Source organism: Phoca vitulina, unplaced genomic scaffold (genome assembly GCF_004348235.1).
Source record: "Phoca vitulina isolate PV1807 unplaced genomic scaffold, GSC_HSeal_1.0 scaffold2, whole genome shotgun sequence".
NCBI classification, from domain to species: domain Eukaryota; kingdom Metazoa; phylum Chordata; class Mammalia; order Carnivora; family Phocidae; genus Phoca; species Phoca vitulina.
The window spans coordinates 24,247,482-24,310,036 of record NW_022589705.1 but is presented as its reverse complement, the minus strand read 5'-3'; the positions used below and the strand labels follow the sequence as shown (position 1 = coordinate 24,310,036).

Here is a 62,555-nt window from a genome sequence, read left to right as displayed (position 1 = left end):
TTTCTTTCTTTCTTTCTTTCTTTCTTTCTTTCTTTCTTTCTTTCTTTCTTTCTTTCTTTCTTTTCTTCTTTCTTTTCTTTCTTCTTTCTTTCCTGCTTTCTTTCTCTTAAGATTCTATGTATTTGAGAGAGAGAGAGCACGAGTGCAGGAGTGGGGAGAAGGGCAGAGGGACAGGAAGAAGCAGACTCCCCACTGATCAGGGAGCCAAAGAGGGGCTCCACTCCAGGGCCCCGAGATCATGAACCTGAGCCGAAGGCAGGTGCTCAACCAACTGAGCCACCCAGGCGCCCCAACCCTCTGTGATACTTTCAATCATCACTCCATACTTAAATCTGTTTTGACTTGGAAGGCCCTCCACTGTGCCCATGCAGCCTATTATGCCACAGTCATGCACTTACCATTCTGCACTGTAGTCCCTGGTTTACTTGCCTGTCTCTCCCATTAGATGGCAAGCTCCTTCATAGAAGGGGCAAGTTCTCATTTGACTTTATTTCTTTGGTTCCTTGTTACAGTGCCTGACACATAGGAGACCCAGTAAGTAAATGGATAAATGAGTAAAAATTTCTGTTTCATCATGAGAACATGTTCAGGCTCACCTACTTGAAGAATGTGAGAAACGATGGAAAAGAGCCAAGGCCTTTCTAGACCTAAGGACAGACCGCTGGTCCCCAAACATGAGCATTCAGCCAAAACCTACCTACCAAACCCACAGCTGACTCAGAAAATGAGTGAGCCCAGCTAATTCTAGAAGAGCTACCCAACTAACAACGCATTGACTCCTAAGAAATAATAAATGGTTGTTAGGCCGCATTTTTGTAGCAATAAATAACTGGTACAATATTTGTGAGTTAAATTTCACCTGGGGATTACCAACTTGAGAGCTTTGCTAGCTAAACAAGAGATTTAAAATCCAAGGACTGCTTTTACGAGTCCCACTGTGAATGTGAAGATTAGATAAATTTATAAATCAGTAGAAATGAAATTTCTCACTACTTGCTATAAAACATTTTAAAAACTAATTTAGCATTTTTAAAATACTTTAAAGGAAAATCAAAAGTAAAATTACCAATAACCTCTCTATTCCAACACACCTATGTTAATTTTTCATGTTTCTTTTCAGCCTTTACCCACATGCATATGTATTTTCAATGAGTTCTAATAACAACAATGTTGGATTTTGTTTTAATATTAGAAGGAAGTACCATATTCATACTTAATTATTATTATTTTTAAAGATTTTATTTATTTATTTGACAGAGAGAGACACAGTGAGAGCAGGATCACAAGCAGGGGGAGAGGGAGAGGGAGAAACAGGCTTCCCGCAGAGCAGGGAGCCCGATGCGGGGCTCGATCCCAGGACCCTGGGATCATGACCCGAGCCGAAGGCAGACGCTTAATGACTGAGCCACCCAGGCGCCCTCATACTTAATTATTTTAATGATTATGTAATAGCTCTTCAAACAGTTATACTATAATTAATCGTTTCTCTATTATTAGGTTATTTTGTTGTTGCTGCTGTTATCAACATCGGGACAAATACAGCTTTTTTTTTCTTTGGTATTTTTATTTTCAGTATGAAGGCTAGGATGGTGTCTTTCTTGTTTATTGCCCAGGTTCCTAGTACTTAGCAAAGTATACGGTGGACACCTAATAAACATTTGTTGGATAAAAGCAATGTATGAATGAACAAGTGGGATTTACAGAAATAGGCTTCCTAGTTTCACTTGCTTCAAATGTTTTTTAAATTGAATCATCACGATTAAATTAGATTCAAAATTCACATCATTTTGAAAGAAAAAGTTATTTGCATCATGTTTTAAATGTATCACTTATAAACAAAGGGATTTGTTATTCACCCTAAAAAGTTTGAGTTAGTTGCAAAGTTGACCCATGGAAATTTATCAGCTTTAACTGAATAGACAAAGAAGGACTTCCAAGGTTTCTGTTCATGAACTGCTTGTACAAATATCACTAGATGAACACCATCTATTCCCAGTCTTCATTCCTTACTCTGCAACACAAGACACTTTTGGCTACTTCTTACTTTTGTCAAATTCGGTCAGTTGTATACTGGTTTATGTGACCGTGAATTTATACAACTTTCTTGCGATGTTTCTGACCACTCCTTTGCCCTTGCCTGTGATCATTCTCTAAAGATTTCCTTAGTCTTCTGCTCATCTCCTTTTGCAATCGCTGTCTATAATCACTCGCCTATAATCTTGTCTTCAACTTCTCTTCTCTGTGAAACGTGCCAGAGATGTATATCTAATCTTGACCTCTCCACTGGAGCTTTTTGAAGCTCATCCACCTCCATTTCCTAACACCTTATTTTGCTTGTATTTTCCATCTACCCCTCTCCACTGGCTCTTTTCCCTTGAACCTCATGTGTCTTCTAGCCTTTGCGATTCTTTCTTGACCTTGCTTCTCCCTCAAGCTGTCATCCCATTGCCCTCTTTCTCTTTACCAACAAATTTAGAAGGTGTGCTCTATGCTCCTTGGCTCCAGTTCTTCCCCTCATTCCTCTCTTTAACTGTTTACATGTTGACTTCTGCTCTCTCCTATTGGCCTTTTATTTCAATGATGCTACGTTTGATCCCCTTCCAACAATGCCTCTCTGGCATTTCACACTCTTGGAACTCTTCCCTCGTGGTTTCTTTAAAAATTTTTTTAAAAAAATTTATTAACTGATTTATTTTTTAGAGAAAGAGAGAGAGAGAGAGAGAGAGAGGAGGGCGGAGGGAGAGGAAGAGACAGTGAATCTTTTTTTTTTTTTTTTAAGATTTTATTTATTTGACAGAGAGAGACACAGCGAGAGAGGGAACACAAGCAGGGAGAGTGGGAGAGGGAAAAGCAGGCTTCACGCTGAGCAGGGAGCCCAATGCAGGGCTCAATCCTAGGACCCTATGATCATGACCTGAGCCAAAGGCAGACACTCAACGACTGAGCCACCCAGGAGCCCCGAAATGCAAATCTTAAGCAGGCTCCACACCCAGCACAGAGCCCAATGCTGGGCTCTATCTCACAACCCTGAGATCATGACTTGAGCTGAAATCAAGAGTCAGAGACTTAACTGACTGAGCCATCCAGGCATCCCCTTCATGGTTTCTTTTGCAGTATGCTTTTTTTATTTCTATCAAGAATTCCCTGAGATAATTGTCTTTTTTCGGCTTTTTGGTTTTGGACACCTTTTTTACTCTACCACCCTTAAAAGACTTTGTCTACTTCTAGAGTTAACAAATACTTATTTAGTGCCTAACATGTGCTGGGAACTATGCTGGCCCTGGGGATGCAGAAATGAACAAACCAGACACTCGCTGACTGTACTATTTACTTCTCCTACCTCACTGCAGATGCAGTCCTATAAATTCTGTTTCCAAATGCCTCTGATTTGTTTCCTCTATCTTATTATCACTGAATCTCTTTGTTCAGGTCTACATCATTATTAGCTTGTTTTTGAAATAGCCTAGTGACTAGTGTCCTGTCTCTCTCCATTCCAGTCCATCCCACATGATATCCCAAATTAATATTTTTAAACATTTATGTCATGCCTCTTCTCAAAAATGCTCACTGGCTCTTTCCACTGTCTACAGAAGAAACTCCAGACTCCTTAAAAGGATGTTGGAAAGACCTTAGGTTTTGGAGTCAGAAAGCTTGGGTTGCATTCCCAATCTGCCATTTACTCACTCTGTGACCGTAAATAATCTTGTTAAGTTTTGATTTTCCCATCTATAAGATGGGATTAATGACTGGTGATGAAAACCAAATACATAAGAAAGTGCTTTATATTTTTTAAGTGCCTGAGTGAATATGCTTTTTTTTTTCCTTTTTAATTTGGAGATAGTTACCATATTGAAAATGGCCTAAGCTTCAGAGTTAAATAACAACCTATTTTCAAATTCCAGCTCCATTACTGTGAGACTTTGAACAAATTAGTAAATCTCTCTAAAACTGTTTTCCTATCTGTCAAAACATCTTTTTGTATGAATACCTGAAAATTAAATGAAACAGGGAATATGAAAACTTCTAGCAGATAATCTAATCTCAGTTTCTGAGGTTAAAAATCTTGTAACTGTATTTGACTAATCTGTTTCCTTGACTATCTAGGAATCAAACTATCAGGTTCTCCCAGCTCTTTCTGTGAAATAGTTCTTGGAATCACTTTTCTTTTCAATCCCATTATGATATTCCTTCAGTGTAATGATGATTATTTTTTAACAACTGCTCCCGTTTATGAACGTTGCAGTTCTGGGCTAAAGACTTTGTATTCATTCTGTCATTTGATCTTTAAAACACCTTGTGAAGCAGCTATTTTTATCCTTATTTTATAGATCAGAAAAATCAAGACACAGCTTAAATACACTGCCTATATTACAGTCTGTTGAGTGGCAGAGTGGGGACCAAACCCAGATCTGAAGCCAAAGGCTTTGAATGAGTTGGGCTTCTTCAAGTTGAGTATAACAGAAAATAAGGACTTTTAGAAGAGTATTATGAAGATATACAGAAAATAAAGAAGCACAGGAGACTGTTTCATGGAGTCCTACTGTCTATTTTGAAAGCAGAATACACTAATACTCTAGCAATCCAGTTATTTTGTTGGGCTCTCTGATGTGAGTGTTTGAGGTCCTAAAGCTTTTCTCCTTGCTTCTCTTGCTGTTAATACTTCCTAACTTCTGCTGCCTTATGTGTTTGGCTGTCTCACTTCTCTCTCACTAATGTATAACACAAATGCTTTACTCCAATTAAGGCGATCCCCTCACTGTCCCCAGAACAATTTCTGTCTCTACAACTTTGTTGTTGCTTTGAACACACATACTTCCTTCCTTTCTCTCCACCTGTCAAAAGCCTATCTTTCAAGACTCCTTCATTACTTCTTCCCAACAGCTCCACTGGATTCTTGAATGATTACTACGTGTTAAATCCTTTTCCTGACCCATGATGAACCCGTAACATGAGCAAGAAATAAACCTTTTGAGATTTGGGAGTTATTTATTCTTGCAACATAATCTAGCCTATCCTGACTCTTACATGGACCTCAGGAAAGTTATTTAGCTTCTCCAAGCTTCACTTTCCTCATCTGAAAAATGGAGATTAAAACTGTATCTAGCAAATAAAGTTGCTCTGAGGATTAAATGAGATAATACAGATAAAAGTACTTAGGTTAAATACAGGTAAAAGCACTTAGCACAGTGCTAAGGAAGAAGTATATAGTAGATGTTAGTTATTTTTTTAATTTGCATTATCACCAAGTAGCAATTGGTCTGTTAGCAATGACAAATGAACATAATGGAGAGTGTTGGTTTTTTTTTTTTAATTTTATTTATTTATTTGACAGAGAGATAGCGAGAGAGGGAACATAAGCTGGGGGAGTGGGAGAGGGAGGTGCAGGCCTCCCGTGGAGCAGGGAGCCCAATGCGGGGCTCGATCCCAGGACCCTGGGATCATGACCTGAGCCGAAGGCAGAAGCCCAACGGACTGAGCCACCCAGGTACCCCGTTATTTGCTTTTCTAAACGTTAAGCTTCAAATTACAAATGTTATAGATTATTGTCAGTAATTTTAGCTAAAAACCTGGGCAGCTATGAACACGTTTTAAGATAACTACTATAGAGTTAGCCTACTTCATTATAAGAAATAGCTCTGTTGTGCTTTTTTCATATCATAAATCTTAGAATACCATGAAAAAAAAATGTTTCATATATATGCACTCTTAAAACTCTTAAGCTTATTATGGAGACATTATCCTTGTTTTCAAAAGCCTATTTACACTAGGGATATATTGTACTATAAATAACAATTTAAATATGGGATCCAGGTTAGCATATTTCATGACATCTCACACTATTTTTAAAAAGATTTTATTCATTTATTTATTTGAGAGGGAGAGAGAGTGAGAGGGGTGGGGGGAGGAGCAGAGGGAGAGGGATAAGCAGACTCCATGTTGAGCGTGGAGCCTGAGGACGAGCTCGATCCCACAACCCTGAGATCATGACCTGAGCTGAAATCAAGGGTCAGACGCTCAACCGACTGAGCCACCCAGGCACCCCAACATCTCACGCTATTAAATTTAATTAAATTTTCTCTCCAGCCGTATTATGTATGGTTTATCATTGGTTGAAGGCTGCCCAGACCTGATAAAGATGATAATAATGAACACTAACATCTATATTAATTCATCATAATGTTAAAAGTGCTTTTACATACAGTCTCATTTGACTTTGAATCCTGTGAATTATATAATATCTCCATTTCTAGTTGAAGAAAATGAGGCTCAGTGACCTGTCTAAAGTAACAAAAAACTGGGACTGTAACCTAGGTCTCTTTACTACATATTTCATGCTTATGCCACCACAGAACCTGTAGTAATAAACTATTACTGGAATAACAACTTCACATGTGCTCTATAGATCTATGTATCATTAGCCTATAAGTCTACATAGCATAAATGTTACATAAAAAAGCAAGATTATCATTATGACATTTTTTTCAGAAATGAGATTTGGGTCAGCAACAATGTGATAACTCTGGGAACATTTTTTTGCTAGCTAGCTTTTTCAGACTAATACATTTGGTAGGCAAAGATAAACTTAGACAATATAACTCTTTAAACGGACAGTAAACTTACAAAAACACTTCATAAAGTGCCAACTGAACCAAGAATTTCAAATTCCTATTTTGAAAAAAATAAAAAATATGGTTTTATCAAAGAAATTTTGTTTTGACTAAACTTAGTAGCACCGAAAAACAAGCATCTATACTTTACAAATTAAAGAAACCCGTACTGGAGAAATTGCTAAACGAAAAAAGTGTAGTTAACTAAGATTTCCTCCAGGTGCCTCATCTAGGTCTTAGACGGAAATAAAACGTTTTAAGGAAACATTTCAAACAAACCAGTTGCTGTCCAATGTATCAAGAACAATGTATCTAAAGGGCCCAAAGTGACTTAAATGGGATCCTTTACTTTTTAGAAATTGCAACACCCCACTCTTCACAACATAGCCTCCGCTTCCAAATGACAGTATGGCAAATTTTGTGAAGACCTTGACATATACTACAAGTCACCCTGGAGAGAAGCAAAGATGAGAGTTGCTTGATACTTTTACTTTTTTCCCCACCCTTTCCAGAAGCCAACGTGCATTACAACATGAAAAATGGCTAAACTGGAACCTCTTAACGTGGCTCATTGTACGCTACTCATTTCCACTACGTTGCATCTTACTTCTAGTTTCTGGCTTAGTTATTAGCAAGTCACTTCTCTGAATGTTTCATTTCCCATTAAACAAGGAAATGGGTAAAGGACCATAAAGAGCTTTGTTCCGCACAACGTCTATTAGATAACATCAAAAGCCTTTCTTCCGGACGATGGAGACAGGCACACAAACGTTCTGCTTTCCCCCTCTCATTCCTGAACCCGGGCCTCTTTCTTTCAATCCGTTTGCGCTCTTTAAGGATAGCAAAGAGTGTTCCTTAGACGAAATCCAGCGCTCCTGTGTCCTCAAACAAGGCCGGGAGAGGGTTTCGAGGCCTCAGCTGGTTGAGATGGTAGAGGGGACCCACCCTCGCCCCATCCCCAGTCTGGCGCCGCAGCCCCAGAGCAAGCGCGTGCGGAGGGGATCTCCGGTACCACGAGGCGCACGCTCGCCGGGCTGCGGTCCCAGTGAAGGGGTTGGGATTCCGAGGCGCGTGCCGAGACGACGGCAAGCGGAAGCTGCTGGCTGCGAGGACTGGCTGTTCTCGCCGGGGCGGGTGGGGGAAGGGCTGCAGCCACACCCGGAAGTCGGTCTGCGAAGGGTGGGGGGACGAGGAGGGGGTGAGGCTTCCGGTAGCGCAAAGGGTGTCGGGAGAGGCTACCAGCAAACCTTCTTCCTTGGCCTCTGGAGGGACCACCGTTGCCGCGGATTCGGCTTCCACGATCTGCGTTCGGGCTAAACGGCCACGGCGGCCGCTACTGTCGCTCCCCTTGTGCCCGGCTCTGTCTGTATTCGTTCCCAGGCGGCCGCCCCGGTTCCAGCAGCGGCCGCGGCCGACATGTTGTGAGGCGGCGGCGCGGGTGTCTGAAGGATGGTTTGGCAGAGGCGGCGGCAGCGGCTGCTGGCGGCGGCGGCAGCGGGGGCTCCGGCTCTTTAGAGCCAAGCCCGCTGGGTGTCCGCCCAGTACCGCGGTGAGGCCAGTACCCCTGGACCTTGCCTCTGCTCCGGCGCGGTTGGGGACCGCGGTTAGGCGACAGCGCCCGCTCCTCTGAGGGGACACGAAGGTGGTTCCCCAGTGCTCAAATTTCCGGACCACCTTTGCTTTCTCCTCTCCGACCTGGGCAGTGCTGTCCCCGTAATCCTCAGCGCCCCGACCTCCTTCCCAGTCTCGCCCTAAATCTCTCACACGGGTGTTCCCCCACCCTCACGAACCGGCTCCTCCCCACCTCCCTTCATTTTCTGCACCCTCTTCTCTTGGCGCTCCTGGGATCACACTTTTGAGGGCAGCCTTTTGAAAAATTCGCGGAATAGTGCACCAGAGCTGGGGAGTTTTTAAAAGTCGGGGCGCGCGAGAGAGGGAGATACGATGGCTTCCTCATCTGGCAACGATGATGATCTCACTATACCTAGAGCTGCTATCAATAAGATGATCAAAGAGACTCTCCCCAACGTCCGGGTGGCCAACGATGCCCGGGAGCTGGTGGTGAACTGCTGCACTGAATTCATTCACCTCATATCTTCTGAAGCCAATGAGATTTGCAACAAATCGGAAAAGAAGACCATCTCACCCGAGCACGTCATACAAGGTAAGTGGTAGGTGTGGGGTTTTGTTTAAATGAGGGTCGGGGACAGCCTGCTAGTCGCGTGACCCGTTCATGTCAAAGCATTCATTCCTCTCCCCTGATAAGTACTGGCAGACGGGGGGGAAAAGCCACGCGGGCGTGGAAGCAGCCGGTGCCTTAAGAAACTCCTGTGTAGTACTGTGGTGGTGCTTTTCATCCAGCGAGTACAAGTACGGATTGCAAGCGTTTAGGTCAGCTCACGTCCTCCAAAGAGAAAGTTAGTTGCCGTCTCACTTTACGGCCAGGTAAGCCGAAGCAACAAGAATTTTGCCTGCCTAAAGTTGAACCCAGACATCACAACTGAGTTGTCTGCCTAAAGTGGAACCTCGATCGTGACAACTGAGAAAGGAACGCAGAGTTCTCCCTTGGAAAGTGAAAATTCAGACAGGAACTTCAAGCGTGAGAGGCAGCACCCTTTCCCCACCCGACCTTTTTACCAGTGTAGGGGAAAAGATAAATTTTCTGAACACGAGTAGAAGAATTCTTAACATAAGTGTGTTCAACATTGTAAAGTTTGGTGATGTTGAATAAAGACAGTATATTTTCTGCTTTAAAAATGGTTCAGTGGGGGGCACCTGGGTGGCTCAGTCGTTAAGCGTCTGCCTTCGGCTCAGGTCATGATCCCAGGGTCCTGGGATTGAGCCCCGCATCGGGCTCCCTGCTCAGCGGGGAGTCTGCTTCTCCCTCTCCCACTCCCCTTGCTTGTGTTCCCTCTCTCGCTGTGTCTCTCTCTGTCAAATAAATAAATAAAATCTTTAAAAAAAATGGTTCAGTGGTCCTCCCATTCATCAAGTTAATAAAACTCTCCAGTTCTATACTGTAAGAAAAGGGCAGATGATCTTTATCTTCTTTCTTCTTCCCTTTTTCCTTCTTTTTTCTCTCTTTCTTAGTTTTTCTTTTGTGTAGCTTGCTTTGCTCTATGGAGATAAATTTTTAAAGCTTGGGTTGAAAGGTTGTAAGAGATTTTTTTCATGGAACATTTCCCTGTCCTTTCCTGCTGCCATGCCCATTTAGATGTATACACCTAAGCTTTTATTGAACAGCATTTCTGAAAGTTTCAGTCGTTTCTTATCTTGGAAAGGATTTAGTCCAGTAGTAGGGATTTGGGGGACCACATTTTGATGGTTTGTTTCAGGCATAGGGAGACATATTTACTAGTCCTAATTTTTTGAGAGCACTTATATATACTCTTGTGAAAAAGTTGTATTCAATTTGAGGTGACTATTTGCCTTTTATAAAATTCTAACAATTTGTTACTGCATTTGAAGTCAAAAAATCATGATTAATTTTAATCATTTTAGTAGGCAGACAGTTGTCTACCATTTTATTTTTTATAATTTAACTTTTTAAAGGTGACTTTCCTATTATTCTGAAGTAGAGAACACATCTGCTTGTATTCACCATATCCAATATTTTACTGTCAATATTGACAAAAGAATTAAATGATTCATTTTTGGTCCTTAATGATGTGTGGAAGGTAGATTTAAGTACACTCTGCTATTTCCACTTCAGTACATGAGGAGGAAAAAAAATCTCTAGGAAAAATGATATTTGATTTTAAAGCTAGTATTTTTTTCTACTTGTTTGGTGTGCTGAGTACTCTGGCAAGTACAATGAAAGTCAAGTTCTCTATGTTTTGTCTTGTGTTTTATTTTTACATTGTATGTACAATTGTCATAAGTCTTTCATAAGATTATCCAACACAGATAGCTACAATTTCCTTTTACAACTCATAAAAAAGAAAAAGAATCTTTTATCAACATTGCCTTTCTAATGAAAATTGCACGAGATTTCTAAAGGTGTGTTCAACATTGTAAACATTTGTTTACAACACAGAAGTAGGGTCATTCCAAAAATCTAATAACACATTACAATCTGTCTTCTTGGGTAGTTTATTCTTTTCTAGGATATATTTAGATTTCTGATTGACATGATGGAGTAAAAGTGCAGCTGTAGCGTGCACTATGCTAAATAGCTCAACTTTGGAATATGTTAAATTCAGTTTAAGGTGTGAGTCAGAAAGTTCCAGTGAAAGCATTTTCCTTTGTGTACTGAGGATGATTGATTAATTTTTTTAAAAAATCGTTCATTGGGGGAAAAATAAATCATCCATTGACCTGTTATACTCTTACAAATTTACCCGTTTTTTGGGTAACATTGCTGTTGTTAAGTAGATAAGGCCCTACCATTTTTGCCCCCAGTTCTCTCCAGTTAGGGGAATAAAATATATACATTTATCATCTTGTATTAATCTCACATTCTTTAATCATTTTAAATAATTTTTGTCTTGAGTGGTTACATTTTTAAAAAGAAATCCTTAGGGTGTGTATTTTTTTAGGCGTTTAACAGATTAATTCTGGAAAGCTTGCTAAATCATGGTAGATACAACATTTTTTTTTGGCTTTCCTGTAAGTACTGATTATTTTGGTATGTAGGATATATCCAAGTGGAATAATAATGTATATTAAAAGTTGTATGAATCTCACATGTTGAAGTTTAGATTTTCTAGTGATAAGTTTAATGAATGAGATTTTGCTTTAGGACATGTCATTTTTCACTTGCTATTTTGCTTTACCTTGTCAGAGCAAATTAAGCATTTGAGGCAGTTCTGTAGAATGCAAGTTACTAAAGTTGAAATAATTTTATTGCCAGGAAATCTTTGAAATAGTTAAATTCAAAAAAAATTTCTAAATGTTATGTTTATTTTAAGAAAGTGGACTTCGTATTGAAGATCACAGATACACAAAGGGGTTCTAAGCTATAAAAGGTGTTCCTTTTATGTCATTGCTGGTTTCTGTGAACACATATTCTTTTTTTTTTTTTTTTAAGATGTATTTATTTTAGAGAGAGTGGGGGGGAGGGGGCAGGGGGAGAGGGAGAGAGAGAATTTCAAGCCCCATCCTGGGGCTTGATCTCAGGATGCTGAGATCCTGACCTGAGCTGAAATGGAGAGTCAGACACTTAACGGACTGAGCCACCCAGGCACCCCTGTGAACACATATTCTTAAATGAATTTTAACATAGTCTGTTGTATTACGGAAAGAACTGACATTGAGTTAAGAGTGGCAAGTTCTACAATGGAAAGTCTTTGGCCTTATGCAAATCTGTTAAAGGTTTCCCCATTTATGTATAAATAATACCTAATTGTTTCAGGTATTACTTGCATTTATTGAGAATCAGTTGAGGTTGAGACCCTTACATGATATGCTCTAATAAATAATAATTTTTAAAATTATAATGGTACTGGTTGAAACATAAACCTGGAAGTCTGTTATGTTTAATCTTACAGCATGATGCCATTTGTTAAAGCCAAAGTGTAAGTAAGGATATTTTAAGTGACTTTTTTTTTCTTCATTTTTAATCTCCTGCTAAATTCCCCACCCCCACATTTATAACAATAGTAAGTCTCTGAAGATTTGCTTCTTCAGAAATTGAGTTTCTCCAAGTTATCTATGTTAAAGGATTTTTAAAAATTCAGTCCCTCTCACACTGGTACTTTTGTAAAACACAGTAAAAATGGATCACTAGAAAAACAAAATTTAAAAAAGACAAAAGTTCAATTTTTGTTGTTAGATTTAGTAGACATAAAATTACTGTCAAGTTGCTATGAAGATTCTTTTTTTTTCCAGCTTTATTGAGATATAATTGACATAACATTGTGTAAGATTAAGGTGTACAACATAATGATTTGATATATGTATATATTTGTGAAATGATACCACAGTAAGGTTATCTAACACATCCATCACCCCCACGTAGTTACAGTTTTGCTGTGAAGGTTCCAAAATGCTTACTTTGATTTTCATACTTAACCCATTGCAGACCATTATGAGCAATTCTGGTACAAGTTCACGGACCATAGTTTGAATAGATTTGCTATAAAGCCTAAACCACAGTCTATTTTAGAAAGTGGATGTGAAGCAGTTTTTAAAAATCAGAGAATCTGAGTGATTGCAGAGAAGTTGTAATAATAAGGAGAATGATACTGTATTACCTAAATAATCATGGATGCTCATTTTTTTTTCCAAAGGGACACATTGTATATGGCATTGTTCTTTTCAAGTTGGCATTTTATTATTTTCCTTAAAACTGATATATCTTTCGTTTTTATTTTCCTTCTGCCACCCAACAATTTCTTTTGAATACTACTAGGTACTTGGCACTGTATTAGATACTGCTAAGGATAGAAAGATGGATGATGGGGCGCCTGGGTGGCTCAGTCGTTAAGCGCCTGCCTTCGGCTCAGGTCATGATCCCAGGGTCCTGGGATCGAGTTCCCGCATCAGGCTCCCTGCTCGGCGGGAAGCCTGCTTCTCCCTCTCCCATTCCCCCTGCTTGTGTTCCCTCTCTCACTGTGTCTCTCTCTGTCAAATAAATAAATAAAATCTTAAAAAAAAAAAAAAAAGAAAGAAAGATGGGTGATATTTAGTTCCTGCTCTGCTATCAGTCTCTCATTATTGTCCCAGATTCCCAGGAATAGTGATCCATAGAGGACATGGTTAAGGGTCTTCAGAAACCTTTGCCAGGCTCATGAGCCAAGAAGTCACATTGGCCTATATTATCCTCTAAATATATTTAAGTGAACTACATCACCCCCCTGCCCTTAACATACAAACAAAAGAAAATAGAGAAATTTGAGAACGCTATTTTATGTATTTTAATTTTTTAATGAAAAACCTGCATTATACAGGTCACACAAAATCTTGTTATAACAAAACTTTATAAGATTATATCACTTTTGTAAAATAAGATAAGACTATTAGAATTATTGTTGCTGGGTGGGAGTTTTACCTTTTTTTTTTTTTAAGTGTTTGTCTTGTTAACATCTGTCTTTCAAATTGAAAAATGTGCCAAGTGTTTTTTTCCCCTAATATACCATGCACTTTTCTGGGTATAGTTTTAAAATACATGGCAGAGGGTAGCAGACAGATCTCTGAGGAGCAAGTGATGTATGTGTTTTACCCACAATTTTTTTTTTTTTCTTTTCTAGCTTTTACTCTGAGATCCCTAGAGCCAGGGCCGTAACAGTCCATTAAGTCTCTTTACACAAACTAGAAAAAGGCACTTTTTCCTTACAAACCTTTACTACTATCTGCCAGAAAAGTGCCATAATAAACATACAAATCTATGTTTACAGTAGGAATGGCCCTCCTTAGATATGGTACTGTTGTGCACTAAATAACCTGCACCACTGCAAATGATGGCCCTGCTTATGAGTCATTTCCCTTATCCTTTAAGATTCTCCTTTGTGTAAAATGGGAATGAGTATTACTACATGGTAACAAATGATGTAAAACATCTCCTTGTTTAGAAGATACTATAACCACTTATGGCTATCTGTTAGCCAAAATGTATTTAAAATTTGGATTAAAGTCAATGTAGTTTTTGAAATTAAATTTATGGCTCTTCCCGTTGAGCCATTTTATTGAGAGTACAGATTTGTATATGGAAGCTCTTTGAATAATATTAAATATTAACCTTGGATTTACTTGCAAATTTTTTGAAAGCAGTGCTCTTAACCTTAGATGTTTTTAAAGGTGAATTCTTTGTCTTCTTTTTAATTTTTAATTCAAGCCATCCATGGTTAAAGGTAGTTTGGATTGGATTTTTTTTTTTTTTTTGATGTCTAGTCTAGTAATTCATGATATTTTGAAGAGTTGTCTCCATTGTGTTGATTTGTTAATTTTATAAATTTTAGTATTTTATATTACAAATATATTCGTTCAACTTGAATTTAGTGTGATACTGCATATCTCTACGTTTATTTAGGTCCTGTACACTTATCAGGGCACTCTTTTATTTTTTTTTTACTTAATTTTTTTTTTGGTAGGGCACTCTTTTAAATGTAAGAAAAAAAATAAAGATGAGTAATACATAGTCCAAGTGGTTAAGCTAATCTTATGTGCTAGACACTGTTAAATGCCTTAGATTACTTGTTTATTGAGATTATTCTCACATCCAAAAATAATAAAAATATAATAGTGAGTACTTTATTTGCTCATTCTATGGGCCATCCTCTGTTCTAAGCTCTTTGTTTATATTAATTCATTTATTCTTCACAGTAACCTGATCTGATGAGATAAAGGTACTGTTATTCTTGTTTTAGAGGCACAGAGGTGAAGGAATTTATCTAGGGTCACACAGCTGATATGAGGCAGAGCTGGGATCAGTCTGGCAGCCTTAGGGCCTACATGCATAACCACTATACTGCATATGTTTTAGGAAGATATGAAATAGATGCTATTCTCAGAGAAGGAAAACTGAAGCTTGGAGATATGTATCGAAGGTTATATGAATATATTGACAACCAAATTTCAAATTCTAAGATATCTGTCTGATTTTACATGGGGGAGATTACTTCTGTATAGAAGGATCAGGCAAGCTTAATTTGAAGATGGAGTTTGATTTGAGCCATGAATGCATTACCATCAGGATGAATGTGGGAAACTGATGTCTGCTGGGAAACACTGAGCTGTCAGATTTAGCATAAGTATGCAGGGATTTAATGGCAGAAATAAAGCTGGAAGGTGGGGCTATATCCTGGAGAAACTTGGTGTACACTAAGGAAATAAGACTTTCTTCAGAATGTGGGAGGAAACCATAAGCCATTCTTGGTTTTGGTATCATCTCCAGCCAATATTACTGAAAATATACTGTTATGTTCATGCCTTTAAAAAGGAGAATAAAAGAAAAACTTCTATCATTGACGCTTAATAATCCGTCTGTCAATTCAAATAAAAAATGCAGGTTGCCTAATCTTCACTTAATTTTCCACTATACCCCAAGCTCCTTGAGGCCAAGAATTAAGTGTATTTTGATATACAGAACTCAGAGTAATGCTTTATTGAAGTTTTTTGGAGGGTGAAGAGGGGCAATAAGTTAATATAATTAAAGTTCAAGTAATAGTACTATGCTTTTTGGCATCAGATTATTTCTAAAGAAGGTTGATGCAAACAGCTTAATATTTGAAGTAATTAAAGTTATTAATCATTTCCAAATGTCTTAAAAACCACAGCTTACACAGGGGGGAATGTGTATTCATAAAGGTGTATTTGGTATTCTCCCTGAAGAGCAAATCCCTGATGTTAGAATTCAGGGCATCTTTACTGAGGGCACTCTGGTTCATCATAATTGTTGAAAAACTACAAGAACTGATGAACTAAGTTAAGTTCATTTACTATGTTTTTCACCACCTATATTTCATCATTGGGTCAGAAAACAAAAATGCCAAAAAAACACACAAAAAAACCAAAAATGCCTTTGGAGATATCAACAGATAGTAAACTATAAAATATAATTTTAATTACTGTGAGCCAAAAGGAAACTTAATGCTTTGTCTTGATTACAGAAGGCATTTAGAAAGTGCATTCTTATAAAATTTTCCTTTTAAGTGTGAAAAAATAAAGGGAGAGAATTTTTTGTTAATACTTCTATCCTTATAGTTTTCCTTTATCCCAGTTTTCTGCCACATCACTTGAAATGTTTTTATAGTGCTTCCTGTTAAATTTTATTTTCAAGGGAAACTTGTTGGCTGAATATAAATGCTGAATTTCATAAGTTATTTCCACCAGTATTTCTTAAACTTGGCAGTTTGAGTGTCTTTGCTAAAAATAGTTTTCTGTTGATATATTGTACAAAAGAACTTATCTATTCTTTCATCCTATCCTACTGACACTTAGAACATGTATTACCAGCCTAGTTTTTCTAAGCCAAATGGCACAAAATATGTTATTAACAAATAGATTCCAAATATTTCCTTTTTTTGTATTCTTTGAAAAAGTGACTGAGTTAATGATGTTTGATTGACAATGAGTGGTATAGGAAAAATGTTTTCTTATTAAAAGCACATATTCTTACATTGGACTTTTTTTCTCACAGGAAATGCTTTGGTTTTTAAAAAGTTAGAAAGAAAAGGAAAAGGAAAGACCTATGCTGTTAAATATTCCTCAAGTTTTATCTAATTTGCAATTTAATATTAAGAAAGTTGATAAAATGGATCTAGCCATTCAGATAGTTGCTATGCAACTATAAAATAGGTAAAATTATTACAAGACAGCAGCCCCCCCCCCCCAAAAAAAACCCCACAAAAGCTTAGTGTTCCATAGATGGGGGAAAGACTAAATTTTATCACTCTCATGTTTTCCTATTTTCATTTCCCTAGCACTAGAAAGTTTGGGCTTTGGCTCATATATCAGTGAAGTAAAGGAAGTCTTACAAGAATGCAAGACTGTAGCATTAAAGAGAAGAAAGGCCAGTTCTCGTTTGGAAAACCTTGGCATTCCTGAAGAAGAATTATTAAGACAGCAACAAGAGTTATTTGCAAAAGTAAGTAATGCATTTTAAATTATTTTCATCTGAATCCTACCCTGTTTGCTAACAGAAATCATACCGGTTTCTGAAATCATTTCCTAAATCAACATACATACCCAGAGGATTTTCTTTCTGTGGCTGATTGTTTGATCATAGAGTCTGATGTTTAGATCTAACTAACCAGTTTGACTCTGTTTGGCCAGTTATTTACTTCTTATAAAAGTATATATTTGTAGCAACCTGTTTTCTAAGGAGAATAACTCCAAATAACTACTGAGATTTTACTTTGATGGTTTTTTGGGGTTTTTTTCCAGACAAAATACCGACTTAAAAGCATGAGAAGTATACCTAAACATTCTTAAAATTTAAAATGATGGACTGGTGAGAAAATACTATATCAGATTTTATAATGAGTAGCATATGAGGAAAATTTGATAAAACATCTATTTTATAGTTAAATTAAGTTTTTTTGATTTAAATTCAGTTAGCCAACAAATAGTACATCATTAGTTTCGGATGTAGAGTTCAGTGATTCATCAGTTGCTTATAATACCTGGTGTTCATCACATCACGTTGCCCTCCTTAATGCCTGTCACCCTAGTTAAATCAAGTTTTTAACACACCTTTGAAACAAACATTCTAGGGACATCTGGGTGGCTCAGTCGGTTTAGCGTCTGCCTTTGGCTCAGGTCATGGTCCCAGGGTCCTGGGATTGAGTCCCACGTTGGGCTCCTTGCTCAGTGGGGAACCTGCTTCTCCCTCTGCCTGCCAATCCCCCTGCTTTGTGCTCTCTCTCTGACAAATAAATAAAATCTTTAAAAAAAATAATAAAACAAACATTCAAATCCTAAAAAATTTTGAAGGGCTAGTAGAACAGCGAAAGGGAGAGAACTTTTTTTTTCTTATTAAAGTTCTAGTTACCAGTTTGTGAAGGATTAGCACCAAGTACTAATATTCCTCTATTTTATTTTTTAATATTCCTCTATTTAAAAAAAAATAAAAAAGGAAGAGAGAGGATGAAGTTCTTTTTTCCCCACTAAGTTTTGGCCTCTCATTTGAGATTGTAAGGCAGTTTTGGTTTGAATAGAAAGGGTGAGATTTTGTACCAGTTATTGTAGTTACCAGTATTGTATTGTAGAACTGGGAAGTATCATTTTAGGTAATCTCTTCCAGATTGGCACCATACCTGATCTCTTTGTAGTAATAACAATCAGTTGGGTTTGAATCAAAAAGCATTTGAATTTTAAGTGTTGTCAAGTACTAGGCACTAGAAACCATTTAAACTAATAAGAAAAATAAAAGTTTACTAACATTTGAGTTCTAACCATGTGTTAATCATGTTGCTAAGTAATTTACCTGTATTTTTTTAATCCTCACAACCACCTATAAGTACTAAAGAGTTACTAAAAGCTTTTGAAGCAGGCGTAAACACAAGCAAACAATATATAATCCATATGAATATGAGGTTACAAAGAAAGATGATTAAAAAAAATTAATGGCTATTATTTATTAATTCTCTGCTATTGTAGATCACCTAGAGAGTTCCAAATTAGATTTTTTTTTTTTTAAAAGAGAGGGAGAGAGGGTAGGGAGGGGGAGAGGGGGAGGGAGAGAGAGAGAGAGAATCTTAAACAGGCTCCATGACAGTGCGGAGCCCGACTCGGGGTTCTTTTTCACAACCCTGAGATCCTGACCTGAGCCAAAATCAAGAGTCAAATGCTTAACCAACTGAGCCACCCAGGTGCCCCCCAAATTAGATATTTGATGAAAAGAAAATGATTCTCTGCTAGATACTTTACATACTTTGCAGAGTTTTATAAGTATGAGTAAAATAAATAAAATATAGTAAAATGTAAATTTTACTATACCCATTTACACATTAAGAAACAGATTTGGAGATGGAGAAACTTGATTGAAATCGATCATTCATTTGTTCTACAGATGATTACTGAAGTCCTCACTACTTACCAGATGTAGTGCTGAATTCTAGGCTTATAATAGTATACAAAAGAGACATGGTTCTTGCTATTCTGAAACGTAGTTTACTGGAAAGGATTGAGTTAAATAAAACAAGTAAGTTCATATAGTTAGGAAGTGTTGGAGTCTAAATTCAAAACTCCCATCTTCTGACTCCAAAACTTGCTCTTTCTTCATTACCATGCTAATGTTCTAGCCTGTATTTTGTCTGCTTAACTTTATTTTGGAACATTTTTTTTTTTAAGATTTTATTTATTTATTTATTTGACGGAGAGAGAGAGAGAGAGACAGTGAGAGAGGGAACACAAGCAGGGGGAGTAGGAGAGGGAGAAGCAGGCTTCCCACGGAGCAGGGAGCCCGATGCGGGGCTCAATCCCAGGACCCTGGGATCATGACCCGAGCCGATGGCAGACGCCCAACGACTGAGCCACCCAGGCGCCCCTATTTTGGAACATTTAAGTGGAACATGCCTTATCCTTTCCAGGGCAAAAAGAAGAATGAAAGAAATCTGTCAAATCTGCCTTTACTTTTCTATGCTTGTCATCTGTTTTTTCCTCTTCCTTATCTCCCTTCTTTCTTACCCTCACCTGTGGGGTCAAGATCCCTTAGTATTTTTTTGCTCTTGTGAGAAGATCAGCAGAGAGATAAAATTATAGCACCTATCTAGTAATTCTTCCTCAAAGCACAAAGCAGTTAAGTCCTAAATATGAAAGGAACTGTTAAGTAAATGTAATATCTTTTTCATTAGTTTCATTTCATTTCATCTTTTAGACTTTATTTTTTTTCAAAGATTTTATTTATTTGACAGAGAGAGAGACAGCCAGAGAGGGAACACAAGCATGGGGAGCAGGAGAGGGAGAAGCAGGCCTCCCGCAGAGCGGGGAGCCCAACGTGGGGCTTGATTCCAGGATTCCGGGATCATGACCCGAGCCAAAGGCAGAAGCTTAACGACTGAGCCACCCAGGCACCCCTCATCTTTTAGACTTTAAATACTAACACAATTGCAGCCTCATTTGAAGCTGTCTTTCAGCTGTTAGCAACAAATATTTGGAAAGGGGAAACCATTAATATACTGAAATTAAGGTTAACTGTAAATTATAAATGAGTCGTTTTAGTATTTGGGAATGAGATTCTTAAAACATAGGAAAACTCTCCAAAAGAAGAAATGAATTAGGAAATATATATCTACTCTCTTTCACACTCCCATTTTAGAAGAAAAATACTTGGGGTACCTTGGATAAGAGGCAAGAGGGAAAAAGGAAATTAGAAAAAGTACCACTGAAAATTTTAATTTGTGAAAATGAATATAAACAAAATCTATCAGTCAGCAAAGATTTTAAAGGCACGGGAATGTTTTTATGTCCAGACAGAAAAGTGTGGTTGCTAATATGGGGCCATGGTACTTAAAAGTCAGTTAAATTTTAATTGTAACCAGTATGTGTCTTTGCAGATCACTGAATAAACACGAGATCAAGCACCTTTTGCAATTAAACCTGTGTAGAGACCTGAGATTATTTGAGTTTTTTTTTCCGTGCTATGAAATTATACCTACTTATAGTTGATTAAGGCACAGAGTAGGTATTCTTAAGTTTATTAAATTTAAATATTTGGTTTGACCTATAATTTTCTTATGAACTTTTTTTAAAAAGATTTTATTTATTTATTTATTTGGGAGAGAGAGTGTGCAAGCAAGTGAGAGAGAACACAAGCAGGGGGGAGGGGCAAAGGGAGAGGGAGAAGCAAGACTCCCCACTGAGCAGGGAGCCTGATCTGGAACTCCCTCTCAGGACCCTGGGATCATGACCTGAGCCAAAGGCAGATGCTTAACTGACTGAGCCACCCAGGTGCCCCATTATGAACTCTTAAAATGTTTTTCATGAAGCATTCTTAGTCTGTTTTACACTCCAGGTATTCCTGCCATAAAAGTAAATATGCCTGTGTGTTAGAATAACTATTTTCCATACTTTTTAAAAATAAAAATGAATGAAAGTAGTGATTAGAATATCTGGTTTTTTATTTCCTAAACAAAAAAAGTTTTTTTCTTGTAGGAGAGGTATGATAATAGGTACACTAACAACTATAATATGAGGCTGACTGTTTCATGAGGAAGGTATAGAGATCCCAAGTACGGAGACATCACATTAGATTTTGGCAGTGTAAGAGTGTGCCAGTTATTTTGCATGTGAGTGCTAATACAAATTTAAACCTAAGCCGACTTCACATGTCTCCTTATGAATGTTGACAATGGAAGGAATACCTTGCCTGTAGTATAATATCAGTTCTGGACTGAAAAGCTGGGGAAGAAACTTAATTTTCTTTTTTGCATAACTCAGAAAAACAGCTAGTGTGCAGTTTTCTTGTTGACCTCAGCAGATGAACTGAGCTGATTAGTGTTAATTCAGATTCAAGATTATCTGAATCTTGATTTGTGTAGATTTGTGATCCACATGCAATATTAACTAAATTGGATAGCTTTTGGGACGCCTGGGTGGCTTAGTTGGTTAAGCGTCTGCCTTTGGCTCAGGTCATGATCCCAGGGTCCTGGGATTGAGTCCCGCATCGGGCTCTCTGCTCAGTGGGGAGCCTGTTTCTCCCTCTGCCTGCCACTCCCCCTGCTTATGCTCTCTCTCTCTGACAAATAAATAAAATCTTAAAAAAAATAAATTGGATAGCTTTACATTTTCACATGTGTACATAGGCTCTCCCCACCCTTTTCAACATCCATTAGTTATTGAACTTTGTAAACTGGCATTGAAACATTACAATGTTTTGTTGTAGCATTTGATGGAGAATCTTTTATATACACGGAGTAGGTGAAAAATAAATCAAATTGCAAATCCTTTTTTTTTTTTTGAGCTTAAACTATATACTAAGTTGTTGGTCCAAATTGAGTAGAATAAGTTAAACTTATATTGCATTCTGTTACCCAATATGAGTGTATTTTTGTAAGCATAATCATGTTTAAATAAAATTTTAAAAAGAAAAAAACATCATGCGCCAGTTACTAAACAATTTTCTTAGCTTGAAACCCACCTTTCTATGCTTTGATTTGTGACCAAGCCTAGTATTCTGCAAACCGAGTTTCTGCTTTTCTTGTGTACTTCATTATAGACTCTGCTGCCACTAGGGGGTTCTGGAGGGAGATTGCCAGGTTGGAGGAGGAAGGCAGCACTTGGGCTCCTTTTACTAACTGTTGGCTTCAAGCTCTTTTGTATCACCTACCAGGGCTTCTTCACTCTGGCTGCATCAGCTTTTTTTTTTCCTGTAGCAGGACCTGAATCCAGTTTGCAGTTTCTTTAATACTTACAGAACCAGCCTAAACATTCACCCTCTTCCTTAGGGATGTGGGTCTCAAACCTTGGGGCACTCTACCAAGCTCAAGAGATGCTTACCAGCCAATCTATGTCCCTTCTTCAGAGGTCTGAGTTTCAGTTCCATGGATTGTTCCTTTAAGCTTCTAAGTTTTAAAAATTCCAGCCTCTTCCTTTGTTGCCCCAGTTTTAGGGATGGTGGCTGGTTTTGATAGTTACCAGTTGCATGATATCTTAGTGTTGTTTTCTTGCCTTTTCGATGACGTAGTTACCAGCTTTATACTTCGTTAACAATCCTTTATATTTCATTTTCTCTGTTCCCCTAACTAGTGTGACTTCTATCTCCTGATTAGATCCTGAATGATACAGTTAGGAATCAGGAAAAAACTTAATGGATAAAATAGTATTTCAGTTTGAGTTGAAGGAAGAGTGGACTTTCGTGAAAATTAGGAAATTTCAAATAGAGTGAATATCAGCATGAGTTAAGGTAGCAAAAATGGGAGGGTATGGTGTATCTGGGAAATATTTTATGTTCTAAGTTTTTTTGGAGTACCAAGTATATATTACAGAAGTTGATTTGGGAGATAGGTTGGGGCAGGCAGTAATTTGGAGGACCTTGAACTCTAGGCTGAGAAATTGGACTTAATTGGTGTAACAGATGATTTTTTTAAAGTATAATAATGGCCTGATTAGAATTCTCATCTAGAAATGTTTGGATAGCAAATTCATGACAGATTATTAAGAAAAGTTAGGAATGCACATGGTGAAATCTTAATGTTAGAGTTATGCTGAGTATTACCATTTCCCCACAAAATATTCATTCAGAAAATACTGGAGGCCTATGTGTTGGGAATGCAGCAAAGAGTATGAAAATAGTCTCTAGTCTCAAGTCTAGTGGAGAAAAAAGATAATATGCTCAGATAATTAAAGAATAAAATAGATAGGTGTGGGAATGCATAGAGAATTATGGCATATGAAATAGAGTATTCAATATGACCTAAAAGGGTCAAGAAAGACCAATTTCTGTTTTAAATGATAACTAGGAATTGGCCATGCATAAAGGAAGGTAGAGGATATGAGCCAGGCTTAAGGAACAATTCTGAGAAAAGGCAGAGAAAGAGAAACAGCATTGTTTTCGTAGAATCCAATGGCAGGGGCGCCTGGGTGGCTCAGTTGTTAAGCATCTGCCTTCGGCTCGGGTCATGATCCCAGGGTCCTGGGATCGAGCCCCACATCGGGCTCCCTGCTCAGCGGGGAGCCTGCTTCTCCCTCTCCCACTCCCCCTGCTTGTGTTCCCTCTCTCGCTGTGTCTCTCTCTGTCAAATAAATAAAATCTTAAAAAAAAAAATATCCAATGGGAAATTATATGATCTTTTCAAGAACAGATTCATGTTTTCCCTCTTCGTGGGATTTTTCTGTGAGTGGATGAAATTAAATAGGGAAAGAGCTTTAGCTGTTGCAACGGTGTGTGTAATGCATATGTATGTATCTTAGTTTCTAAAATTCTTTATTAAGAATAAAGCTTTAGAATATAAAGCTTTATTTATTTATTTTTCTATTTATTTATTCAAAGTAGGCTCCATGCCCAGTGTGGGGCTTGAACTTCTGACCCTGAGATCAAGAGTCTCATGCTCTAGTTACTGAGCCAGCCAGGCGCCCTGGTTTCTAAAAATTCTGTGATGATTGTTGGAGAGGCTATATATCAGATGAATGGATTTTAACTATCTCACTTAAATTCAGTCCTGGATAAGTGCCTTTTCTTTACTGTGTATGGGAAGGGTGTATGTGTGTGTGTATTTATGGGGAGAGGGACAGAGGAGAAATGTATGTATGGGGTGGGGAACTGTGAGAGAAACTCAAACATCAGAGTGTCTGGGTGGCTCAGTCGGTTAAGCATCCAACTCCTGATTTTGGCTCAGGTCATGATCTCAGGGTCGTGGGTTAGAGCCCCCCGTCGAGCTTTGTGCTCAGGGCAGAGTCTGCTTATCCCTATCCCTTTCCCTCTGCTACTCCCCCAGGCACTCAAGCCCGTGCGCTCGCTCTCTCTCTCTTTTTCTCTCTCTCAAATAAGTAAGTATCTTAAAAAAAAAAACAAAAACCCTCAAACATCAAGGTAGCTATTGCATTCATGTATGGTACTTCCCCTTAAGAGTTAGAGGTATTGTACTAGACAACATTTAAACCACAGAAATAATTTTTAGATTGAAAAATGTTTACATGTTAACTGTAAGTTGAGGGGACAGAAGAATCAAGTGAAACAAAAGGAATGAGAAGCAGAGAAAGGAACCAAAGAGAGGACATTGTGATTTTTCTACCAGCTTTTTCAACTTCAGTTGAGCCAAAGGTCATAAAATTATGTGGCATAAAGGGGACTGTCTGTAAAAGAACCAAGTTTTGGAAACTGTCCTTAGTTGACAGGCAGTCGTCTATATTTTCTTATAGAGTTCATGTTCTCCAGATGTGTAACAGTTATATAGTGGTTGGAAAATACCCAAATTTGATGATTATGTCTGTAATTGGCTTAATTTATATTTAACCGAAGTGTATATGTTGTGAGTTTAAAAATATATATATATTATTTGTTTTTATGTTTTTGGTGTTTAGGCTAGACAGCAACAAGCAGAATTGGCCCAGCAGGAATGGCTTCAAATGCAGCAAGCTGCTCAACAAGCACAGCTTGCTGCCACAGCCAGTGCATCTAACCAGGCAGGATCTTCTCAGGATGAAGAAGATGATGATGATATCTGAAATTTACCAGCTGAGTTTCTATTTCCTCTATAAATGTTTTTCCCTGCACAAGAAAACAGTGAAAGAAATGCTTATCTGTAATTTTGTATGCATCTTGGTGGACTTGCCGTTGGTATTCTAGGGATGTCTGTTGTTAAGTTTCATCTATTGTGTGCTACTCATGTAAAAACTGTCTCTTTGAACTATTGAAAATTTAAGGTTCAGTATAATATCAATTTTGAATTTTTAATGGTGTTTATGAAATTTTAGATAGCAGTGAGTCCTTTATTTGATCAATAAACAGTGTTACAGAAAACGTCAAGTTTATAAAATACAGTGAAATTTATACGTACAGAAACTCTAAATCTGCATTTGCATTTCCTCTGCCCTTTTAACTAAACTAAAAATTGGGAATTTTAAATTATTGGGGGGAGGGTGTTGTGTGATGCAGTAGATGTTAGTTCAGGTTGGTGAAAAAACAGTTCAGTTTTGTAGTATCTGAATTTTTTGTCTTTTAAAATGAGTATATATATATATATATGCAGTAAATATATATGCTCAGATAAATATACTTGTTTAGAAAAAATCTCAAAACATTCAAAAACTAGGAAGGAGTATGTTCAATAGTTGTATAAATTCAGTGGGTTATGTTTCTGATTTTGTTTTTGTTTTATGTAGAGGTAAAAACTACAGTTTTATTATGGCATAATTCATCTTGAGCTGCGCTATTACATTTCAAAGACTGCCCAATTTTGAGGACTGTCATGATTCTTACTATTTCACTCCAATAATTGTTAATAGTATTACTTGCTTAGTCCATCCATGTTTATTGGACCTTGTGAAACAATTGCTTAGGTTCCATTGGTTTAATGGAGATTCATGAATATTCAAACCTTTGCTGGGGGAAAGAAATGAAAGTTAATAAGCATGCTTACTGTAAAAGAGGGGTTTTTTGGTAATTTAACTTGTAGTTATAGTTTACTTATTGTTTGTTTTTAGCATTACTTTTACATTTTCTTGACTAGATGGCCTAGAGTGTCCAGTGCTTCCTTTTGAAATGGCGTCATTGTCTCCATCATAATTGAGTGATAGCTTTAAAAATGATTGGCTTTATTTTGTTTAAGAAAGCATGTCATAACAGATCAGCCCTATGTGAAACATAAATAGTTTCAACCTACTCATTAAAAGGGAGAAGGTTTACTTTGGTTACAATAAAAATAAAGTAGTGATTTTTATAGGAATCCAGTGAGTTGAGGAAATGGCATATTGTGTATATTTTGGAAACAGAATGAAAAAGCCTCTTAAGATAGTATAAAGTAATCTAAATTCCTATGTCAGTTGCCAAATCATTTAAATTTGTATATTTACCAAGCCCAAGGAAAAATTGTGGCTGCTGGGATTCCAATTTTAATTGAAGAGCTAAATAAGTAAAGTTTATAAGTATTAGATTTCTTAATGATCTTATTTTGCAGTTTTAGGAAAAATGATATATTAGCATATGTTTATTAAATACACTTCCCCCATGCCATGAAAAGGTTAATTTTGCTGGATGTTTTAAGTTGAAGTTGATACTGTATCCTTGAAGTGCTTTGGACAAGATAGAAGGGGTTGTTTTTTTAAATAAGTACCAAAGGTAGTCTAGTCTAAGAAATAATAAGTTAATAAGTGTTGGCTTTTCTAATTTGTACTGTAACATCCTTATACTTTCTATTTTAAGATTATCTGTTTCTTAAGTAAACAACTTAGATATTTTTCCACGCTTTTTTTTTCCCTGATGCAGAGTTCAGGTTAATTAATATTTTACTGCATCTGATAATGTATTATATGTTTGAAGCCTAGTGACTTTTCATTTTGACATTCTTGTGATTTCATATGCTGTATTCTTCAAGCAATAAAATTCTGATGTGTTTTATAAATTGTTTTTACATTTAATAATCTACATAGATTAGCAGCAGATTTCTATTATGAACATTTTTACTAATTTTAAGAATCTTAGGCCCAGAAGATATTTTTATCATTTGGTATATAGTACCTGACTTTCTTCTTTATTGTTATTTCAAGAAATGTGGTTTTACTTGTACTTTTGTAATTTATAGTCCTAGGATCTAGGCATAACAAAACTAATTAAGCAGTGTTTTACTTTTATTTTTTAACATTTAAAAGTCACTATACTGTCCGTTGAGATTTTTAAAATCTTGTGGAGAGAGAAACAAATCTTCAGGGTTCTTGAGAAATAAGGTTATTGTTTAGTAAATACTTTCCCCACTTCCTTGAATACATATCTGTCTTTTTCAGTAGCCTGTCAAATTGATAAATGCTGAAAAGCTACCAATTTTTAAAAACTGCATATACCATACATATAGAAAAGTATATAAGTGAGGGTTTTGACAAATTAAACGTAATCCTATCACTGGCCCTCAGATCAAGACACAGCTGTATGAACACCCCAGAAGCCCTTCTTGCCCCTATTTTAACACTACCTTCTTCCTCCCCAGAAGTAAGTACTGTTCTGTTTTCTAAAACCATAGATTAGTTTTGTCTTTTATTTTGTGTAGATGCAATCATAAATAATATACTTTTTAAAAACTTTTACAATTTCACTTTAATAAGTCTTATACAGGCTTACTAAAGAAAAGTATTATAGCCTTTATACCATAATAAAAATTGAAAATTTACATTCCAACTGACTAGCTTAAAGAGTTTAAGACCACTTCCACATTTATGGAGCCTAATTAAGGCTAGACAAGCACATTCCTATCTTCCATGTCATATTTAACCCTTTGTCCTGAGAAAGGAGGCTTAGCTGTTTCTTTCTTCAATTTCTTTTTCTTGTTCTAGTATCTTTGTAGGGTGAGATTAACATTTCCAGAATTTTGGAAAAGTTCACTTTATAGCAGCTGAACAGAGCAGACAGTCTCTGAGTTGCATTCTTTCTGGTTAAGTGCTGGATACACTTGGCTTGTGTTTTACTGAGGGATTCAAGTATCTGACCAGTTCTTAAACCTGTTAAAACTTGTACTTGGCTGTATTTCTGTTCCAAACGGCTGAAAGAGCTCTAGTAGGATCACACCCAAGCTATACATATCTGATATGGTGTCACACTCAGGTCCTTGAACTCTTCAGGTTAAGGGTACTGACAAGTACCTACTCTGGAAGTATGTGTTGGTGTTCTCTTGCCATGTCTATTGATCCAGTCTGTGTTCTTCTGTATGATGTCTGTGCAGGCCAGACCAAAGTCTCCTATTTTTACTTGCTGATCAGGGCCATGAGGAAAATATTTCTGGGCTTCAGATATCTGTGTACTATTCTCATGTTATGAATATAAAATACACCTTCCTCCAATTCTTGAAAGATTTTTATTGCAACACTGGCCATAACATAAGGACATGCAGATTGGCTCCCACACTCCTGGCCCTGCTTGTTTCTCTCAGCTATCCAGTCCCACAGAGAGAGTCCCACAGCTGGATCTGGATGTGCAACATCAGGTGACACTCCATCAGGTGATGTCTGCCCCAACAAGTTTTAAGTTTTCTTCAGAAGATTCCTCGATGGATGTGAAATTCTCTTCAAAGTCGCAATCATGCCTAAGTGGCCGCTGATGTTCAACAATCTGGAAGACAAATCAGCCAAGCCATCTTCTTGGAGTAAAATGAATGATTCAAATTCACTGGCATCTTTTGTGACTAAATTGGTGATATAGTTCATCAGTCTGTTAGTCTGATTTTCAATGCCAGATTCTTCTAAGAATTTTTCTTTTTCTAAGGTGAACTTGGCGAGGATAGTGGATGAGCTGTTACTTTAATCATTTTTAACATCATATTGATTTTTGTCATCCTCCTGGTTCCAACCTCACTTCCAGAGGTGGCAACTGAATAGAAATTCTACCTTGCATTCGGGCCACGGGAGCATGTTCTATCCAAGCATTATGATGGCCCTACAATTAGGATACCGAAGACCTGCCAATACCTTCACTCACCATAGTACCTTCATGCAATCTGTTTAGTTGCACCCTTAATCAGGATTTTTTTAATTGCAAATTTTTAATTGCAAAATACTGACCATCTAATTTATTCCTGATCTTGTATACTCTTTCATATCTACCTTTTCCTAAGGTGGCAAGCTGTTGTAATTCATTTAAGTAACGTGAAGTTTGTTCTTCAGAGCTACCTCCCTTGATCTGATGTTCTGGATGTGAGAATTATCATCTCAAGGATCCTGAGGAGCTCTTTCTTTAGCTGACCTCATTAAATGAGCAATAGCTTGGGGCGCCTGCTTGCCTCAGTCGGTAGAGTGTGTGACTCTTGATCTTGGGGTTGGGAGTTCAAGCCCCATGTTGGGTGTAGAGATTACTTTAAAATATTTTTTTTAAAGATTTACTTATTTTAGAAAGCAAGAGAGAGCACGCAAGTGGGAGTAGGGACAGAAAGAGAGGGAGAGAAGGTGGATGGGGGCTAGAAGAGGGCTGCCAGCATTCTGGGTGCCTCACAGCCCTGGGCCAGGAAGTCCATGACAGGTGCCATGCACAAGCACCCCCTGTTCCATCACCTTCTGCCTCACGCTCCTGGGCCCTGGAGCTGCTCCCTAGCGTCATGGACTGCAGCCCTGCCTGCCTGCCAATCCAGTGCCACCTCACTCAGCACCCCAATGTACTCTTTTTTTTAAAGATTTCCTTTATTAGAGAGAGGGAGCACAAGCAGGGGGAGTGGGAGAGGGAGAAGCAGACTCCCCGCTGAGCAGGGAGCCGGATGCAGGACTCTGTCCCAGGACCCTGAGACCATGACCTGAGCTGAAGGCAGATACCTAACCGACTGAGCCACGCAGGCACTGACCCCCCTCCCCCCGCAGTGTACTATTTTATTTGATCGTTTTATATCTGTGAGTATACTGGTTTTCTGATGCCACTGTAACAAATTACCACAAACTTAGTGACTTAAAACCACACAAATTCATTCTCTTATAGTCCTGGAGATCAGAAGTCCCAAACTTTTCATTAGTCCAAAGTCAAGCTATCAGCAGGGTTGGTTCCTGAATCTGAAGGTTGTGAATGGAACATCTGTTTCCTTGCCTTTTTTGAGCTTCCAGTGGCTGCCTGTAGTTTTTGTGGCCCCTTACCTGGTATTAAAGCCTCTGCTTTCATCATCACATCACCTTTTCTGTAGTCTAATCTTCCTCTGCCTCTACCTTTAGGGCCCACCTGGATGATCCAGGATAATCTCGTTTCAAGATCCTTAATTTAATCACACCAGCAAAGCCTCTTTTGCCACATAAGATAACATTCACAGGTTCCCGGAGTTAGATCCTAGATATCTTTGGAGGCCATTATTCAACTTGCTAGAGTGAGATTTACTCAGAGTGTATGTGTTTATAGTCATTCATTCTCATTGCTGAATAGTATTTCATTAGTTTAACCATTTTTATTATATCCAAAATTTTTCCATTCTACCATTGATGGGTATTTGAGGAATTTCTAGTTCCTGGCTATTATGAATAACACTGTGGAGAACATTCTTATACATGTCTTTTGGTGACTGTATATATGCACTTCTGTTGAATATATACCTGGGAGTGGAATTGCTGGGTCATGGGGTGTGCACATATTTGGTTTTAGTATGTATGTCAATTTTCCAAAAGCTTATTAGATGGCACTATTTTAATATGTACCGTTATAATGAATTACTCTAAAGGTCTAGAGGCCTGACAATGTTAGTGAATTTCTCAAAATACCTAAATTTTACCAAATGAGTTATATTTGCTACAGCAGGTCTGTTGTTACTTAATATCACACAAGATGAAAATAAAAGCAAAAGTATTTGTTCTTATTACAGACAGAGTAGTATTGTGCACTCAGATTGTTGCTCCTCAGAAGAAATGCAAGTTTTAGGTAATCATAAATAGTATGTTGAGTTTATAAATAGAATGTTTAGTTATGGAAAATATATGATTTACATTTTTAATTGAATTAAAATGTTTTTGTTATAACCTTTTTTGGAAATACAGATATTTCCTCATACCCAAATGGCCACGGAAGAATTATCTAATCCAGATGGCATAGACACTGCCTTCCACTGGGCTTCACTTGGATTGTGTTTGTTTCTTTTCTTCTCCTCTGTCCCCAACACCTTGGCCCCCTCTACTTTTTACCTTGCCCCACGGCATAGAATATTATGTGTAGGATTGGCCAGGGTGAAGAGAATGACTGCATAAATAGCATCCTTTCACCTACCCCCAAGCATCACCACTGATCCTTCTCCTATTTCCTCAAAATAAAAGATCTACTCTTACATATGTATTTCTTTTTTTGTTTGTTTTATTTATTTATTCATGAGAGTCAGAGAGAGAGATAGAGAGAGGCAGCGGCAGAGGGAGAAGCAGGCTCCCCGCCTAGCAGGGAGCCTGATGCGGGACTCGATCCCAGGACCCTGGGATCATGACCTGAGCCGAAGGCAGACGCTTAACCATCTGAGCCACCCAGGCGTCCCATACTCTTACATATGTATTTAAATTTGCTTTTTCCCTATACAAGATATAAGTGAAAAGAGAAGGTAGGGAAGCAAAGAAGGCAACTTTTAACTTATAATCAATTTCTACCAGAAATCAAGCAACTTAGAACCTTAGAAATTCTTAATTTCTTAGAACTTCTTAGGATTTCTCAGCCTCAGCGTTATTGGCATTTGGGGTCAGTTAATTCTTTGTTATGAGAGGCTGTCTGTTGTGTTGTGAGTTTAGCAGCATCCCTGGCTTCTATGTATATACTGGGTGCCAGTAACACCCCCACCACTTGTAAGAACCCCAAAATGCCTCCAGACATCCCTAGATGTCTTGGGAGGGGGTGCAAAATCACCCCTTGTTGAGAACCTTACAACATCTGGGTTTTTACTTTTAGGATAGGGTACTGGGGAAAGACTGAAATTGAACCTCTGTTTGGAAGCAACACATGGTGTAAATCGATAAAGACAAAAAGAAGCAAGGTGATTTGGAGAGAATAGGCCCAGGATTAAAATATATTTTGAGGAAAGTAAAATCTTAAAGGTGGCTCTGACTTCACATCTGTAGATCTCTGTACCCCCTAGAAAGCTGGTCCAGTTCTTAAAAAACTACCTGCTTGGGGCTCCTGGGTGGCTCAGTTGGTTAAGCGTCTGCCTTCGGCTCAGGTCATGATCTCAGGGTCCTGGGATAGAGTCCCGTATCGGGCTCCCTGCTCAGTGGGGAGCCTGCTTCTCCCTCTCCCCTGCTCATGAGCTCTCTCTCTCTCTCTCACTCTTTCTCTCAAATAAATAAAATCTTAAAAAAACATTTTTTTTTTAAATCTACCTGCTCATTGCTTTTCACCCAGAGATCCTAGCCAAACCCAGTTTAAGATAGATCAGGTATACTGTCTCATTACAGTGTATATCTTTTAACAAGTATTTTTAAAATTGCTTTTATTTTTTTATTTTTAATTTTTTTAAAGATTTTATTTATTTATTTGACAGAGAGAGACATAGTGAGAGCAGGAACACAAGCAGGGGGAGTGGGAGAGGGAGAAGCAGGCTTCCCGCCGAGCAGGGAGCCCGATGTGGGGCTCGATCCCAGGACCCTGGGATCATGACCTGAGCCGAAGGCAGACGCTTAACGACTGAGCCACCCAGGCGCCCCTTAATTGCTTTTATTGTGGTTAAATATACATATAAAACGTACCATTTTAATCATTTTTAAGTGTTCAGTTCAGTGACATTAAGTACACTGATACTGTTGTACAACCATCACTCTCTCCAGAACGTTTTTATTATCCCACACTAAAATACTGTACCCGTTAAACAATAATTCCCCATTCTTTCTCCCTGCAGCCACTGGTAACCACTGTTTTGCTTTCTGTTTCTAATGAGTTCAATGATTCTAGGTACCTCATATAAGTGGAATCATACGGTATTTGCCCTTGTGTGTCTGACTTATTTCACTTAGCATCATGCTTTGAAGGTTCATGTTGTAACATATATCAGAACTTCATTCCTTTTTACAGCTGAATAATATTCCATTGTATATATATGCCACATTTGTTTATTCATCTGTTGATGAATGGGTAGCTTCCACTTTTTGGCTATTGTGAATAATGCTGCTAGGGACATAGGTGTACAAATATCTGGTTCCCAACAAGCGTGTTTTTTTGAGTGTACAGATCTGTATTTTGAGAATTGAAACAAGAAGTATAGTACAAATGCACGTACAAAGATAGTTTATAATATATGATAAATATGACATGAATGAAGGGGACACTTTTGTACTAGATCTTTACCTGTGTTACTTCATTTTCTCATCCCCTCTGAGAGTTAGTTCTTTTTTTTTCTTTTAAAGATTTTATTTATTTATTTGACAGAGACACAGTGAGGGAGGGAACACAAGGAGGGGGAGTGGGAGAGGGAGAGGGAGAAGCAGGCTTCCCGCGGAGCAGGGAGCCCGATGCAGGACTTGATCCCAGGACCCCGGGATCATGACCTGAGCCGAAGGCAGATGCTTAACGACTGAGCCACCCAGGTGCCCCCTCTGAGAGTTAGTTCTTGATAGTCCAGGGTGGCAGACTGGTAACACAGGTGTACCATCAAAAGTAATAAATACATATAGTATTTTACTTTATTTATGAAACTTCATATCTTAGGCATAATGTAGTAGATGTGGAAAACAATATAGTCCATGGCTATTTCCTTTCAATGTCATATTATCTAGTATGTTTCCTACATATACTTCTTATGAATAGTACTTATTTGTCACTGACGTGAAATACAGTAGTGGAACCAGAAGGAGATTTTCCAGAAAAAAATTTTAGTGTGATGGAGAGGTTTTTTACTGGAGATTGGGAGTGGGGGGAAGGTGATAGTATTAGAAAGGATGCATCTTGTGATGGAAGAAGAAACTATGCTTGCTGTTAAGGCAGCTTAAGATCTCTGACTACTGAAGGAAAATGTGGCAAACTCAAAATTGTTTGGTTATGCAAGATGCTTTTCATAAGTTGTTTCCTTTATTGTGCCTATAAAAGATACCATTAACATCATATTTATGTCATTAATAAACTTCCAGGATCCATGTAGTAGGGTGTAGTAGTATAGTTAAGATACAAGAGACAACAATGATACTTATTTCAGAAACATTTATTTGGTGTATACACTGGATAGGGTATGTTCTATAAGCCTAAGGTTTACATATGCAGTTGAATCATACATTCAATAGTAGCCAAATTTTGGTCTAAACATTTTATAAATAAGGGAACTAAATTTAAAAGAAATTAAGTAATATGATAATATGTAGCAAGTGGAGGCATCAGAATTTGAACCCCAATCTAAGTAGTTCTAAGGACTATGTTTCTTCCACTAGATCTTTCTGCTTTCCCTCCAAAAGTACTCTGGGAATACTGGGATGAATCTTTATATCTTTATTTGACGTTATTTAAAAAATTATAACCCTTCCTGAGGATAGCAAAATTGTGTGCAAGATAATTACAGAGCACATAGTAAGGAAGCAGAGGTAATGTCTGGTAATGTTTTTGGCTCCCTTTTTCTGTGTACGGTTGTCCAAATGATTCAGTGTTATGCAGAATATGAAATATTGTTAGAGAAGCTATTTCAGAAAGTTGACTTACTATATAGGTTTCTTTTTGTTTTGTTTGCCTTTTTTTTTTTTAGAGAGAGAGAGAGAGAGAGTGTGTGAGCAGGGGGAGGGGCAAAGGGAGAGGGAGAGAATCTTAACTCTCGGGGCATGGGGCTCAATCTCATGACCCTGAGGTCTTGACCTGAGCCGAAATCAAGAGTCCGAAGTTTAACCTACTGAGCCACCCAGGTGCTTGCTTTTTTTTTTTTTTTAAGTAGGCTGCACACCCAACGTGGGGCCCAATGCAGGGCTTGAACTCACAACCCTGAGATCAAGACCTGAGGTGAAAGCAAGAGTCAGATGTTAGCCAACTGAGGCACCCAGGCGCCCCTATTGTCTAGGTTTTATATAAAACTTTTCTTCTGGTCAAAATACTTCAAAGATTATAGGAAAATGTGACCTGGAATCAGGTTTCTAGAATTTCTTCTTATCCAAATGTAGAAATTCAGAATTCTTTGGAGTAAGCTGTCAACCAAAGCCAAATTAAAAAATTTAATTGCGAGGCCCCTATTTGTTTATATCCCAATAACAAACTTACTGTTATACAAATAGGAAATAAGATCTGGTAACAGTGGCCATTATTTAGAATTTTGAAATTAAGGATTTTGTTCTTAAGGGTACTGATAAATCAACAGCTTCTAATATATGAGGATAGGGACGCCTGGGTGGCTCAGTCGGTTGAGCGTCTGCCTTCGGCTCAGGTCATGATCCCGGGGACCTGGGATCGAGCCCCGCATCAGGTCCTGGGATCGAGTCCTGCTCAGCGGGGAGCCTGCTTCTCCCTCTGCTGCTCCCCCTGCTTGTGCTCTCTTTCTCCCTCTCTGACAAATAAATAAGATCTTTAAAAAAATGTATATATATATATACACATATATGAGAATAAGCCTTGGAGAAGGTGCTGCCTCCACCTTTATTTACTTATTTTTTTAAAGATTTTATTTATTTATTTGACAGAGAGACACAACGAGAGAGGGAACATAAGCAGGGGGAGTGGGAGAGGAAGCAGGCTCCCCACTGAGCAGGGAGCCCGATGCAGGGCTCCATCCCAGGACCCTGGGATCATGACCTGAGCCGAAGGCAGATGCTTAGTGACTGAGCCACCCAGGCGCCCCCTGCCTCCACCTTTAATGTAAGAATTGTTTCATAGTATTCCAGTCAGGCTGTTTTGGAGGTTGGGCAGCTATAAACCCTTACTTCACAGCCTCTTGATGTTCCCAGCTGAATCTTGCCGTAGCCTCCTAACTGGCCTTGCTGCCAGTCCCTCCTTGTTCTGATCTCTCCTTCACATTGCTAACAGTGTTATTTCTGAAGACACAAATATGAGTATGAGACTCCTCTGCTCCTCAGTGATCATAGTATTAAGTCCAAACTCCTAAGCATTACATAAGGTATGTTTTGTAACATGATTCAACCTTTTCTACACTTTCTCAATTAAGCTGGAATATGGGCTGAATAATGCCATCTCTTTTATACTTTACTACCTTGGCATGTGCTTCTTCCCTAATCTGGATTGACCTTTTCTTCACCTGGCAAATGTCTAACCATTCAGTAAGATCCAGCTTAAATTTTAGCTCCTATGTAAAGTTTTCCCAAATGCCTCAATGCCTAGATACTCTCTCTCTGCATATCTGCACCTGTGATACATATTTCTATTTTCGAATCCATAATACCATACTATAATTTGTTTACAAATTATTTATTTTTTTAAAAGATTTTATTTATTTCACAGAGAGAGACACAGCGAGAGAGGGAACACAAGTAGGGGGAGTGGGAGAGGGAGAAGCAGGCTTCCCGCAGAGCAGGGAGCCCAATGCGGGGCTCGATCCCAGGACCCTGGGATCATGACCTGAGCTGAAGGCAGACGCTTAACGACTGAGCCACCCAGGCGCCCCTTTATAAATTATTTGTATTACAGTGGGAGCTGCTAGAGAACAGGGACCATATCATTATTTCAGTATCCCTAGCAACTGATAATAGTGAAGTTTTTTGCAGTTGAACTTATAAATATCTGCTTGTGGTAAGCCCTCCTTTCACCTGATGTTCCACAACATTTGCTCCTAGAGCTATAATACAATATACAGTCACTCAGTAAATATTTGATGGTGATGATAACGGAAAAGAAGAAAAATTACATTTCATGTACTATGTTTAAGAAGAAAGGTCCTTTTATTTAAGAAAAACTGTCAGGAAGGGGCCCCTGGGTGGTTCAGTCAGTTAAGCGTCAGACTCCTGATTTCAGCTCAGGTCATGAAAATGGGGTCATGAGATCTAGCCCCCAGTCGGGGCTCAGCAGGAAGTCTGCTTGAGATTCTCTCCCTCTCCCTCTGCCCCTCCCCCTGCTCTCTCTCAAAGAAATAAATAAATGTTTAAGATTTTATTTATTTATTTGATAGAGAGCACAAGCAGGGGGAGCGGCAGAGGGAGAGGGAGAAGCAGACTCCCCACTGAGCAGAGAGCCCAACACAGGGCTCGATCCCAGGACCCCTGAGCCAAAGGCAGACGTTTAACCAACTGAGCCACCCAGGCGACCCTAAATAAATCTTAAAAAAAAAAAAAAAAGAAAAGAAAAACTGTCAGGAATATGGTATTTCAATACCAAAAGGGTTGAAATTATCAGAAGCCCCCCCATACCTGCCCCGGGTATAGCACATTCTCTGGTCCTAGGAATACAAGATAACACAATGTTATAGCACATAATTAACTAGAAAAACAGAGGGCACTCAAGGTATTTCAAGCAAAGAGTGATATAATACAAGGAATTAAGTAATAAATTATTGGAAGAACTAGAAGAGCAAAAAGGAAAGTCAGACCATATTGCCCAGTGATGAGGAATTATGAGAACTCCCTCAGAGCCTCCACTCATCTACTGACCTTCACTCATGCAGGAGCCCTGTTACTGCATAAGAAATCACTTAAAACTCAGCAGCTTAAAACGACAATCATATTATTAATCACAGTTCTGTGAATTGGCTGGACTCAGCTGAGTGGTTCTGCTTCACATGCTGTTTGAGGCTGCGGTCATCTGAGAGCTCATCTGGAATGAAATGTCCAAGATAACTCACGCACATGGCTGGTAGTTGGCATGTCAGGTGGGATCTCATCTGGAGGGGTCATTTGCAATTCCTCGATTCTCCATGTGACTTGAACTTCTTAGAGCATGGTAGGATTCTAAGAAGGAGTGTCTCAAGGCTGTTCCCAAGGGAGGAAAATAGAAACTGCCAGTCCTCTCAAGCCCTGGGCTCAGAAGTCCCAGAACATTACTTCCACCACATTCTATTGCTCAGAGCAATTTCAGGGCCAATCTAGATTCAAAGGGAGAAGATACAGGTATCTCTCACTTTTTCAAAAGTTCAAGTTACACCACTCACTTAAGAAAGACCTACATTGGGGCGCCTGGGTGGCTCAGTCAGTTAAGCGTCTGCCTTCGGCTCAGGTCATGATCCCGGGGTCCTGGGATTGAGCCCCGCATCGGGCTCCCTGCTCAGGAGTGAGTCTGCTTCTCCCTCTGCCTCTGTGATCTCTCTCATTCTCACTCTCTCTCAAATAAAATTTCTTTTTAAAAAGACTTACATTAGTACCTATTTTCACTAACCAAAAGAAATCTGAAGGGGCTTTTTGCTTTTACAAAAAAAAAGGTGAAAAGGGAAAGTAACATTCAGGGTTTGTTTGGCAGAGAGCCCGTATAGAGGCAGGGTGCACGCTGAGCAGCAGAGTAGCATCGCTAACTCCTTCCCGGGGAGTTAGCCTCTCAGCATCAAGCTGCCATGGCTTTGAACTGAGTCTGTGAGCATCTCTGCTTTATCGTGATTTATTTTGTTCATCTGTTAGCAAGATGTGTCCCAAGGTGTCAGAAAAGCCTAAGAGAGGTTATTTTTTCAGTCTGGGAATGCTCAAAAATTTTTTTCATCTAAATTAATAGTAATTTCTTCTTTGCCTCATGCCATTTCAGTTTACAAAAGTTTTCATGGGACCGCTCTACTTTCGGATAGCAGGGGAGACCTGTATAAGCATACAGGAAGAGGATGAATTGTTGGGAGCTGTCTCTAGAGACTCGCTGCCATGCTTGTCTTTGCACATGCTTCTTCTTTGCTCTGAAATGCCTTTTTTTTTTTTTTTTTCTTTTCCTGGCAAACATTCAAACTGCAAGACCCAGCTTACATTTCAGCCCACATCTAGAGCCTTCCCTGATATCTTCAGTGCACGGTCAGTAGCCGCTTCCTCCACATAGTCTGTGCCTGTGGTATATATTTCTATTTTTGTATCTGTCATTCCTTATTATAATTTGTTTGCTTACATATTTTTCTGTGAGAGTGTCTAGGGGACAGTAATCATGTCATCATCATCTCCATATCTCTAGTAACTCTCACAGTAAAGGTTTTTGCACCAAGAACAGATGGTGTATGACACCAGACTAAATTAGTACTGACCACAAGCAGATAATAACAGATAATTGAAATAGCTTCATTGTTTAGTCCACTGCGTGGTTGAATGGTGACCCCAAAAAGATATGTCTATGTCCTAACCCCCAGAACCTATGAATGTGACCTTATTTGGAGAAAAGGGCTTTGCAGATGTAATTAAATTAAGGATTTTGAGATAAGATCATCCCGGATTATCTGGGTGGGTCCTTAATCCAATGACAAGTGTCCTCATGAAAGACATACAGAGGTGGGGTGCCTGGGTGGCTCAGTCGGTTAAGTGTCTGACTCTTGGTTTCAGCTCAGGTCATGATCTCAGGTTTGTGGGATCAAGCCCTGCATCAGGCTCGGTGCTCGGGGGCGGGGGGGGGGAGGTCTGCTTCTCTCCCTCTCCCTCTGCCTCTCCCCCTGCTCACATGCTTGCTCTCTCTCTAAAGTAAATAAATTTTTTTTATTTTTATTTTTTAAAGATTTTATTTATTTATTTCACAGAGAGAGACAGCGAGAGAGGGAACACAAGCAGGGGGAGTGGGAGAGGGAGAAGCAGGCCTCCCGCCGAGCAGGGAGCCTGACGCGGGGCTCAATCCCAGGACCCTGGGATCATGACCTGAGCCGAAGGCAGACGCTTAACGACTGAGCCACCCAGGCGCCCCAATAAATCTTTTTTAAAAGAGATTTTTATTTATTTGAGAGAAAGCGAGTGCGAGAGAGCAGGCATGCATGTGCACGATGGGGGGAGGGGCACAGGAAAAGGGAAAGAACAAGCAGACTCTTAACTGAAAACGGAGCCCGAGATTCGAGGCTCTGTCATAGGACCCCAAAATCATGACCTGAACCAAAATCAGACGGTTGACTGACTGAGCCACCCAAGGGCCCCAGTAAATAAATAAATCTTTAAGAAAAACCACACACACACAGAGGAGAAAACAGAAGCACTGGAGAAGGCAATGTGAACCCAGAGTCAGAAATTGGAATTATGCAGTGACAATCCAAGGAATGCCTGGAGCCACCAGAAGCTGGAAGAGGTAAGGAAGGATTCTCCTCTAGAGCCTCTGGAGGGAGAATGACTCTGCTCACACATTGATTTTGGGCTTTTGACCTCCAGAACTGTGAGAAAATTAATTTCTGTTGTTTTAAGCCATCCAGTTTGTGGTAATTTGTTATGGCTGCCTCAGGAAATAATACAAACTGTGGGTCAATTCTCTGTTGGTTTGCAGCCAAAGATATCTTAATTAATATAATGATTATTTTTAAGTTCAAGCTAAGCATACGAAAAAAAGGTATTGGTAGTAATTCAGGAAAAGATCCTGGAGTCCCTGAAAATTTTTTCCATAGGATTTCAAACTAAGATTGATATCAGTGTTGTCAGATCTGGGATTTAAGCATCTCTCTGACTCCACTTCACTTTCCCCTCCACTCTCCCTCAGGGACTAATGGGTGGTAGCAGAGATGAAAGTTATACCCTCCTTAAGACCATTTTTTTTTTTTTTTTAGAAACTGTATTTCCCATCAACCTTCTATTTTGTTTGCCTTTGTGGAAGAGGAAGACCCCTCATGGTTGTTCCCACCCATTCCATGGCCTGAGCAGTGGGAGCTGCAGACCAGTCTTCCGTGGCCCCGGCCGGACGCTCCAGTCCTCAGTGGGGAACTGCTGAATAGGCACAGAGGGCACCTGCACGCCATCAGACCAGTCTGTGACTTCAGGTTGAATAGCAGTGAACTCAGGAACTGGAACAGTCCTTTCACCCTGAAAGTCCTCCTCGGTCACAGAGTTCTCAGCAGCGACCTGCCCTTCCTTTTCAATCTCTTCAGGATCTCTGTAGAAGTGGAGATCAGGCATGATCTCCTGTGGGTGCTCACGGGAAATGGTGCCACCCATGCACGGAACTTCCCAGGCCCACTGAGTGAGCTCCCTTGTTGTTGCAAGGGATGGCGATGTCCACGTAGTGCAGAGGAGAGTCTGTGTTACCCAGAGCGATGATAGGCAGGTTAACATAAGACACCTCTGTAAGAGGCTAGTGGTCAGCCCTGGGCTCAGTAACCACCAGCAGTCTCGGCTCCTGGAAGGCTGCCTGGATCTGGGTAGTGAAGGTTCCAGGAGTGAAGTGGCCAGCAGTAGGAGTGGCTCCGGTAGCAGCAGCAAACTTCAGCACAGCTCCTGGCCAGTATTCCTGGATGATGATACCGACATCAGCCAGGTTTTTAGCGGCAGCCATGGCATGAGCTGCCAGCAGGAGCTTCTCCCAGGTTCTCTTCAGATTTATGATGCAGATACCATCACTTTCCCTTTTGTAGATGTACTGTTCCATTTGGAAGTCAAGGTTGGTGCCCCCTAAGTGGGTTCCTGCTGCAGGGAATGTGAGGACATCCTCCTCCTTCATTTGCAGGACATCAAGGGCTCTGGACATTGTGAAAGTTTCCCTTTAAGTTATGACGGGAATGCAGAACAATGCCATATGGACCCCTCCCTAGGTAGCTCCTTAAGACCATTTGTGATGAAGTTAGAGTCATCTGTGGTCCAGCTCAATATGGGATTTTTTTTGTTCCTGTTTTAAAATATAAGCAAAAGAGACTGCGATTTGAAGTAGCTTCAAAAACATGTATAGTTTGGAACAGAAAAATAACAAATAAACATTTAAAAATCACGAGAAGAATAGAAAGAAAATCAAGACCAGGAAACATTTGGAATAAAGATATGCAAACTATCAGGTCCTACATAATTAGAGTTAAGCTGCAAAATTGAAATTATTAGGGGTCAAAGCAAAAAGAGTTAACAACGTGATTCATGTTTCCTTAAGAAAAAACATATTCGTTTCAAGAAAAGGAAAGCTTTGCTTTTCCTGGCGCTTATTCTTTAAGAAATAACCATGTAGGTTTCAATTTAGATATCACTTCCTCTAAGAAGAGTTTCCTAATGACATCCTCCCTCCAAATTAGGTACCACTACTATGTGCTTACCATTGTATCACTAGTAAGATCCCTACAAGACTGTAAGTTCTGGGGCGCCTGGGTGGCTCAGTCATTAAGCATCTGCGTTCAGCTCAGGTCATGATCCCAGGGTCCCGGGATTGAGCCCCGCATCGAGCCCCACATAGAGCTCCCTGCTCCGCGGGAAGCCTGCTTCTCCCTCTCCCACTCCCCCTGCTTGTGTTCCCTCTCTCGCTGTGTCCTCTCTGTCAAATAAATAATAAAATCTTTAAAAAAAAAAAAAAGACTAAGTTCTTTGAGCACAAAGACTGATTAGCTTACTCTTGTATCCTTGGTACCTATTCCATTGTCTGGCACATTGCAATATTTGGTATTTGTTGAGTAAGTGGGTTAATGAGACTTCATGAGGGGTGGGTCTAGTTCCCATTTTTTAATTTTTTTTTAAAGATTTTATTTATTTACTTGAGAAAGAGAATGAGAGAGAGAGCATGAGAGAGGGGAGGGTCAGAGGGAAAATCAGACTCCCTGCTGAGCAGGAAGCCCGATGCAGGACTTGATCCTGGGACTCCAGGATCATGACCTGAGCCGAAGGCAGTCGCTTAACCAACTGAGCCACCCAGGCGCCCCATCTAGTTCCCATTTTAATGGTGCATTAAGTTATGATTCAAGCTGTATGTATGGAGCCCGTCTGGCCCTCCCCTGCTCATGCTCTCTCTCTCAAATAAATAAATGAAATCTTAAAAACAAAAACAAAAAAAGACTTATAGTATTTTAAGGCAAATTCAGACATCATTTCACCCTCACGTATTTCAGTATACATTTTTTAAGAAAGGATTTTCCTTAGAAAATAGCTTGGAGTATGTTCTAAGACATGAAGCAGTTAACAGTTTAAAGCCTGTTTAAAATTATTTTACACTTCAAAACATTCCCTGTGAACTTAGCAGCTGTCCTCTGAAGTCATAGAACAGTGTTAGTAATGCCACATGGAACATGGTTTTTTAAGCAGCACAGCTTCCTGTTAAACCCTCTGAGATGAACCAGCTGAACCCACTTATCAATCTTAGTATCACTTAAAGCAGGACAGCCAGGCAGTATGTGTCTCCTAAAGGGATTGATATGAGGCTGACAACACTGCCTGTGAAGTATTCTTGCTCCCCCCAAAAGAATCTTCAAGTTTCTTTTTTTTTTTAAGATGTATTTATTTATTTATTTGAGAGAGAGTGCGAGGGGAGGGGCAGAGGGAGGGAGAGGATCTCAAGCAGACTCCCCACTCAGTGTGGAACCTGAGATCATGACCTGAGCCGAAACCAAGAGTCAGACACTCAGGCGCCCCTGAATCTGCAAGTTTCTAAAAGCTAACTTTCATTATAGGAAATAGAGGAGATAAAGGAACAAGAAGCAAATAGACAAATCCAGAATGTGGTAACTTCAATAGGACAACTGATCTGGTTTCTGCAATCAAGTCAATGTTATCAAAAAGAGGTGAGGAAGAAGAGACTGCTCTAGATTAAAGAGGCGTAAGAAACAACCAAATGCAATTAGTTTAAAAATCTGATTTTAACAAACCAATTATAAAAAGATAATTTTGATATAATCAGGAAAATGTCAATAAGATCTGGGTATTAGATGATACCAAAGAATTATTGTAAGTCTGGTTGGGTGAGTTTCTCAGTTTGGGTTCTCCCAGACCCAGAGATAAAGATTCAAATACAAGTGGTATATTTGAGAAAGGATCGCAGGGAACACTGGAAGAGGAAGAGGAAGTGAGATGAGGAAGGAATAGGAGCCAATAAAAGCTGCACTATTAAGCAACTTAACCACTGTGGGCCTGTGGAACTTAATCTTGCTGGTGTGCTTGGGGAAATAGTGTGGACTATTCCTTGGAGCTAATCCCCACCCCCAGACCAAGTGACCTGGGTTCCTTGTATACCAGCTCCCGTCAGGCATTGGTTCAGCTGTGCCCATGGGAGAGGGAGGCAGAGTGGGCTCTTCAGTGGCCAGAGAAAGCCCTCAGGCCAAAAACATACACTGAAATGGTAAGGGCCAAAGTGATGTGGGCAAATGCACCAACACTATTTGCTACAATGTGATAATAGCGTGGTGGTAGTGTAAAAACATGTCCTTTCTTAAAAAATGTATACTGAAATACGTGAGAGTGAAATGATGTCTGAATTTGCCTTAAAATACCAGAAGTCTTTTTTTGTTTTTGTTTTTAAGATTTCATTTATTTATTTGAGAGAGAGAGCATGAGCAGGGGAGGGCCAGAGGGGCTCCATACCAGGTCCCCGAGAGGTCATGACCTGAGCTGAAGTCAGACACTTACCTGACTGAGCTACCCAGGTGCCCCCTTAAAATACTTTAATAATAAGAAAATAAAATGGACAGATGAGGAGCGCCTGGCTGGCTCAGTCAGTGGAGCATGCGACTCTTGATCTAGGGATTGTGAGTTGGAGCTCCACGCTGGATGTAGAGATTGCTTAAAAATAAAATCTTTAAAAAATAAATTACTTAAAAAACATAAAAGAGACAGATAAAACAAATATGGTAAAACGTGATAATTACTTAAATCAGTCATGGATACATGGAAGTTAATTATGCTAACCTCTCTACTTCTGTGTTTATGAGAATTTTTTGCAATAAAAGTACTTTTAATGTACATTTAAGTAATGAAGATATTTCAGTTGGGCTGCCTGCAGTAATTGGATATAAATCATTTCATTTAGAGAACATCTGTCAAAAATAATGTTTTTAGTTTTAAAGATTTTATTTATTTGAGAGGGAGGGAGGGAGCATGAGCAGGAGGAGGAGCAGAGGGAGAGGGAGAAGCAGACTCCCCCTCTGAGCAGGGAGCCTGACGTGGGGCTCGGTTCCGGGACTCTAGGATCATGACCTGAGCTGAAGGCAGCTGCTTAATCGACTGAGCCACCCAGGTGCCCCATCTAGTTCCCATTTTAATGGTGCATTGATCGACCCAGGTGACCCAATAATGTTTTTAGTTTTAAAATAGTTTACTTTAAGCTATTCTTTCTAGTCATAGGTTTGGCCTAAAATGTTTTCACAGTAGTACAAGCTGGCTGGGATCTGGGAGCTACCTTTTAATTGCTCTTTTGGGATGGAGCCAATCAATCAGTGAACCAGACCAAACACATTTTATAGTTGGTCCAGCAGCCCAGGGCTGCTGTGGTCTTACTAGGCTGGTGTGTCAGGAGTGCCCCCTCCTCTGTAATTGGGTTTTCCAGCATCTGTGAGGCACTCTTTTTCTCAGCTGCAGACACAAAACTGCCTGCTTACACACAAAAGGAAACCCAATACCAGCCCAACAGCTGTAGTCTTTGGTTCTCCTTGCCTTCATTGACACTCTTGGATTTAGACTCTTCTTGCCTTCCTGAACTTGTGACACTCATGTGCACAGATCTGATGAGAGAATATTCAAACACTTTTCCCTGTGTCAAGAAGTCACTGAGCCTCAAAGTTTGCTTGCCTACATCAGCACTATCCACTGTGCCCAACGACTTCATTAGAGTTTTAGGGTTGGCCTTTTTACATGCTCCCCAATACCACTCGGCACTGTTTTTAATTATTTCTTCATATCTGTTATGTTAATCCCTTGAGAAAGGATTATAGTAGATGGCATTTTCTGTAGGTGACTAAACCCTGACATGACTACCCTAGGCAAAAAGAAGAATCTATTGACTCATGAAACTAAATGACGATGACAGAGGAATTGTTAGCAATATGAACAGAGGGAACTAGGATTTTTTGATTTGTTATTCTTGGAATCAAGATCTGGGGATTAACAGCCTAGCTTGCCTTTTACCATCAAACCAGAATCACTTCCCCTAGTACCTCTACACTACCCTCACTGGCAGCCCTGATCAGGTGCAGCCCAGCTCCATAGGCTGCTCTTGGAGACTAGATTTTCTTTCTTTCTTTTTTTAAGATTTTATTTTATTATTTATTTTATTATTTGTTTATTTTTATTATTTATTATTTCTTTTAGAGAGAAAGGAGAAAGAGAGAGAGTGCGAGCAGGGGGAGGGGCAGAGGGGGAGGGAGAGGAAGAATCTCAAGCAGACTCCACACTGAGTGCAGAGCCTGACCCCACAACCCCAAGATCCTGACCTGAGCCGAACTCCAGTCGGCCACTTAACCGACAGCCACCCAGATGCCCCCCTGCTTTTCTCAATTTAATTTTTAAAAACATTTTATTTATTTATTTGAGAGAGAGAGAGAGCAGGAGAGGGGCAGAGGGAGAGAGAGAATCTCAAGCGTGGAGCCTGACGTGGGGCTAGATCTCACAATCCTGAGGTCATGACGTAGGCCAAAATCAAGAGCTGGGCACTTAACCAACTGAGACTAGGTTTTCAGGTGAGCAACTGCGTTCAGCTGTAGCCAATACTTCAAATACTTACCACATGCCTCTTACATGTCAGGCACTGTTAGGTTCTGTAGTGAGAATATATAAAAGGATGTGGTCTCTGTTCTCAATGGGAATCTCAACATTATTATCACCTCGGCTACCACTTTAAGGAGACACCACTCATCTGTTCTCAACAATCCCACTCCACCTTGGCTGTTTGCAAACTGGGGATCATAGTTATTTTTTTAAAGATTTTTCATTTATTTATTTGAGAGAGAGAGCGTGCATGCACACAAGCAGGGGGAGCGGCAGAGGGAGAGGGAGAAGCAAACTCCCCACTAAGCAAGGAGCCTGATGCCGAACTCAATTCCAGGACCCTGGGATCATGACCCAAGCCGAAGGCAGATGCTTAACCAACTGAGCCACCCAGGCGCCCCTGGATCATGATTAGTTTTAATATGTTTTGCAGTACAGTGTAATTCTAGCCAGGCTATATTAAGATTATGAAGTTTCTTTAAACATTCGTTACAAACTCTAAGGGCTAAAATGAACAGAAGGTTTCCTAATTTTCTGCTAGGCATTGATTGTGTTTCCAGCCAAATTTTGAAAAGAAATTTATTTTAAAGATTGTCATTTTTAGGTTTTATTATTTTAAGATAATATGCTTTTCTTTTTTTTTTCAGTTTAGGCAAGCTGTTTTCTGTTTATCTTTTTTTGTTTGTTTCTGTGTTAGGCTAGCTTCTGTTTCAGTAACATCCTCAAAATCTTAGTGGCTTAAAACAGCAAGAGTGTATTTCTTACTCATGTTATATGTCCGTCTTAGGTCAGTAGGGGCTCTGCTCCGTGTTGTTCTCACTAAAAGATGCAGATTCAGAGAGGCTTCACTATCTGAAAACATCACTGGGAACCATGGCAAGGGGAGGGAGAAGGGCAAATTGTGTAACATCTCTTGAAGTCTTCCTCTTGGCACTGGTGCTCATGACTTCTCTGCAGTTTTATTGGCCAAAAGAAATCACATGGCCACTTACAGTTTCAAAGGGGCAGGGAAGTGTAGTCCTACCATGTGCCTGCAAGGAAAAAAAATCAGAAATATTGGGGAGTGGCAATATTTTCTTCTGGTCACCAAATATTAATTTAATTCTCCCTCATGCATGCACAATATGCTCACCCTCTTCCCAAGGCAGACATCCTCAAAGCTCCATCTAGCCGGGGCATCCAGATCAAAACCCAGACCTCTGAGTGACGTGTAGTCACCTCTACAATAGATACAAATGTGGTTCCTTTTGGCATAAAAACCTATGCCTGAAAACTCAAGTTCTCTGTCCCATGGAAAAGATAACCACCGTAAAGATCCCCTTCAGGAAGGAGACGTGTAGCAGAGACAGGCACCGATCTGGGGCAGTTCTGAAATTCTGTTTGGCAGCTCTTTTGAGGATCTTGTATCACCCTGGGGAATGAGGAATATTTCTTCATGAGCCCTGACTCTGCCCCCTGGCAGTGACCCCCTTGTTCATTGTTCTGCATTACTCCTGATTCTTTCTGTGGATGACTTTTTCCATTATTATCCTTGGCCACGTCTGGAATGGGTGTTGGGGGAGATATGCCCTCCTCCTTTCTTCCCAGCGATATTGGAGTTCTAAGGGTGAATACTCATGATCTCTTTTATTTAGTCCAGTGTAGTAATTATTTTCAAACTGCAACTCTCTCAGAAACTTAATGAAAAGGGAAAGAAACCGCAACTAGTCATTTTCATCAGCTTCACAAGTCAATAGTCACCTTCATACTTCCTTCCAAGGCATAACTCTCATTTGGTATAATTCTTTATTTTCTAGCCCCTATCCGTATTCTATCTCTCTCCCTCCCTCCCTCCCTTTCCCTCTCTCTCTCATAGTGATTACATAGGTTTATCACACTTGATGTGAGAGTCCCTTCCCCCCTTAGTCTCTTCTCTGAGCCATATATAACCTTAGTTGGTTGGACTTTTGATCTGGGACCTATTCATCCATTCAGAGTTTTAAAAAAGTGGTGAAATGGCCATTCTCTTAATTTGATGCATTGCCTTCAGGCTGAGTTCTAGTTATCTTTTGTCATTGCAAGCATTTCTCAGTTTTCTCTTTAACTATTTGAAGTTGAAAAGTAGTTGCCTATTTCAACCCCATGAGTCCTCAAATTGGTGATTCTTTATTGTCTTCATTCTTGCTTACAATCAATTCTTTTTTCACCTCATATCTTCTTTGGAATATCTTGTCAAATGCAAGCCAACAGGAATAAACACAAAACATTCCTTTTTTTTTTTTTCTATCTGCTGCTTAAGCTACAAATTTATTATATGACCTGTCTCCCAAATGAACTGTAGGAAACAGTTTTATGAAATGGTTTTATCGCCTCATAACATGGATTGCTATCTTTCCCTCCTCTGAAAATGGTTTTCTTGCTACCTGTCATCTGTCTCTTAAATATTTTAGGTTCTTGTCATGACAGCACCTCACTTTAGATAACAATTTCTACCTTCTATCTGTGATCTAGATTTTGCTGCAGTAACAACTCTTGAGTTCCCAGTGGTTCAAAATTATAAAGATTTATCTATCATTCGTGCTACCTGTTTTCACAGTATGGAGCAGAGCCGCTCAAATAGACATGTAGCCTACCTCTAAGTGTTCCCAAAGACATGATGCTTACCCTATGAGATACCTAAGACTTTCCCAAGGTACACAGGAAGGATAACTTTTAAGGAGTCAATTTCTAAATCTTCAACTAATATACACACTCTTTTTAAAGATTGATCTGCCTGAATATGAGCTTGTGATGGAAGTGTAGATTCTCCTTTCTCACATCGCCTTTCACAATTTTTTTCTTAGTCTATAAAAATAAACCTTCCTCACATCCCAAATTCTTCTAGATGCATTTCCCGAGGTATTAAAAACTTCCATGCCATAGGGGCACCTGAGGGGCACAGTGGGTTAAGCTTCTGACTCCTGGTTTCGGCTCAGGTTGTGATCTCAGTGTTGTGATCTCAGGGTTGTGAGATCAAGCCCTTCTTCAGGCTCCACTCTCAGCTTGGAGTCTGTTTAAGACTGTCTCTCCCTCTGCCCTTCCCCTTCACGCTCTCTCTCTAAAATAAATAAATAAATCTTAAAAAAAAAAAACCAAACAAACAAACAAAAAAAACTTCCATTCCATAGAAAGGGAAAACTTGAATATGGCTGTTGAGAAAGTGAATGACGGGGGAGCAAATCCTTTGAAAGTCAGGTGGTTTCAATTTTTTTTCTTTCCAGAAATTTAGAGGAGAACTTAATTGAGTTGTCAGTGGAGAAATCAGCAGAAATTATTATTAGTAGTAGTAGTAAAGATTTTATTTATTTATTTTGAGAGAGAGAGAGAGAGTGTGAGGGGGAGGAGGGGCAGGGGCAGAGGGAGAGACAGAGAATCTCAAGCAGACTCTGCACTCAGCATGAGGCCGGATGGGGGGCTGGATCCCACAACCCTGAGATCATGACCTGAGCCGACTGAGATCATGACCTGAGCCAAAATCAAAAGTCAGATACTTAACCGACTGAGCCAGCCAGGCGCCCCACGTAAAAATTATTATTTTTTAGAATTATTTTAGTTGGGGGGTGGGGCTGGAGAGGAGCAGAGAAAGAAGAGAATCCCAAGCAGGTTCCACGCCCAGTATGGAGCCCAACACGGGGCTCAATCCCATGACCCTGATATTATGACCTGAGGTGAAATCAAGATTTGGAAGCTTAACTGACTGAGCAACCCAGGCACCCCTAAAAATTATTTTTGATGATAGATTATTATATGATTTTTTTTCCCTGTAACTCAAGTTCAAAGAATTGAGTGGCATTACTCTGACAAAACTTCTTCCATTCCCAGCTACTTGTTTATGTAAACAGGTTTCTCAGTGCTTACATCTATTAAAACAGAAAGCTAAGAATAGAAATAAGGCTGAGGGGCAGCTGAGTGGCTCAGTTGTTTAAGCGTCTGCCTTCGGCTCAGGTCATGATCCCAGGGTCCTGGGATCGAGCCCCACGTCGGGCTCCCTGCTCAGTGGGGAGCCTGCTTCTCCCTCATCCTCTGCCTGCTGCTCCCCCTGATTGTGCTCTCTCTCTCTAAATAAATAAATAAAATAAAAATCTTAAAAAAAAAAACAAACTGATGCTGAATCCTCTCTCATTATAGTAATAAGTTATATTCATCCATATAAAAAAATTAAAATGGCCCATTCAACTCATTAAGAAATGCATTTCCAATAAAATTGGACTTGTGTGTTCAATAATTACTTATCGAAATGTGTACTATATTTTCACTGTCTTCATAAGTTTTATACTACTGATCATTGGAATTATAAATATATACAAAAGAATTTTTTTCAGCATTTAGAGCCTTACAATCAGAGGAAACATGCCTTTTGTAATGAAAGTTTTCATGCTTATTTTTATTGCAAAGTAGTATGGTAAGACAAGCACTGAAAGGGGCGCCTGGCTGGCTCAGTCAGTAGAGCATGCGACTCTTGATCTCGGGGTTATGAGTTCAAGCCCCACACTGGGTGTAGAGATTACTTAAAAATAAATAAATAAATCAACTTAAACAACAACAGCAAAAAGAACATCCTTACTCTTAGAACATGCTTGCTGAACTATTTAGGAGTAAAGTGTCATGATTTCTGCAACCTATTTTTAAATGATTCAGAAAAAAAATAAACTACACCCACGCAAAGAAAGTATGACAAAATGTTGACAAATGTTAAGTCTAATTCCAGGTAGATGCTAATGGAAGGTATATGGTGTTGAATTGGTTTTTTTTTTTCATTTTTCTGTATACAGGGAGTTTTTCCTAATAAGGTGTTAATAAAAATGATAAATACCCATAGTTATAACTTTCAAATTGGAGGCATTATAACCCATGTAATAGTTTTCTCAGGTTAACAACACCATAGTTGCATGCAGGTGTCACTGATTGCCACTATACGCCATGTCAATGGTAGGTAGTTCGACTCTACGTATTGCAATAGCTAGATATCATAAATACAGAGAACGAGCTGATGGTTGCCGGGGTGGGGGAGAAAAGGGAAGTAGGGAAAATGGGTGAAGGGGAGTGGGAGATATAGGCTTCCACTATGGAATGAATAAGTCACAGGAATAAAAAGCACTACATAAGGAATATCCTCAATGATACTGTAAGAGTGATATATCAGGACAAATGGTAGCTACACTTGTGGTAAACAGAGCGTAATGTACAAACTTGTTGAATCACTATGTTGTACAGCTGGAACTAATATAGCACTGTCAACTATACTCAAATTTTAAAAAAATGGAAAAAAGAGAAAAAAGAAAACACAACAAAATAATTATTGAAATATATGAGAAAAAATTTAATTAATACTTAAAATAGCAATATTAAGATTATTTTGCACTTAAAATTGCACTTACAATGAATAAATTATATTACCTAGAAAAGTTATGTGAAATTTGTAATTCTATTACGATATTGAACAAATGAGATTCCTTTCCATTTTCTTATGTATTAGATTGTCAAATTGGGCATGACGAAGTTATGCATTAGAGGCATGTTTATTTTTTGTGTAAACTATGAATAAAAATGTTTTTACATTAAAAGTAAGCTAGATATTACATGTCTGGAATATAGTAAATGCCCAATCTATGTTTGTTGAGCTGGTATGATAATGGAAAGAATGCTAGATTGGGCATAAGGAGTGCAGAATTTTCTAATCCTGGACCTGTCCCTATTTAGCAATAAGACCTAGAGGAAATCACTTATCTTTTCTAGATCCTACTTTCCTTATTAAAAAAGGAAAGATTTAGATAAGATGGTCTCTATGGTGTCTTTATTTTTTGTTTATTTTTATTTTTTTTAAAGTTTTTATTTATTTATCCATGAGATACAGAGAGAGAGATAGGCAGAGGCAGAGGGAGAAGCAGGCTCTCCGCAGAGCAGGGAGCCTCATGCGGGGCTCGATCCCAGGACCGTGGGATCGCGACCTGAGCCGAAAGCAGACGCTTAACCGACTGAGCCACCCAGGCGCCCCTCTACTGGTGTCTTTAAATATTTTAGCACATGAAAATAAATTTCCTTAAAACTTGGGAAACTTTTCATTTCTATAAGATGTTAGAAATTTGAAATTTTTTATCCTAAAAAGAAAGTTGGGCTTAATGAAAAACCTGGAGCAATAGAGTAATGCCTTGTAGTTAATCACAGCTGACACTTACATAGTACTTCCCAGCTTACCAATTGCTTTCACACATATGATCTCAGAATCTATCTGACAACTCAGACACTGATAATAAATGTCTGGTATTATATGTAATTTATGAATTTATAAGCTGAATTATCTGATCAAATGTTCTCCAGAATAGGATAAAGATCTGTAGTCAACTAGTGAAAAGGGGGCAATGTGTCATGTATGATAGAAAAAAGAGCCTGGCTCTCCTTCCATTGTGTGTAGGAAAGCTTATTATGGATATATCTATTATTTAACAGAATGGCAGCCTGCAAATGGACACTTAAATGGAAATAAAAATTATAAACCTACAAGTTCTGATTCAGGAAGAAACTATATAGGTCAAAATAGCATTTGATGAAAAGGCTTGCTGGGAGGCAGCACAAAGCAATAATTAAGAACTTGGATTCTAAAACCAAGCCTACCTGTATCTAAATCTCAGCCTGTCCTTTGTTGGCCAGTGACTTTTCGAAACTTACTTGACTTTTTTTTTTTTTTAAAGATTTGTATTTATTTATTTGACAGAGAAAGAGACAGTGAGAGAGGGAATACAAGCAGGGAGAGTGGGAGAGGGAGTAGCAGGCTTCCCACCGAGCAGGGAGTCTGATGCGGGGCTCGATCCCAGGACCCTAGGATCATGACCCGAGCCGAAGGCAAATGCTTAACCGACTGAGCCACCCAGGTGCCCCAAAACTTACTTGACTTCTATGTGACTCACTTTCCTCATTTATAAAATGGGGATAAAAATAATACCTACTTCTTAGAATTGTTACGCAGATTAAAGTACTTAATATTTGTAAAATGTCTAGGATAGTGATTACATAAAATATAACTTGTGTTTGTTAAATAAAAATTTTATTTTATTTTATTTTATTTATTTTTTTTTTTTTAAAGATTTTATTTATTTGACAGAGAGAGAGAGCACAAGTAGGCAGAACAGCAGGGAGAGGGAGAGGAAGAAGCAGGCTCTCCACCGAGCAGGGAGCCTGACGTGGGGCTCGATCCCAGGACCCTGGGATCATGACCTGAGCCGAAGGCAGTCGCTTAACCGACTGAGCCACCCAGGCGCCCCTAAATAAAAATTTTAAATATAAGTACCTTCTCATTCAACAGCATATTTTTTTTTTTAAAGATTTTATTTATTTGTTTGACAGAGAGAGATAGAGCAGGAACACAAGCAGGGGGAGTGGGAGAGGGAGAAGCAAGCTTCCCGCTGAGCAGGGAGCCTGATGCAGGGCTCGATCCCAGGACCCTGGGATCATGACCTGAGCCAAAGGCAGAGGCTTAATGACTGAGCCACCCAGGAGCCCCTCATTCAGCAGCATATTAATAGAAGTATATGCCATTATCAAGTGGGATATATTCCCGGAATGTAAGGATCCTTAAAAATATGAAAACCGATTGAGTAATATGCCACACTGACAAAACGAAGGAAAAAAAACATATGATCATCTCAACTGATGCAGAAAAAACATTCATCAACACCCTTTCACAATAAAACTAGTAATAGAAGAAAATTACCTCAACATAATGAAAGCCATATATGAAAAACTCACAGCAAATATACTCTATAGTGAAAGACTGGAAGTTTCTCCTCTAAGATCAGAAATAAGATAAGGATGTCCCATCCACCACTTCTACTCAAAATAGTACTGGAGGTTCTATCCAAGAAAAAGAAATAACAGGCATCCAAATTAAAAAGGAAGAAATAAATTTATCTCTGTATAAAGATGATATGATCTTATACGTGGAAACCCCTAAAGATTCCACAAAAAAACGTGAGAAATAATAAACAGACTCAGCAAAGTAGCAGGATACAGAGTCAAAACATAAAAATCCGTTGCATTTCTATACACTAACAACAATCTGAAATGGAGATTAAGAAAGCAATTCCATTTACAATGACATAAAAAATACTTAGGAATTCACTTAACCAAGGAGGTGAAAGATTTGTATAATGAGAAGTACAAATTATTGCTAAAAGAATTTAAAGAAAACACAAATAAGCCAAAGATACCCATGTTGATGGATTGGAAGACTTAATATTGTTAAGCCATCAATACTACCCAAAGTGATTTACAGATTTAGTGCAATCTCTACCAAGATTCCAATGAGTTTTTTTTTTTTTTTTTAGAAATAGAAAAACCTGGGGTGCCTGGGTGGCTCAGTGAGTTAAGCGGCTAGCTTCAGCTCAGGTCATGATCCTGGGGTTCTGGGATCAAGCCCCGTATAGGGCTCCCCACTCAGCAAGGACTCTTGCTTCTCCCTCTCTCTCAGCCCCTCCCCGCCCCACTCGAGCTCTCTCTCTCTTAAATCTTAAAAAAAAAAAGAAATAGAAAAACCTATCTTAAAATTCATATGGAATCTCATTGGACTCTAAATAGCCAAAGCAATCCTGAAAAAGAACAATGCTGGATGACTTACACTTCCTAGTTTCAAAACTTATTACAAAGCTACAGTAATTAAAACAGTGTGGTAATGGTATAAAAACAGACATCTAGACCAATGGAATAGAATAGAGAGCCAAGAAATAAGCCCTAGCACATATGGGCAAATGATTTTTGACAAGGGTGCCAAGACTATTCAATGGCAGAAGGACAGTCTTTTCAAAAATGGTGCTGGGAATACTGGATATCTACATGCAAAAGAATGAAAGTGGACCCTTACCTAACACCATATACAAAAATTAAGTCAAAATGGAGGAAAGACAGGGGCACCTGGGTGGCTCAGTCAGTTAAATGTCTGACTCTTGGTTTCAGCTCAGGTCATGATCTCAGGATTGTGAGATCCACCCCCCCCCCACCCCCCCCCCCTCCCCGGCGCGGTCAGGCTCTGCGCTTAGCATGGAGTCTGCTTTGGATTCTGTCTCTCCCTCTCACTCTGCCCCTCCCCACTCTTGCACTCTCTCTCTCAAATAAATAGATAAATCTTAAAAAAAAAATAGAGGAAAGACATAAATGTAAGACCTAAAACTATAAAATTCTTAGAAGAAAATATAGGGTAAAAGCTTGACAACATTGGATTTGGCAATGATTTCTTGGCTAGGACACCAAAGTCAGAGGCAACAAAAGAAAAAACAGACAAATTAATTTCATGAAAATTAAGACATTTTGCACATCAAAGGGTACTATAAACAGAATAAAAAAGCAACCCACAGAACGGGAGAAAGTATTTGCAAAATAAATATACGATGGAGGATTAACATCCAGAATATATAGAGAACTCCTAAAACTCAACAATAAAAAAACAAACAACTATATTAAAAAATGGGCAAAGGACTTGAATAGACATTTCTCCAAAGAAGATCTATAAAGGGCCAATAAGCACATGAAAAGATGTTCAACATCACTAATCATTAGGCAAATGTTAATCAATTAAGTACAATGAGAGGCCACTTTACACCCATTAGGATGTCTATCATCAAAAAAAATCCGAAAATAACCAGTGTTGGAGAGGATGAGGAGAAATTGGAACCCTTGTGTGCTGTTGTTAGGAATGGTACAACTGCTATGGAAAGCAGTCTAGTGATTCCTCAAAAAATTAAGCATAGAATTACCACATGGTCCAGCAGTTTTACTTCTGTCTATATACCCAAAAGAATTGAAAGCAGAGACTTGATTAACTATTTGTATACCCACGTTCATAGCAGCATTATTCACAGTAGTTAAAACGTGGACACAACCCAGGTACCCATCTACAGATAAATGGAAAAGTAAAATATGATATCTACACAAAAAGGAAACTATTCAGCCTCAAAAAGGAAGGAATTTCTGACATATGCTATAACACAGGTGAACCTTAAGGACATTATGCTAAGTTAAATAAGCCAGTCACACAAAGACAAACACTGTAAGATTCCACTTATATGAGGTACTTGGAGTAATCAAAATCATAAAGACAGAAAGCAGAATGGTGGTTCCCAGAGGAGCCTGGGAGTTGTTTAATGGGTATATTACCAAAGTGGCAGTTTCTTTTCCTACTCAGTACAGTTCGCCAAATAACCAAACTGTATTTGGGACTCATGTTCTAAAGGCACCTTCTCTCGGATTAGATCTCATGGTCAGTGTTTTAAGGGGTTAGGGTAAGTAAGGGGCTGGTAAGCAAGTTGACAATGGGATTTTTTGGAGAAGGAGGAAGAGGCTTCTCAGAATCAGAGTGCCCCCTCTTTTCTTCCCTTAAACAGGTCAGTCAGATCTATTATGGTGCTATAGGGATGTTTTTTATTATTAAATTAGATGGTAATTATCTCAAGGGCATCTGGAGGGTTATCACAGCATCTAAACTGGATCACATCAGTTGGAAACTGGGTCACGGGGGCTCGTTTGGAGCTTGCAGCCTCTTACATCCCACCCTTAGTTTCGGGTGGCAAGCAGCACCTATAAACAGGTCTACAAAACTGGGTTATTGTGGCTTGTTTGGAGCTTGTTAGTGAGCCCCCGGTGACAGGTACAGAGTTTCAGTTTCACAAGATGAAAAGAGTTATAGAAATGGATGGCGGTAATGGTTGCACAACATCAGCAACGTATTTAATACCACTGAAATGTACACTTAAAAATGGTTAAGATGGTCAATTTTGTGTTATGTGTATTTTACCACAATAAAAACAAATTGGGGGGAAAAGAATCTTCCAGGGACACCTGGGTGGCTCAGTCAGTTAAGCGTCTGCCTTTAGCTCGAGTCGTGATCACAGGGTCCTGGGATTGAGTCCCTCATTGGGCTCCCTGCTCATCGGGGAGTCCGCTTCTCCCTCTGCCTGCCGCTCCCCCGCTTGTACTCTCTCTCTGACAAATAAATAAATAAAATCTTTTTAAAAAAGAAAATAAAAAGCTGTACCTTAAAAAAAAAAAAATCTTCCATGAAGTAACTCCAAGCCAAGGGGATATTTTCACATATTGACTGTGACCCACTCTATATAGGATGAGAGAGGATTGCTTAAAGTGTGGGCTCAGAAAAGAACCCTTAAATCGAGAACCAATATAAATGTTTTATCTATTCTCCTTGTTTGTTCTTTTTAGAGTTATCCCCTAAAAATCCCATAGAAATATCTACTTCAAAAGATTCAGGAACAGGAATGTCTTGACTACATACTTACTTTATACATTTCAGTTCCGTCTATCCACTATATGTGCATTTTAATAGTTATATAGTAAAGGTAAATAAAGAAGACACAAGTCATCAATTTTAAGAAGGAGAGGAACAGGGCACCTGGGTGGCTCAGTCAGTTGAGCATCTGCCTTCAGCTCTGGTCATGATCCCAGGGTGCTGGAATCGAGTTCCGCATCGGACTGCCTGCTCAGTGGGCAGTCTGCTTCTCCCTCTCCCTCTGCCCTTCCCCCCTGCTCGTGCTCTCTCTCGCTTACAAATAAATAAATAAAATCTTAAAAAAAAAAAAAAACCCAGAGGAACAACACTATAGAGTCTATAAACATTGAAAATATAACAGGGAAGTATTAGGAATAGCTTTATACCAATAATTTCAACAACTTAGATGAAATATACAAACTACCAAAGCTTACTCAAAAAGATAATATTAAAAGTTTCATAGCTCCTAAATCAAATTTTTAGTTAAAAACTTTCCCAGAGGGGCGCCTGGGTGGCTCAGTTGGTTAAGCATCTGCCTTCAGCTCAGGTCATGATCCCAGCGTCCTGGGATTGAGCCCCGCATTGGGCTCCTGCTCAGCGGGGAGCCTGCTTCTGCCTCTCCCTCTGCCTGCAGTTCCCCCTGTTTGTGCTCACTCTCTCTCTATCCAATAAATAAATAAAATCTTAAAAAAAAAACAAACTTTCCCATAAAGAAAATTCTAGGTTTCATGGTTGAAGTCTATCAAAATGTAAAAGTGAAATAATTAAAATTGTATAAAAATTCCTTCCAATAATTGAAGAGGAGGGAATACTTCTTAATTAATTGTATGAGACCAGCATTAACCTGGTACCAGACAAAAACAATAGAAGAAAAAAAAGTACATTCTAATATTCCTCATAAACATAAAAGCAAAATATCTTTAGACAATTTTGGCAAAATAAATCCAATAATAGATACAAAGGATAATACATTATGATTAAAGTAGTTTATCCTAGGAAAGTAAGACTGGTGTAACGTTTGAAAATCACACACAACACTCACACATTCATCCCAATTGATAGAAATCATTTGACAAACCTTACATTCATTTTCCATGAAACCTTCCAGCAAAGTAGGAATAGAAGAGAACTTCCTCAACCTGACAAAGCCCATAGAAAAACCAAACCAAAACAACAACAACAACAAACAAAATGACAGCTAACCTCATGGCTAATCATAAAAGACTGAATACTTTCCCTCTAAGATTCCAAACATGGCGAAAAATGTCCATGCTCATTTTTTTTATTCAACACTGTATTAAGGCCATAAAAAGAAACAAAAACCATGTAAATTGTAGAAGAAGAACGTAAAATATATTTGTACCAGCATAGTCATCTTTGAGAAAATCCTAAGGAGCTAGAGTGCCTGGCTGGCTCAGTTGCTAGAGCATGCGACTCTCTTTTTTTTTTTTTTTAAGATTTTATTTATTTATTTGACAGAGAAAGACATGGTGAGAGAGGGAACACAAGCAGGGGGAGTGGGAGAGGGAGAAGCAGGCTTCCCCCTGAGCAGAGAGCCCGATGTGGGGCTCGATGTGGGGCTTGATCCCAGGACCCTCAGATCATGACCTGAGCCGAAGGCAGATGCTTAACGTCTGAGCCACCCAGGCCCCCCTAGAGCATGCGACTCTTGATCTTGGGTTTGTAAGTTCAAGTCCTACATTGAGTAGAGAATACTTAAAAAATAAAATTAAAAAAGAAAAGAAAATCCTAAGGAACTATTTTAAAGATTTTATTATTTGACAGAGAGAGACAGGGAGAGAGAGAGAAAGAGAGAGGGAGAGAGAGCACAAGCAGGGGGAGCGGCAGGCAGAGGGAGAAGCAGGCTCCTGCTCGGACGCTTAACTGACTGAGCCACCCAGGTGCTCTAAGGAACTATTTTTAAAAAGCTACTATACCTAGGAAGTGAATTATCATCATTGAAATATACAAGGTCAATATAGAAAAAATATAAAAATACTAGCCATAGGAAGGATTCAAAATTTAAAAATCTCTACCAGTCTTAATAGCATTAAAAATATGAAGTATTTAGAAATAAATCTAATGAAAGATGTTGAAAGCTGATAAAGATAAAACATGGCTAAGAGAAATTAAGGAAGACCTAAATAAATGGGGAGATACAGCCTATTTATGGATCAAAGACTCAATATTGTTAAGATGGCAATTCTCCCCTTATAGACTCAATACAAGCCCAATAAAAAAGGTCAACAAAATTGTTTTTGTAGAAATTGAGAAGCTGATTCTAAAATGTATATGAAAATAAAAAGAATCTAAAACAGTCAAAACAACTTTGAAAAAGAATAAAGTTGGGGAGGATTTACACTACTTAATTTCCAGCCTTATAAAGCTACAGTAATCAAGTTGCTATGGTATTGGTATAAATATAGATAATAGGATAGAGAGTTTGTAATTAGAGCCAAACATAATATGGTCAATTGATTTTCACAAAGGATTAATGCAATTCACTGGGGAAAGGGTAATCTTTCAGACAAATGATGCTGAAACAATTGGATAGCCATATGTGACAAAATGAGCCTCACATTCTAGACATGCTATACACTGTTATGTCACACTGTATACACACTATATACAAAAATTAACTCAAAATGTATCATAGACTTAAACATAAGAGCTAACACTTTAGGAGTGCCTGGATGGTGCAGTCAGTTAAGCATCGACTCTTGGTTTCAGCTCGGGTCATGATCTCAGGGTCATGAGATCAAGTCCCACGTCAGGCTCTGCTCAGCTTGGCGTCTGCTTGGGACTCTCTCTCCCTCTCCCTTTGCCCTTCCCCCTGCTTGCTATCTCTCTAAATAAGTAAATAAATAGCTAACACTTTAAAATTTCTAAAAGCAAACATAGGAGAAAATCTTCATGACTTGGGTTTGGCAAAGATTTCTTAAATAGGGCACAAAAAGCAAAAAGAAAAAACCCTACTGTATTAATTATTTGCTATTATGTAAGAATTACCTCCAATCTTAGTGATTTAAAACAATACACATTATGACTTTTGTGGGTCAGGAATCCAGGCATGACTTAGCTGAGCCTTCTGCTTCAGAGTCTCTCATAAGACTACAATAAAGCTGTCCTTGTGGCTGTGGTCTCATCTGAAGGCCCATCTGGGTAAGGATTCACTTTCAAGCTCACTGATACGGTTGTTGTCAGGATTCAGTTTCTCAAGGGTTGTTGGAAAAGTCTTAGTTCCTTGCTGGCTATTGGCCAGAGGCCAACCTCAGGCCACATGGACTTCTCAATAGGGCAGTCCACAACAGAGCACCCTGTTTCATCAAAGAATGAGAAAAAAGCCAGAGAGAGGCTACACGCAAGAAGGAAGTCATGGAGTTTTGTAGCAGAATCTTGAAAGTGACGTTCCATCACTTTCCCCACAAGCTTTTCATTAGAAATAAATCACTAGGTCCAGCTCACACTCAAGAGGAGGGTATTACACAAATGCCAGAGATGGAGATCATTAGAACCCATTTCAGAAACTGACTATCATAAAGAACAAATTGGATTTTACAAAAATTAAGAAATTTTGCTCTTCAAGAGATACTCTCATGGACTGGGAAAAAAATTGCAAAACATATATCCAATAAAGAATTGGTATCTAAAATATATAAAGAACACATACAACTCAATAAAAAGAAGATACACCAATTTTTTAAAATAGGCAAGAGAGATTTTAATTGTTACTTCACCAAAAAAGATATATGGATGGCAAATAAGTACATGACATAATGCTCAACATCATTGTTCATCAGGGAAATGCAAACTTAAAATGCAATGAGATACCACCATATACCCACTAGAATGTTAAAAGTAGGAAGACTGATCATACTAAGTATCAGTGAACATGTGAAGCACTTGGAACTCTCATACACTGCCAGTGGGAACTTAAAATGGGACAATTTCTTTTGAAAACAATTGGGAATTTCTTAAAAAGTTTATCATAGACCTACTATATGACCTAGCAATTATATTCTATTACATTATTTCTATTGCTGCTGTAACAATTTATCACAAACTCAGTGACTTAAAACTATATACATTTATTATCTTACAATCTTGGAGGTCAAAAGTCTAAAGTCACTCTCACTGGGCTAACTCAAGGTGTTGGCAGGTCTGGTTCCTTCTGGAGGCTCCAGGGGAGAATTAGTTTCTTTGCCTTCCAGCTCCTTCCTTGGCTCATGATCCCATCCTCCATCCTCAAAGCCAACAGCAGAGACTCTTTTTCCAATTTCTCTCTCTGTTCTCTACTCCACCATCACTTCATCTTCTGTCTGACTAACTCTACTGCCTACCTCTGGTAAAGATGTTTGTGATTACATTGGGCTTACTTGGATAATCAGGATGATTTCCTCATTTTAAATTCCTTAACTTAATCACATCTTCAAAGTAACTTTTGCCATGTAAGGTAACATATTCACAGGTTCTGGGGATTAGGACATGAACATCTTTGGCAAGTCATTATTCAGCCTGCCAAACCCTTCTAGGTAATCACTACAAAGAAAAAAATGAAAGCATATATTCACACACAAACTTTTACATAAATGTTCATAGCAGCTTTATTAGTAATATTTACAAGTAGTTTATTTGTAAAACAAAAAACCTGTCAGTCAACATAAATGGATAAACAAATTGTAGTATACCCACACAATAGAACAGCACTCAACAATAAAGAGGAATTAACAATATATATAGCAACAATATAGATGAATTCAAAATAATTGCAGAGT

The 62,555-nt window shown here is 39.0% G+C and overlaps 1 protein-coding gene and 2 pseudogenes across 1 annotated transcript; 1 reads left to right on the top strand and 2 right to left on the bottom strand.

Annotated features, from left to right (window-relative positions):
• The first annotated feature begins 7,818 nt into the window (after positions 1-7,818).
• Positions 7,819-28,046, top strand: DR1 (down-regulator of transcription 1). Its single transcript, XM_032423504.1, has 3 exons — positions 7,819-8,772; positions 16,970-17,133; positions 25,011-28,046. Exons 1-3 carry the CDS (start codon positions 8,553-8,555, stop codon positions 25,152-25,154), a joined length of 528 nt encoding a protein of 175 aa, XP_032279395.1. The 5' UTR covers positions 7,819-8,552; the 3' UTR covers positions 25,155-28,046.
• LOC116643882 lies at positions 27,862-30,270 on the bottom strand (annotated as a pseudogene).
• Positions 30,271-40,053: 9,783 nt separating this feature from the next.
• LOC116639672 lies at positions 40,054-42,142 on the bottom strand (annotated as a pseudogene).
• Between the last annotated feature and the right edge of the window lie 20,413 nt (positions 42,143-62,555).

Excerpts from the sequence above, each read along its gene's own strand:
- DR1 (XM_032423504.1), top strand. The coding sequence starts at position 8,553 with ATGGCTTCCTCATCTGGCAACGATGATGATCTCACTATACCTAGAGCT. Across the intron at positions 8,773-16,969 it reads ACCCGAGCACGTCATACAAG|CACTAGAAAGTTTGGGCTTT; the intron begins GTAAGTGGTAGG and ends TCATTTCCCTAG. Across the intron at positions 17,134-25,010 it reads AACAAGAGTTATTTGCAAAA|GCTAGACAGCAACAAGCAGA; the intron begins GTAAGTAATGCA and ends TTTGGTGTTTAG.